Source organism: Gossypium arboreum, chromosome 1, assembly GCF_025698485.1.
Source record: "Gossypium arboreum isolate Shixiya-1 chromosome 1, ASM2569848v2, whole genome shotgun sequence".
In the NCBI taxonomy this organism is placed as follows: Eukaryota; Viridiplantae; Streptophyta; class Magnoliopsida; order Malvales; family Malvaceae; genus Gossypium; species Gossypium arboreum.
The window spans coordinates 16680211-16752299 of NC_069070.1; the positions used below are offsets into that span (position 1 = coordinate 16680211).

Below are 72089 nucleotides of genomic sequence, written 5' to 3' on the forward strand. Positions count from 1 at the left end.
GACTACAACGATGGTGAACTTCTAGTTGCTTCACAATGATTCTAAAGTAAGCGAGTGGATACTTGATTCAGTCGCACCTTCCACATGAGTCCCAATCGGGATTGGTTTACAACTTATGAAACAAAGATTCAAGGTGTTGTTTTGATGGGAAATAATGCTTCATGTAAAATCGCAGTGTTGGAAAAATTAAAGTTAAGATGTTTGATGGAGTTGTCGTAACACTTAGTGACGTGCGGCATGTTCCGAATTGAAAAGAAATTTAATTTCGTTGAGTACTCTTGATTCAAAAGGGCATGATACACAAACTGAAAGTGGGGTTTTAAAGATTTCAAAGGGTCCTTGTTGTGATGAAAGGGCAAAGAAAGATTGCCAAGTTATATGTTTTATGTGGTTCTATCATATCGGTGATGCAATTGCCGCTTCCTCTTCCTTGTCGATGATGATATTACTAAACTTTGGCATATGCGCCTAGGGCATATGAGTGAGAATGGCATGGCGTAATTAAGCAAAAGAGGACTTCTTAATGGGCAAGGAATTTGCAAACCGAATTTCGTGAGCACTGTGTTTTGGGAAGCAAAAGAGAGTTCGATTCACTAGAGGAATCCATAACACGAAGGAAACGTTGGAGTATATCCATTCGATCGTGGGGGCCGTCCAGAGTGCCTTCGAGAGGTGGAGCTAATTATATGCTAACCTTTATTGATGATTTTTCCGAAAAGTTTGGGCGTTCTTCCCAAGCGAAAAGCGATGTGTTTTCCACATTTAAGTCTTGGAAAATTATGATTGAAAAAGACGGAAAAGCAGATAAAATACCTCCGCATGCATAATGGCTTAGAGTTCGCTCGATGAGTTTAATAGATTGTGCAAGTCGAAGGGATCATGAGACACTTGACGTTCGTCATACTCCACAAAAAAACGGCGTTGCGTAACGAATGAACAGAACGATCATGGAGAAGGTTCGATGTATGTTGTCAAATGCCAACTTACCAAGTCATTTTGGGCGTATGTTTCATCGCATGTTTTTGATCAACCGATCTCCATCCGCTGCCATTGAGAAAAGACTCCACAAGAGGTATGGTCCGTAATCCCGCTAATTATTCGATTTAAAGATTTTTGGGTGTCTGCGATGCTCATGTTGATAATGGAAAATTGGAACCGAGATCCATTAAATGCGTTTTCTTGGTTATAAAGTCGGTGTAAAAGGCTATAAGTTATGGTGTCCTCAAAATAGAAAAGTTGTGATTAGCAGAGATGTTGTTTTGATGAAACCGCTATGCTACCTAACTTATCTCTTAAAGACTCTTCCAATAAAGAAAACCAAAAGGTGTGGAGCATCGATTAATACGTAATCAACTCCTCAAGCCAAGACAAAAATTGAGAATAGAGTTGCTTCTTCACCGCAATACTCTATCGCCAAAAACAGGACAAGAAGGGAAATTAAACCTCCAAAGAAGTATGCCGAGGTTGATCTAGTTGCTTATGCTTTAAATGTGGTGAAGATATAGATGCTAATCAAGAGCCATTTAATTATTCTGAGGCGATTAGTCAGTGAAGACTCGTAAAAGTGGATGTTTGCTATGCAAGAGGAGATGGAATCACTCCACAAAAATGTAACATGGGATCTTGTAAAACTTCCTAAAGGTAAAAGGTCATTCGTTGTAAATGGGTGTTTAAAAGAAAGAAGGACTCAGAGTTGAAGAACCCGGATATAAAGCAAGGCTTGTTGCAAAAGGTTACAATCAAATTCCGTGAGTGGACTTCACAGATGTGTTCTCTCCAGGTTGTTAAGCATAGTTCGATTCGAGCTTTGCTAGGTATTGTGGCCATACATGATTTGGAGCTTGAGCGGTTAGATGTAAAACGCATTTTGCATGGAGAACTTGAGGAAGATATTTACATGCAACAACCGAGAGGGTTTTATAGTCTCGAAAAAGAGGACTATGTTTGCTTGTTGAAAAAGTCCCTTTACGGTTTGAAACAAATCACCAAGACAAGGGTACAAGAGGTTTGATTCCTTTATGACTTCTCATGATTTCAAAAGAAGTAGTTTTGACAGTTGTGTCTACTTTAAGAAAAAAAGGATGGTTCTTTTGTGTATCTACTTTTTATGTTGATGACATGTTGATAGCAAGAAAAGATAAAGAGAGATAAGAAAGGTTAAAGCCCAACTAAGTGAAGAATTTGAGATGAAAGATTTAGGACCAGCAAAGAAGATACTTGGTATGGAGATTCTCGAGATAGAAAAGCAAGTAAATTGTACCTAAGTCGGAAGGGTACATTGAGAAAGTTCTTTGCGTGTTCAATATGCAGAGTGCTAAGCTCGTTAGTACTCCTTTAGCGACCCATTTCGACTTTCATCGGCCTTATCTCCTCAATCGATAATGAGATTGAGTACATGTCACATGTTCCATACTCTAGTGCAGAGGATCTCTCATGTATGCTATGGTTTGTTCACGCCCGATTTATCATATGCAATCAAGGCAAGCTTAGCGATACATGGCGAATCTCGTAAAGAACACCGGAAAGCGCTTCAATGGATTTTAAGATACTTACGAGGCACTACTAATGTTTGCTTACAGCTTTGGAAGAACTAAAGATGGAGTTATAGGGTATGTTGATGCTGATTTTGCTGGAGACCTTGATAGAAGAAGATCTCTCACGTGTTACGTCTTTACAATCGGAGGTTGTGCAATTAGTTGGAAAGCCACTTTGCAAACTACACCGCTTTGTCTACCAACGTCAAGTTGAGTACATGGCGATTAATGAGGCTTGTAAAGAAGCTATTTGGTTGAAGGACTATTTAGTGAACTCAATGAAGACCTTCAAATCAGATAGTATTTTGTGACGATCGAGTGCCATCTTTCTTACAAAAGATCAAATGTTTCATGAGAGAACAAAACACATTGATATTCGGTATCATTTTGTTCGTGATATTATTGCTCGTGGTGATATTGTTGTGAGCAAAATTAGCACTCATGAAAATCCTGCAGATATGATGACTAAGTCACTTCCTATAACCAAGTTTGAGCATTGCTTAGACTTGGTTGGTGTTCATTGTTGAAGTTAAACCCTTAAGGGGTTTTTGGAAGAGGTGAAGAACTTGTTTATTGAAAGTTCGCGATGAAGAACTTGTTCATTGAGAATTTGTGTCAAGGTGGAGATTGTTAGAATTAAGTGACCCAAATTCTTATTTAAATAAAATACGATGGAAAATAAAATAAAAGTAAAATCCATATAGAACTAGACTTCTTTTATTTTATTTTAGAATAAGGTTTTAAACCTTATTAAACTCCATCTATTTTATATTGATTAGATAAGGTGTTTCAATCCTACTAGAATATGGCTTTGCAAGCCTATAAATAGACATAGTCTATTCCTCTTGTATTTGAGTAAAAATTTTTCGACATAGTGAATTTTCTTCTCCTCTGCCCGTGGTTTTTTTCCCGAAAGGGTTTCCACGTAAAATTTATGTGTTCTTTATTTTTATTTATTTTATTCTATTTTATTTTTCACAAATCTCCTTAATTTCATGCTTATAATTGTAAAAGAAAGGGACAGTTTTTGTTTGTAAAACTCAAAACTGGCCAATGGCCGTTCAATCATCAATCAAATCTTCAATACTAATTCAATTTTAGCTCGATTGACATCGGTATTGTTGTTAGTGTAGGAGGACGTAGGTTGAGTGCGTTGAAACAAATTATTCTCCTATTTAAATATTGGGGAGAAATTATGAATAGTGTTAAGCATTATATAAAAGATAAGTCGATATGATAAAAACTTATAATGAGATTAATTATATGAATCAAGTGATAGAATAGGAATGTGCGTAAGGATACTGAATTTTCTTAATTCATTATATATATATTTTGAAGATTTCGATAAATAAATAAATTTGGGTAGGATAAACATAGATATTAGGAATTGTAAAGCAAGAAACAGGATCATGTGGCAATGTGAAGACAGATCCATTGGGTGAGTGTGAGGACTGAAGCAACCAATAATTAGTCCCAATTTTAAGGTATCTCTCTATTTATGAAATGTTACATTAATTAAATATTTTATTTTACGCTATTCTCAATGGTCAATTACTTGTTATAATATAAATTTATTTATTTATTTATTTGTCTGGATTGTTGACTTTTGTGTTCTCCCTAAATATTCCTCTCTCCGGTTGACCCGACCTCATCCTTATCATACAACATCCTCATTGCATGCATTTGGATTTTTATTTTACAAAACTTAACTTTCTTATTTGATTCTCTGTTTTATTTATACAACACAGGAACTTTGTGCAACACCCAGATCAAATTTTATAATCATTTTAAAATATATTTTTTACCGAAATATTTATCTATTTTATATTTTTTAAATTTTTAGAATTAAGATAAAATTGAGATTATTTGTAAATTTTGAGGGTAAATTTTTTATAAAATGACTAAATTGATATAATATTGAAAAGTTGATGAATAAATTTATTATTATATCGATTTTTAATTGTGACGTTGTCTTAATGGGTGACCAATTTGAAAAAAAAATTATAATTGGGTGAAATTTATGTAGACTCTCCAGTTATTGAAGCTGAAACTTTTTCCAGGAGAGGATGAAATTTCATGCTGATGGCAATGAAAATAATCGAGTTTGTGTGTAAGGGTGAGGATGACAGAGGAAAATTAGGAAAAAAAAATTGGGTGAAACTAAATTATATATTTTTAATCTTTATAAATTTTGAAAGAGTAAATCAAAATTTTATTATTTTCTAAAAATCGAAGTACAATTTTATAACATACTAAATTAAAAATTTAGAAAATTTAAAGGGTCAAAAGTGAGATTTCTTAATTTAAGGATATCAAGGCCCTTACTATGCCCTCAATATCACTCCTAATCCATTTGTAAGCGGGATTAATTTGATTGAATCATCAATAACATAAGGACGTAAAACATGTACTAGATCTATATTATATATCAAGCATTTGGATGAGTTGATGTCACAAGTTAATCGAGTACAAATTTAATTAAATAATGATTAACATACTCTTACTTTATAAAGTAAATTATATTATTCCAAAATTATTTTTATTCTTTTATATTTTTATATTAAAAATAAAAAAATAACACATATAATAAAATTTAAACCCAAATCTATATAGTATTAAACATTTTATTTTACCGTTGAATCAAAATCCATTTATTATTTATATCAGTTTTTAAATATTTATTATATAATTTTATTTTTACCCTGTATCCTAAATAACATTGTTGGTTTAGAGGCATGAAAGAGAGTGGGTCCAAAGGCAACCGTTTAACTTGGGCCTGCAATGCTCAAACGGAGCACAATGGGATATCCACTACCTACTCATCAATGAGCCTTTTCGCAAACTACAAATCAACAAATGCTTCAAATTTGGGCTCAATCCAAATTTACTTGCATGTACGATGTAGAATTGCTATATATATATATAATTGCATTTTATCTATCTATTTAAATTGGGTTATTTTGATTTTGAGTTTATTTTAAGTTTGAATCATTTTGAATTTGAAATTTTTTGAAAAGATAATTTTATCCTTTATTAATTAATTATTATTCTATTTTTATCTTCAATATTTATTTTTATTAAAAATAATAAAACTTAATTAGACATAAAAATATTTTTAATTATTATTAAATTATATTATAAATTGTATTATATTTTAATATAATTATATATTAAACATGATGTATTTTTCAATTAATACTAGATTAATTATGCCATATCTACGATGTGGGTGAAAACCTTAGGTAACAAATTTATATAAAAAAAAATTGATATAGCAATGGCTTTGATTGAAATGGTGAAGTTGAATCTAAGTTGTGGCCTAGTGGTGGAGTGTTCACCTTCTCTAGGAATAGTCTAGGTTTGAACCACAATTGCATCAAAAAAGAAATGGTGAAATTAATAGAGTGAAAGCTATAATATTTTGAGGTCCAATCCGTTATGTCTAAGTATTTTTTTTTAGATTTCATATGAAAAGACAAAAAAAAAATCAAAATGATATTGTTGTTAGAAAAATAAAGGAGATTTTGGTAAGTTCATTATTGAGCTAGGATCTAGAGTGACACCGAACTCACCAACTCCTTTATCAATATTATATATATATATATATATAAGGCGTTGTTTTTGAAGTTACATTTACAATCACAATTGCAATTATAAAGAATACATCTAAATAATTATGATAAGAATTGCAATTACAAACGATAATAAAAAAAAATCTAAACTTATATTAGAATATTTTTATACAGAGTGGACATATAATATGATATAAACTAACCATTAAACTAATGTGTTGTTGAAAGAGATTGATTCGAATCTAAATTTTAAAATCCTAAGTTATAAAACAAGGATTAAAAATTTAAAGACTACTACTTAAATCAAATATAAAAAGAATATATAAACTTAAAACAATCAAATGAATTAAATTCTTGCAGCCACTTCAATGTAAAAATAAAAAATAAAAACTTCAAAAGACTATACCCCCTTCATCCCTAGTTGAACCTTTTTGTCTCTTTTATGAAGCTTCCTAAAGTTTGATTGAGTCAAACCTATTCTATGGTTATTAAATTTAGTATTATATTGCTGTCATGATGTTCCCTGGAAATAACATGTTTCACGATGTTAGTGACCCTGTCCCCAATTCCCATTCCCAAACAACCAATCAAATTCCAAAGGAAATAAAGTGACAGCCCTAGTGCTACATTATCTAAATGTTCCAAATAGGATAAAGGGTTTGCAAACAAAGGCCATTATAAATTTTGAGTATACAAACGAGTTAGACTGATTGTATTTCGATTGTAATATTAAATATTGATATTTGAGCATGTTGGACATATTTTAAATTAGTTGAATGTTGTATGTTAAGGGTGAATGTCCTTCATGCTACTTCAGAGGCATGCACTTTGACCAAGGAAAAGAGTGCAGGATTTGTTTCTAAATTTAGCAGGGTACGTCCAAAACCCAGATTATATATATTTCTTACAATTTTACTACAACTGGTTACATATAAAGATGATATGCAGCAAACAAAAACAAAAACAAAAACAAAAAAAAAACTAACAATCTGACAACATTCTTTGTCAGTTGCAACATTATTCTAAACATTCCTCGACTTAAACTTAAGTCTTGATTTGAGACAACATGCATCTGACATCTTTGCTGTTTGGTCTCTCCTTTGGATCATCCAAAGTGCAGAAATACGCAATCTTCAAAACCAGAATCATTTGATCTTCAAACCCTTTTCCAATCAGTTTAGGATCTATGGCTGTTGTGGGGTTGTCTGAAATCATGATGTTTCTCATCCATTTCACTAAACTCATCTCATCAGTGTGTTGAAAGAACGTATCAGATGGTAGCTTCCCCATCACCAAAACACAAAGTATAACCCCAAAGCTATAAATATCACACTTATCAGTAAACTTAAGTGTTTGATGATATTCAGGTGCGATATACCCCACAGTTCCAGCCAAATTGGAAGTGGTAATATGAGTTTGTGCATCAGGCATTGCTTTTGCAAGCCCGAAATCTGCGATCCTGGCTTCCATTTCATCATCAAGAAGGATGTTCCCTGGTTTCAAATCTCTATGAATGATTCGAGGGCTATGGTGCATGTGAAGATATTCAAGCCCAGCAGCCACTCCTTTTGCTATCCTCTGCCGCGCAAGCCAATCTAGCTCCCTTGTGCCTTCTGATACTTGTTGTAAGATGTCTTGCAAGCTTCCATTCTTCATGAATTCATACACAAGGTAGTGACAGTCGGGTCGAGAAATATGAGCCAACAACGGAAGGAGATTCCTATGTCGAATTTGGCCTACTGTGGTGATCTCTGATTTGATTTGACGCATTTTCTTGTTGAGAAGCTTGCTGTCTTCATCAGTTAACTCAGCTGCATCTTTTGGGGGTTGAATAATTTTCTTAATAGCAATCATTTTGCCATCACTTCCTGGTAATTCAGCTTTATATACTTCTCCACACCCCCCTTTCCCTATGATCTCCAATGAAGCCAACCCATCTTCTTTCTCTAAAAACGATAAATCCTCAGCTTTCTTAATCAATGGACTGAATATGGATGGACCAGGATCTTTAGCAGCTCCTAAAATGGTTGCCAACACCAGTTTAAACATAACAGAGAAGACGAACCCAGATATGCCCCCACCTACAGCTCCAGCAAAGAATCCCAACAGCCATTCCATTGCTTTTTTACTATTATTTTTGTGTCGGTGTTGAGTTACTGGTGATAAGATAGGACCTTCACTGGTTACTGATTTGCTCCCAATTGGTGATGGAGCTTGAGCTCTGCTTCTGCTATTATTTGTTGATTTCCTCTCAGCAAAAGTGTACCGTTTGGGGTACTGAGTTACTGTTGATTCATCAACTTGGCTCATCAATGAAGCTGAACCTTCAAGGAAATTGTTCCCTGAGAAATCAAAGAACCGAAGGTTTCGAAACGAACGTATAGATGATGGGATTTTCCCGGAAAACAGATTGTTGGCAAGGGAAAGATTTTCCAAGTTGGGAAAATACTTCAAGAAGGTCAAGTCACCGGTGAACTCATTGGAAGATAAATCGAGAACTCGGAGACGAACCAAAGAAGACAAATTCGACGGTATCTCGCCGGAAAACATGTTGTTTCGAAGGTCGAGGATTTCGAGTTTTTTACAGTGAAAAACTTCATGTGGAACTGGGTTACCAATCCTGTTGTGGGAAACGGAGAGCTCTTTCAGCTCCGACAGCTTCCCAATTGCAGGAGACAGAGACCCATCAAGCATTTGGGATTTAAATACAAGCCTGGTGACTTTAAGGACATAAGTGTTGTCGTCGGCGAGTCTTCTCTCGCAGAAAACGCCGGCGGCTCTGCAAGGATCGGTGGCGGGGAACCGTTGACTGGCGATGCCCAAGTCTTTGAGAAGTGTGGAAAGAGCTTTGGAGTCTGAACGGTCGAGAGTTAGCCTTGAATGGGATATGAAGAAGAGGGAGAGGAGAGTGAGGAAGCGAAGGAAGTGACGACGACGGTGGGGTATTCCGGGAGAGAACGCCATTTAGGGCGGATTAAGGAGGGGTTGGTGGAGGGAGAGAAAAGAAAGGTAGTGGAAGATTATTGGATGCTCATATAGCTGCTATTAAATAATTAAATAATTAATTCCTTGGTTTTTTTTATAAGCTGATACCGTGTGGAAAAAATGTGTATGTGGAGCCCATTTGAGTTGATTTTTCCCGTAAGCAAACGACGGTGGAGGTACTTGTATAATTAATCAGTCTTCCGATTAAAAATTTACTTCATTTTTATTATTCACAATTGATCTAACGACAGGTTAGTTTAATTATTTCATCAGTTTAATAGTAAAATAAATAAAATTTTGATAATAAAAATTAATTTATTTTAATTTAACACATAAAATTAATTTATTTAATTTTTAATAATAATTTTACCATCATCCAAACCAATTATTTTATTTGTGTTGTTATGTTATAAAAAAGTTTTTCTTCAGAATTATGTCATAATAAAAGTTACGTGCAATTATAATATTAAATTCAGATTTAGTTATGAATATGCTTTGTGATGTTAATTTGATTGTAGTTATTATTTAAAGTTTGGGTTATCCCATCATGTAAATCATTACTTTATTTTTTATATAAATTTATTTTGTTAAGTTTTATTTCATGTATATATACTTTTATATATTTTAATTTAGATTCGAATATATTTTAACCATTAATTTTATTTTATAATTTTCATTTTAATTATTTAGATGTATTATTTATATTATAATTATGTTTATTATAATTTTTCTTAAAAATAATTTAAAAACAATTATAATACTAATATAAAATAATTTGTAATTTATTATTATTATTTTATTATAATACTAATATATAACATATTTTATCACATGGCATTAATTTAGATGTATTATTTATATTATAATTATGTTTATTTTATAATTATGTACATTATACCGTGTACGTGTTTTCTCGACAGTTCAACTAAAAAGTTTTCAACTGGAAACGTTTTTCTCATGGGTATTTTGTGCTAGGGTTTTGTATTTTCGGGTTAGGGTTTAGGATAGGGTTTAGGGTTTTTGAAATGTTAAATAATTATTATTGTATTAGAAATTTAAAAACCTCATATTTTCATCGAAACTTGAAGTACTTGTTTGGGATGAAATATTAGTTTTTAATTTTTTTCACATTTTTAATACTAGTTTGATCCAGTATTTTAGTAAATTATTTATCACAATGCATTAATATTGATGAGATAAGTTTTGAAATATATCTCGGGATATATTGTGGGTTTTTTGTCCCAAGTGAGGGTTGAAATTTGTAGAGAGATAACGCTCCAAGCAGGACGCACAATAGTGGTTTTTAAAATTTTGCACATTTTTAATACTAGATTGATTCAATATTTTAGTAAATTATTTATCACAGTGCATTAATATTGACGATATGAGTTTTGAAAATATATCTCGGGATATATACGATGGTTTTTTTGTCCCAAATGAGGGTTGAAATTTGTAGAGAGATAACGCTCCAAGTAGGACGCACTATCAGCAAAAGTACTGAAAGACCATCCAATTGGAAGCGCTTTCAACTTACATGGCACTGAAAACACTTCCACTTGGACACACTTTCAATACTTTTGCTGATAGTGTGTCTTGCTTGGAGCGTTATTTTTCTACAAATTTCAACCCTCACTAGCCGGTGGGAATTTTCAGAATCAACTTTGAGCTCGTCCCCTGATCTATAAATGAAACATATTTTAGCCTCAAGTAACATAAGCCATTTACGAGCAAATAACCAGTTGTCAGAGAGATCAGAAGAAGAGAAGTTCATAGAGAAGGTATAAGTTAGAGCAACGACGCAATTTGCATAAAAGTAAACATTGATTTTTGTTATTCATTAATTTTTTGCATAATATTTTTGTTTTGAACGTCTTGACAGGTTATTTGGTTGAAAATGAGTGGACGGATTAATGCTATTGTTTATTACAACGGTGAAATGTGTGACACTGAGAACAAGGTCATTTTTTTATTAGAAAACACAGTGCGACTGACTTTTAACTAGAACAGACAATTGTCAGAACTACGAATAAGAATTAGGTGGAAAATCATTGGATCAACTAACTGAAAGTATCGTCCCTTTAATATCGATTTTGTGCGTCAGACAACTTATTAGATATGACGATTTTGATATTAGAGGTGCGAGAGGGTTAGAGGCGATGGTGTAGACGCATCTAAACAGTGAATCCTCGTTTCTTGAGTTATATGACGAGTTCTCAATGGGAGACCAAGGCCCTCAGACATCGACATATGTTCATGTTCGAGAAGACAGAATGGAAGAACATGCTAATAGTCCAACGGCACAGTTGTCTGGTGTGTTCACCACTTTTTTAGGAACTTCCCATCATGATATCTCGGAATCATCAATCAGAAGATACTCATTTTTCTCGGCCTTAGATTTCAACCGTGGCAGGCAGAACACCGAACAGTCAGGTTGGAGTGGTAGGATGGAATACACGACCCATGCATGTCACTCATTTAGTGGTATTGATTTGAACTTCAGTCAACCGATGTTTAATGTTGGGAACTCTTATAAAGGAATGATGTCTACTTTCAGTGGTTGGCTATCGACAAATGATTTTGGATGTTTCGATAGTTATACGAGAAGGGATGATGTACTCCTTACGACGTCCACCAGCGAGAGGACATCCAACACAGAAGATGTTGGTGGGTCTGAGAATGAAGATGACAGTGAATCTGATATCGATCCAATCTGGCAGACCAGTACCGATAGATAACACCCCTAACCCTTCTCCGTCGTCAGATTAGGGTCATGAGCATTACTAACTAATCAAACAATTAAATCAATCATAATCAACATATAAACTCACTAATAACATTATAATATACAGGTGTAGGTCACAACAATCTGATACTATCATACTAGATTCATATACATCTTAATAATAAATTATGCTATGCATTTCTAAACTTAGTCTTCCACTTTCTACACTCTTATCATTATTTATCCCTTCTAGAATGTTCGAATTCAGATACATATAAGACTATTCCAATTTTTAGCATCAGAGTATTAGTCCATGCTCCGTCTACGATTATATTTTTAATCTATCGTCAATGATGTTAGTGGAATGCACTTAATTTAGGTTTGCTAAATCACCCAAATTCCAAGTAAAAGTTATTATTACAGCCTCTATTACAAGTCTACAGGAGCCTAAAAATAGTTAAAAAATAGGCAGGGACTAATTTGAAACAATTCTGGAAGTTTAGGAAATAATTACAAAAAATTTTAACTGTAGAGGTTACACGGTAGTGTGACTCACATGGCCAAGTCACACGTCTGTGTGTCTGGATGTGTGGGCATTCAAAGTAGGGACACACGGCCGTGTCCTTGCCCGTGTAACTCATTGAATTGGGTCACACGGCCAAGCCACACACCCGTGTGCTAGACTATATACCCTTTCAAAATGGCCTCGCACGCCTGTGTGCTAGCCGTGTGTTTCACACGGTCAAGTTACACGCCCGTGTGTCTGGTCGTGTAGACCTAAAATGTGCCTTAAATCACAAGTTTACCATTTCCTATCTACTTAGACACTAAACAACTCAATTGCTAATCGTTTAACTTATTCAAAACATGATTAAACATGCCCAAAATACACCAAATTCATCACCTAATATGCCTAACCAATGTACCCTCATTGGTACCAGATTTTATATGTTCAAATACACCAACAACACATCAAGCATTCAAGTCTTTCATTCATATCACACTTTCCATATTTAAACTAACTTCTAAACTTCTAAATTTACCAAATGTGAAGCTAAACACATACTAAGCATTAAGCTAAGCTACCAACTTTAAATTATCATATACCAAAATATAAACTAGGCTAGCATACCAACATAGTCTCAACCTCAACCATATACACATTTAACCATCATTTCACTAGTAACTAAGTTAACAACATCTTATAAATGATATCAACAAAAGACTCCCTAGGTAAATGCCATTACAAAATGAAATATCACCACACTTGAGTTCAGGATTTGTGATTTGATATTGAGTTGGCAATAATTTGAACAGTACCTCGCCTGTGCACGGAAAACAAAACCGCACGCTGAGTAAAACTTAGTGGTATTTCTATAATCTGAATAATACAAACTTGATAAAAATATTTAACATGCAAAATAGAACAAGTAAGCTATGTTCATGTGTTTTAATTCAATAGTATAATTTTTGTTCGTTCCTTATTCACATCTACTAAGATTTTCACATGTTCAAATATATAAGTTTATATATCAATGGCAATTCATTTACCATTAGAATACATCATCTCATGCAATGGCATGATTCATACCTTTTATCAATACTTGAATTCATTCAAGTTTCACATCTCGATTCATCATTTCATATTTCATTTCTCATCTCATAATCATTTCTCATATTTTCCATTTCAATATTTTCTCATCTCATAAATTATTATTTTACTTTCCTCTATTAACATGACATGGACTCAGAAGGATACACGGATCCAACCAACACACCAGTTTGGCACCCAGTGCCTCATCGGATAAATCTGAAGTAATAACTGCTCCCAGTGCTATATAAAATTACACCCAGTGTCTCATCGGTTAAACCAAAGTAAATTGGCACCCAGTGCCTCATCGACTCGAGGTCGACGTAATCCCTGAACTCTTCCTACCTATGGCATGCCATCTATATTCGACTTAGCCCGATATAGTTAATAGGGATTCATTTCACTTTTCAATACAACCAATGTCTCAGTTTCATGGATATATATATAATCACATATGAGTACATATTCAATTTGATAATGATCACATTTTTCTCAATTCACATAAATTCATAATCAATATATTTTACAATATAAAAAATCAATCCATTTCATTTCAATTATGAACTTAATTTAATTCCTAAGTACCAAAGTACTCACCTTAATTGCTTACCATATGCAAACAATTATATATGCAATAATCTACTATTTAATTCGGATTATAGAAACACAAACAGTGATTTTTGAGCTATTCTACGTCGATTTTATCCTTCCCCTTTTTACTCGAGGATTCTGGTACGATGTTAGCTACGGAAAAAAACAATTAAATCACATTAATATTACATATTTCAATTTCACATTACATTTCAAATTTCACACTATATTTTGCTTATTCTTCAATTTAGTCCCTAAATCGAGACTAATTTTAATAATTACATTTAACTTCATATTTTTGTACTAATTTCACTCTAGACCACATTTAGCTTCCTCTTTTCCAGTTCGACCCCATAATTTTGAATTCTTCACAATTTAGTCCCTATTGTTCAAAATAAATAATTAATTCCACAATTTAGTCATTTTCCATTTCTAAATTAAAAATCTATCTATTTAATCCCGAATACTTAAACTATTCAACAATGTCAACATATAAAATCTTGAATAATACTAAAAATTACAATATGGGTCGGGTAGCCCTAGGTACCGGGATTCCAAAGATATAAAAATTACAAGAAAATGGGACTAAATTGGCTAACCAATTGAAATTTGAAAGCTTGAAACCCTTAGGTCGTGGGTTCTCTCCTTTCTCTTTTCTTTTCTTTTTTTCTTTCTTTTTCTTTCTTTTCTTTCTTAATTTTGCATGTTTCCACTTACTTTTATTATTTCTTTTATTATAACTTTAATTTTAATTATTATTATAATAAATATATATACATTAATGTTAATATATAATATATAATATATAATATATACATGCATTTTTACTTAACCACATTCGGCCACCTATACAGAACCATTTATTAAATGGTTTAATTTTTATTTTAGGCCCTTTAGTCTATTTCAATTTATAATTCAACTTTTACCCTATACGCGATTTAGTCCTTATACTTAATAACTTTTAATTCATGCAAAGTCACTTAACCGAAACCTAATTAATTATACAACTAACTGAGTCTGATTTACGGGAACGGAGTCCCGGGAATGCACTTTTCGATGCCCTAGACTATCGGGTCATTACAATTCTCCCCCTAATTAAATTTCGTCCTCGAAATTTACCTGAAAAGAGGTGGGGGTACTAAGATCTCATCGTCTCTTCCGGTTCCCAAGTCCCTTCCTCGACACTATGACTATGCCATAATACTTTCACTAACAGAACTCGCTTATTACGCAATTCTTTCACTTCACGCGCCAAAATCTTAACTGGTTCTTCTTCGTACGACAAATCGGGTTGAATCTCAATGTCTTCCGTCAAAATAATGTGAGACAAATCTGACCAATATCTTCTAAGCATTGAAACGTGAAAAATGTCATGCATTTTTTGTAATTCTGCACGTAAAGCTAAACGATATGCAATTGGTCCTACTCTTTCTGTGATCACATACGATTCAATAAAACGAGGACTTAGTTTCCCTTTTCGGCCAAATCTCAAAATTTTCTTTCAAGGTGAAACTTCAAGAAATACTTTATCGCCCATAGAATATTCAATATCTCGATGTTTCAAATATGCATATGGTTTCTATCTATTAAAAGTTGTCTTCAATCTATCTAGAATTTTTTTAACAATATCTTCCGTTTCTCGAATTAATTTCGGCCCGATCATTCTTTTTTCACCTAATTCTATCCAGCAAGTAGGGGTTTGACACCTATGACCGTATAAAGCTTCATACAGAGCCATTTGAGTACTTAGTTAGAAGCTATTGTTGTATACAAATTCAGCCAAAGGTAAGTAACGCTCCCATCCCGATTCAAAATCAATAACTTAAGTACGAAGTTGTCTTTCAAAATCTGAATAACACGCTTAGATTGTCTGTCAGTCTACGGGTGAAAAGCTGTGCTAAAATTAAGTCGCATCCCAAGGGATTCGTGCAACTATTTCCAAAATCTCGTAGTGAACCACGGATCTCGATCAGAGATACCGTGCAATCTCACAATTTCTTGAATATAAACTTCATCAAGCTTTTGAAGTGACCAATCAGTCCTGATCGCAATAAAATGAGTCAATTTCGTAAGTCGATCAACAATCACCCATACAATATTTTTCTTACTTGCCAGTAAAGGTAACTCGGTTACAAAATCTATCGTAATACGGTCCCATTTCCACTCAGGAATAAAAATAGGCTAAAGCAGTCCTTTGGGAACCTGATGTTCTACTTTAACTCATTGACAAGTCAAGCATTTAGCCACATACTTAACCACATCTCTTTTCATTCCTGGCCTCTAATAAGATTCTCGCAGATCGCGATACATTTTTGTTCCTCCAAGATGCAAAGCAAATTTTAAAACTGAGACCAATCCAACCAACCAACCAATTCATTTCAACCAATTTGATACCAAATTATACTTCTATTATAATTATACCATTTAACATATTCATCATTCTTTACTTTAATGTATATTCATTAAACAAGTCTTAGCATTTATATAATCATCAAACCTTATACATGCCATATAAAGCAAAAAGGAAATTACAAAAGCTACCGGAGATAATCTGGATAGTGTGATCCTCTGTATTGATTCGATCCTCTATATACTTCCACGTCAATCTACAAGAGACATTGAATACACTCAAGTAAGCTTGTAGAAGCTTAGTAAGTTCATAGGCATAAAACATAAATCTTACCAAATATTTATACACTTATACAATATGCACAATTATTAAGTTCACCTATCAACTACAGTCATTGGTGAGTTCCCTTGTATAAACTCACTACCACTTATCCATTTTCTTTGATTTTTTTAGGCCCATTTGTCACATATCATTCTTAACCAAATTAGGGAATGGTTACTAAAAATTGAGTACTTCACTTCCACTTTGCCATAGTATAACTATCATAAGCTTCATAAAGTATCAACTCTTTCAATTCTAAAACATTCGGAATGCAAATTCAGTTATGAAATCTCAAGCAACCACAGTCATTAATGCTAAAATTTTCTAATATGCCATTCTAAACCATTTCTTTTTTCTTCACCAACTTGTCATCATCTAACTGTGTTGACTTGATCCATTTAAATATCACCGGTTTGATAATTAGTTTAGCCAATAAACTTCTATCGTCATTGATACTGAGCTGAGCAAAAAGTGCTCTCAATTCAACTGCTGCTTTTCTACTCAACGCATTAGCTACGATATTAGCTTTACCAGGATGGTGGTAATCAATAACATAATCAAAATCTTTCAGAAGCTCGACCCAATGACACTATCACAAATTCAACTCCTTTTGATATGAGAGGTATTTGAGACTCTTATGATACGCATAGATGTGACACTTTTCGCTGTACAGGTAGTGTCTCCAGATCTTTAGAGAAAAAACCAAATAACTAGCTCTAAATCGTGCGTCGGATAATTACGTTCATACATTTTTAACTAATGAGACGCATAAGCTATCACTTTCCTATCTTGTATCAAAACACAACCAAGACCGTTCAATGAAACATCACTATAGACCACAAAAGCTTTTCTCGATTTTGGTAAAGTCAAAATCGGTACTTCACTCAACATCTACTTCATCAAAACCAACATTTCAGTCAACATCTGCTTTAATTTCTCAAAACTTTCTTAACACTGATCGTCCCAAACGAATTGAACATTTGATAAATGCCAAATTATACATGTTTTTACCCCAAATACCTAACATAATCATGGATGTTTATTACTAGATTTGTGGATTTTGGTGCTCTTAATCCGGTTATTTCATGTTTTGTACTCAGGAGAGCACCAAGAGTCAAAAGGAGCAAAAAATGAGCCAAAAAGGGACAAAACAGACCAAATCGAGAAGATGAAATGACCTAAGCCTTGCCACACGGGCAGCTCACATGCCCGTGTCTTTCGAGGGTGTCGACCAAGGCTCTCACGATTCACATGGCCTGGCCATTGACCTACACAGCCGTGTGCAATTTAATGGATTGAACACGGCCTGGTAAAGACGTCACACGGCCGTGGCACACGGGCGTGTCCCTTTTTTAAGGAGTTGTATTTTACACGGAAAAGGGTACTTAGGGAGGAAGAAAGCCAATCCAAAGTCTATATAAACACCCTAAGTATGACTTAGAAGGGGGCCTCTTTTCCAGAACTTTTCTGGAATACAAAACCACACTCCAGAAATTACTTGAAGGAAGCCAGACGATCCATCCCAAAAGCCGGAGCTACTCCACGACTGAAGATCTCTCTCTCAATTCCTTCAGGGGTTTTAGAGTTTTCTTTATGTTTTGTTATTTTCATACTTTTGAGATGTACTCTTATATTATTATGAACTAAACCCCTTAGATACCTAAGGGGGTTGAAACCTATGATGGATCTTGTTATTATTATCTGAACTGTATGATAAATACTTGATTTGTTCATAATTATGTGTTCTTAATGCTTGAGTTAATATTTCGGGTATTAATTTATGATTTGATGTGCTTATACATAGGAGCAAAAGTCCATGTCTAAGAGTATTTGGCATAATTAAGCGGAGTTGATCGAATGCCTAAAAATAGGGTTATGAGATTTTATCGGATTAGGGTGAAACCTAATATGGGAGTCCATAAAGTGGTTTACTGCTTCCCTAGGAGTTTTAATTGAGAAAGAAATTTTGATTAATTGAACTGAGGGTTAGACGTTATTAGTCTCGAAAGGGATAATAACATAGGTTAGGGAGTCTCACAGATCAAGTCAAGTGAATAAATCGTCTGGTTCAGAGTCAGATAACAAGTGAAATCTAGGTGGATTCCTCCTTGGGTGTCGTCTTTATCAAATTAATTTTCTTTAAGTCTTTTTCCAACTTTTCTCTTTACTTTAGTTTAATTAGTTAATTAGTTTAGTTAATTAGTTTAATAAACAACCCCTATTTATTTCTAGGTTAGATAATAAAAAGATAGTTATTACTAGTACTTTTGGTTCCCTTGGGTACGATATCACGGTCTTGCCATTACTATACTATTGTTCGATAGGTGCGATTGCCTTTTCATCGTGATAATAGTTAGTCTAGGTTTGATCTTCATTATAAATATTTATTACTTGTTACGAATCACGCGATCAACATTCTTATGTAACAACTTTGTCATCACCAAAGCTATCTTCGAAAATCCATTTGCAAATCTTCGATAATAACCAGCCAGTCCAAGAAAACTACGAACCTTTGACACATTCCTCGGTGCTTTCCATCGAACAATTGCCTCGATCTTTTTTGAATCAACTCTAATCTTATCTACCGAGATAACATGACCCAAAAATACAACCTTTGATTTCCAAAACTCACACTTACTAAGCTTTCCATATAACTGTTTCTCTCGTAACACTTGTAAAATAATTCTGAGGTGTTGCTCATGCTCGGATTTAGATTTCGAATAGATCAAGATGTCGTCAATAAAAACTACCACAAATTGATCCAAATACGGTTGGAAAATATGGTTTATGAGATCTATAAATACCACCGGAACATTAGTCAGCCTAAATGGCATCACAAAAAATTCATAGTAGCTATAAAGCGGAAGAAACAATGTCTTAGGTACGTCACTATCTTTCACTTTCAACTGATAGTAACTCGATCTTAAATCGATCTTTGAAAAGAAAGAAGCTCTTTTTAATTGATCGAATAAGCCATGAATACGAGGTAGGGGGTATCAATTCTTAATTGTCAGTTTATTCAATTTCCGATAGTCAATATAAAGTTGCATTGAGCCATCTTTCTTTTTGACGAAAAATATTGTAGCTCCCCAAGGCGATATACTAGGGCGTATAAAATTACGATCCAGTAAGTCTTCCAATTGTATTTTTAATTTTTTCAACTAAGTGGGTATCATACGATAGGGGGACATTGACATTAGAGCCGTACCAGGAAGCACTTCAATTGCGAACTCAACCTCTCGATCTGGTGGTAATCCTAGTAATTCTTTAGAAAACACATCAGGGAATTTGAAAAAAGTTTAAATTTTACTGCACTGACTATCACCAGAATTCGAATTGATAACATAGGCTAGAAAAGCTTCACAGCCTTGATTGAGAAGTTTTTTAGCTCGAGTTGCTGAAATGATACGAGTTGAACCACTCGTTCGAACACCATTCACCTTAATCGTACCACCGCCTTCACTCTAAACAACAAACTTGTTTTTACGGAAATCTAGAATCACCCCGTGCTCCGTACGCCAAACGGCATTATCAACAAATCAACAGGGAATGTTATATTTTGTATCACTATCATGCATCTCCTACACACCTGATCCACTAACATGGATTTTCCAAACGGACTAGACACCACTATTGATACTCTAGACATCTCAGATTTTAAACTTCCCGACTTAACCAATTCAGTATTAACATACGAATGCGAAGATCCTGGATCTATCAAAGCATAAATAGGTTTTGAATGTAATAAAAAGATACCTCTCACAACGTCATTAGCATTGTCATCCTTACGTGACTGCACAACATAAGCTCAGGCTGGCACTCTGGCCTCCGACTAATGAATAACAACATCATTTCCCTTTCTAACACTACCTCTCAAAAATAAACCACCTCGACTTGACCCGCGACCCCTAGGAGGAGGCACAGATCCTTGAGAAATAACATGTGTAGCATTCTCATTCTTCGGACATTCTCTAGCAAAATATTCCATGGATCTATAATGAAAACAACCTTTAGTTGACTTCCAGCATTCACCACGGTGCTTTTTCCCACAGTGCTCACAAATCAGAATATCAGTATCCCTAATTGGACCTCGCACACTACCCATGGACACAGTTGGTTTTAGATCATGATTTCTATCGGCTGTATTTGACTTAAAGTTTGACCTCCAGCTACCACGAAATTATTTTGATCTCTTTGGTAATGGATTTGAACAAGCAGCTCCATGACGCTTTCCATAAGTGCGAGTAACCTCAGCATTTTTTATCAAGTCCCAAGGCTTGTTCTACCGTCTTTGCTCATTCAACTAAATCTGTAAAATTAGTAATTCTGTGCGATACTAATTGTACTTGTAACTCATCGTGTAAACCACACAAAAATCACTTGCAATAATAAAGTTCAATCGACACAAACTCAACGGCGTACCTACTAAATCGCGAAAATTCTCATTCATAATCAACCACAAACATTCCACCTTTTTTCAGAATAAAAAATTCTTTTCTTCTATCTTCAATATAAAGTTCGCCAACATATTTCTTTTGGAATTATATTTGGAAGAATTCCCAACTAGCCTGATCTGCGGATATGTGACGTGACAGTAATTACCACCAGGTATATACTTCTCATTGTAGTAGACAAACAACATATTGCATTCAAGTTATTGCAAGATGCACTTAAGTGATTTAATCCAAATTTCAACTACAGAAAGATCAACTCCTTTCAACCCTAAAAATTCAGTGGTACCATATCTCCGTAGTTTTTTTAGCGGAGCCCATCGAAAGGTAGGTGCAGGCGCTGTAGCAGATGTAGTTCTCACAACCTGCTAAAGTGCATCAGCGATAACTCTAAGTAAATGTGATCACCTCCTTCATCATTATTATCTCGCTCAACATTAGGTTGTTGAGCACCTGTCGAGTTAACATTCGGAGTTACCAACTCCGTTTCCTCACAATCATCACTATGCTCATCACTAGAGTAGAACTCTTGTTCCACTTTATTATCTGATTCATTTTCCATATTTTAACTATAAAACAAAATCAATTATCATTAGCATCAAATCTTAACTCAATTCGACTCAATTATGACATGTACCTCTAAACTCAATTCTGAACTCGATTTAGTTGGAGATCAGCTAAACCTTCAAGCTCTGATACCATTAAATGTAACAATCTTAACCCCTCTCTGCCGTCTAATTAGGGTCACGAGCATTACTAACTAATCAAACAATTAAACCAATCATAATCAACATATAAACCCACAAATAATATTATAATATGCAGGGGTAGGTCACAACAATCTGATACTAACCGCGTGATTTCGTGATAGGTTTTAAATATTTATAATTACTCGTTTTTGAACTAACTATTATCGCGATGTAGGCAAGTGTACCTATCGAACAGTAGTATAGTTTTAGCAAGACTAGATTGTCGAACTCAAAGGAACTAAATATACTAGTAATAACTGTCTTTTTATTATCTAGCCTAAGAATAAAGGGGTTTTTGTTTTAATTAACTAATTATCTAAACTAAGAACTCATAGAGAAAAGAACTGGGGAATTACTTTTGGGAAAAATCGATTGACTTAAGACCATACCTAAGGAAAAATCTACCTAGACTTTACTTGTTATTCTGGATCCGAATCGGACGATTTATTCATTCAACTTGTTCCGTAAAGATCCCTAAGTTATGTTATTATCCCTATTCAAGACTACCAACGTCTAATCCCTAGATTGAATAACCAAGAATTTTCTCCAATTAACACTCTAGGGTTGCATTAACTCGATCTATGGATCCCCTTATTAGGTTTCACCCTAATCTGGCAAAATCTTGTCACCCTATTTTTAGGCGTGCAATCAACTCCGCTTAATTATGATAAATGTACTCTTAGCCAGGGTCTATTCCTCCTCTGAATAATAGCATATCTTGAATCAGTATCCTAGGATATCAAAACAAGAATTAAGAACACATAATTAAGAACAAGTTAAATATTTATCATACGATTCAGAAAATAATAACAAGATTCGTCTTAGGTTTCATTCCCCTTAGGTATTTAGGGGTTTTAGTTCGTAACTAAATAAGAAAACATCTCAGAAGAATAAAGAATACAAAACATAAAGAAAACCCAAAACTCCTGAAGGGAAATTGAGGAGATATCTTTAGTCTTGATGATGAATCTAGCTTTTGAGATGGATCAATCGGCTTCCTTGGAGTAATTCCTTACTCCCTCTTCTCCGTCTCCCTTTTTCTCCTCTTCTAGGGTGTATTTATAGGCTTTGGAATGCCTTTTAGCCCTCAAAATTAGTTTTTTCCGAATTGGACTCAACTTGGGCTCGACAGGGACACGCTCGTGTGCGATTACTTCAGGCCGTGTTCGAGCCTGCCAAATTGATGCGGCTGTGTGGTGTGCCAGTGTGAGTCATGTTTTGATTCTTCCAGATTGACACGACTATGTAGGATGCCTGTGTGAGGAAGTCCAGGCAGTGTTGAGTTCGTACTTTGGCCCATTTTCTTTGTTTTTGGCCCGTTTCTCGGTCCTTTCGCTCTCCTATGCTCTCCTAAGTATAAAGCATGAAATTAAAGCATTAGGAGCATCAAATTCACCAATTCTAATGAGAAATCATCCATAAAATGCATTAGGGGTAAAAATATGTATAATTTACGGTTTATCAAATACCCCCACACTTAAGCATTTGCTTGTCCTCAAGCAAAATTCTCAACTCATAATCAAAATAAATTCTTTTCAACTTATAATTTTTATCGATAATATCTCACATTAATCCATAAGTAATCATACATTAAGAATTCAACTAAAAGAACATAAAAGTTTCAAACGTTCCAAGTTGAATATTTAATCATGCAAACATAGGTGTCTCTCCTCTTTTAAGTAATTACCTTTGATTCGGAATATCACAGAGTTTCACATCCTCACTAAAGATTCACTCAAATCACTCGAGGTGTTTAAGGATAATCAATGAAACACTCAGTAGCCAAAAATGAAAAGTTATTCCCATAGGCTTGTAGAAAAATCAAATCTCCACCACTATAATTTAATATGATACATCAATCAAAAGGTCTTTAGAGGGTTGTAGTGAGGCTTGGTTAGAGGGTGTGGTCACAAGCTAAAAGAAATGGTTAGAATCGAGATTGCATTGAAAAATTACTTAACTAGAAAAAGAGTTAATCTTCACTTACGTACAGCAAAGCTTCTTCTCAGAATATAGACTTACTAATATATATACATAGGTTTTTTTTTTAAGAACAAGTTAAATAACATAGACTAAGTATTAAGAACAAGACATAGCTAAGCAATCCATTCAAATCAAATCTTGACAAAAATTGGGGTTAATTTAGAGGATTTCAACAATAATGGGTTAAGGGTTAATATTAAGGGTAATACAAGAAATGGCTTGTTAGGCTCAAGGGGGGTTTACTAGGGGTTAATCATGGAGGTAGGCTTTTCATGGAATGAGTGGGTGAATCCTAAGTGCCTTAATCATTTTGACATATTAAATCAAATGGTGTGGTCTCGACATGCATAATCAAGCAAGTTCTAGAATAACAGTTCAATACTAACGCACTCAAAGCAATAATAAAAGTGAGCATGAAAGAATAAATAGATGCTCAAAAGGCTCAAAAATCTCACAAAAATTATGGCTTTTTGATGTTTAAACTCGTGAAGTCCAATTCAAAGTAATACCTAGACTTGGGAAAACAACCTATAATTTTAAATTCATAAAAATCAACTTATAATGCTTGATTCTCTAATGTCTTAAAGTTTAAACAATCAATGTATAAATTCCTATGTTTTAATTCAAGATATATCAATCAAAATCATAAATCAATTAAAATTTTTCCTAAATATGATATGAAAGCTTTTCAAGAGAACAAGGTGATTATTCAGGGATTTTTCTGATAATGAAATGAATGCCCCCCACACTTAAGATGTACATTGCCCTCAATGCACAAAGATATATATTATAGAATATAAAAATAAGATAGGGAGAGAAGTGATACTTCCTGTATGATGAATTCCTCGAACTGGAGTTTTGGAGAGTAATTGGTTCGAGAGTAGAGGAGGATACTCCGGCGGTCATAGAGGTTCATTAATCCACAAGTCCTGCGCCACAAGAATATTATATCTAGTGGTAGCTATGGTCATGGTCAAGCAGGACATGGCAGTCGTGGAGAACCTTTCCCGGTGGAGTTTTAGCTCCTATGTGATAATGAGCTTAAGAGCTCTATATAACTGTGATAAAATCAGGAACTTTTTAGGGGATATTAGGAAGAATAATTACTCAAAAAGAAATAACTGAAATTAAAATTTCTAAAATCTAATAAAAATTAAAAGGAGTTTCAATAAAAATTAAAAACATAAAATAATAAATAAGTATTTTTAAACATATTCATCGCTGGATGGTTCGCGAGGTGGGACTGGCGATGAGATGTGGAGGTGCTGACAAATCTGCTGTAGAGTAGCATCAATGTTATCAAATCATTGAAAACACTGCTGCTCAAATCGGGTGAGGCGTTCAGAGATGTCAGCATATAAAGCCGCCGTATGAACTAGACGAGAGGGTAGTGGTGGCTGAGTTGGTGGGCCCTCGTGCTGTGGGGGGACATCATCAAGAATGTCCTCGTAGGCCTCCTCCTCGGTAGATTGTGCGAGACGATACTGGGGAGGGTAGGTTCGTCGGTGCCTTTTGATCATCCTCATGCTAAGCATGCTTGAGATACCTTGTGGAGACATCTGGCCAATGAAGGTGAGGGATGATTCTTGGGCCGCGGTGTTGAGGAGCCCGAAGTGTCGCGCTAGCTGAGTCACGTAGGGGCCAATGAAGATGACCCTCTTCCGATGCCGCTCCGTCTGGTGCTGAATCACAAGGGCGATAAAATAGGCAAGGTATATAACGTACCCTTGCGACATGTACCATAAGAAGTAGATGTCGTGGGTGTTGACGACGCCAGTGCTCTCTCACCTCCCTGTAATCGTGTGAGCTAAAATAGCGTGTAAATACCTCAAGGATTGTGGGAGAACTGATGTGTTGAAGCGGCTAGGATTGTAAGAGGTCGTGCTAAGGGCCAACGTGTGCAGCACTTCGAGGGAGAGAAATGTATGTGGCGATTGAGAGTATGTAGTTCATTCTCCTCCTGAAACTCCTCCGTATATAGGCCTAGTGTAGCACCGAACTCTGGGACGCTTAGCTAGAGGATTAATCCGCCTAGACAAAATTGAACCGTACCGGGATCATCGTATCTGGTCATTACGATCTGAAGATGGAATGTTGAGCATAGTTCCATCGTGAGCTCGAGGTATGTCGGCTCGATAATCCCAAAGAATAGCTCCCAAGGGTCGGTGGTTAGGAGTGCCCGAATCACGTCAGCCATTTAAACTTGTTCTATGGTAGGCGAGTCGATGCAGCGGCCCATAATTAAGGGTCGGGCCCGAAGTATTTGGAAAAGCTTTTCTTGGGGACCTCGGGGGAATTGCAATAGAGGGTGACGAATCTCCATGGTTGGACCCGTAGAAGAGGACGCTCCCTTCCTCTTCTTTGAAGTAGGTATGACAGTTTTCTTTCCTCGTGACGACATTAAAAGCCTGTAATATAAAGAATAATAATAGGTAAACATATTCGAAGAGGAAGTAAAAGCCATGAATTTGAACTAACTATTTCATCCAAGACTACTAATATGAAGCAAACTCAGCCACAATAACAATGAGAATGGGAATAAAAATGTAATGGGTATGAAGTTTTCTAATTTCAATTTAACATGGAATGTATGATAACTAACCTAGGAATGCAAATTAAATGATAGATATTGGAATGGTAATAGCATGAAAATAAGCATAGTAATGTCATGGATATGAGGTGTTCCTAATAACTTGATTTAATTCGAAATGTATAATAACTAACCTAAAAATGCAAACTAAATAATAAAGTACTGAGCAAAAATGAAAAATAGTTCAAAAGGAATGGAGATTATTGTAATAATAAGCATTAGTAATAAGTAAAATAGAAGTGAAAGGAGTAAACAAACGCTAAGGGAGAGAGATTGAGCTTTAAAAACGAAGTTGAAGGCACCACACGAGCGTGGCAAGGGGCAGTGTGGAGTTGCAGCGGTTAGGGTTAGGTTTTTTTGAATAGAGAAGAAAGTGAATAGTGCAGGGTATTTATAGATTTTGGGGCACACGGCCATGGCACACGCCCATGTCCCCCACTTTCAGCCCGGGTGATTCACGAATTTCAAATTTAGGCGCGTCTGACATTTAGTACACGCCCGTGTTCATTGGGCGTATGGGTTCACATGGCCGTGTCGAACAGCTGTGTCTAGCTTTGTTTGCTTCTCCCATGCCCATGTGTGAAAGCTCCACTCCCGTGTTAATTTGACAGGTTCGACCACAGGTGGTAGACACGAGCATGTTGCACGACCATGCTGTTTTAACGGGTTCACCCACGGTTCTTCCACACGGGCGTGTGGCACGCGCGTGTTATTTTGGCGGGCTTGACCAAGGCCATGTCGCACGACCGTGGCGTTTAATCGTAGCCCGTGTTGGAGAAATCTTTTGCCCTATTTTCACACGACCTTAAGCATCCCCGTGTGCTTGGCCATGTCTCTGTAGAAACACCTGTATTCAAGATTTCTGTTAGTAAGTTAGGAGTTAAATACGAAAATTTAAAGAAATTAATATTGTTAGTGCTCGGGTTGTCTCCAGAGAAGTGCTTATTTATAGTCTAAGCTCGACTCACCTCTCTGTTGAATAATCATGGTGGCTTGAGAAGTTTATTCTCCTCATTTTTGCTATCAATCTCATCAAAATAAGGTTTTAACCGGGTGTTGTTTACCTTAAAAGTACCGAACTTGAGATGACTCACCTCCACCGTACTGAATGGAAAAATACTGAGTACCGTAAGAGGGATTTCCTCATCCAGTGTGGTAGTGACAATGTGGGGATTTACGGCATCTAATAAGACCTTATCACTAACCTTAAGTTGATTTAGAGAGATATCGGACTCATTTTGGCCTAGTTTCAGTTTGTCGGATGTTCTTGGTTTGTGCGTCCTCCATTCATCGGGTTCCTTGATTTGTAATCTTTGATCTTCATGAACAGGTCCTATACTATTGCTTAAGAATGACTCATGTGCTTCATTCAGACTCATTTCCTATAAAGTAGGTTGTAACATATTGTCAGTTCTAAGAGAATGGGTTAAATGATCACCTTCAATTCCCGATGTGTTGCCAGAATTACGAGCTTGAAGGGTGATTGTTTCGTCTTCCACACGGAGTGTGAGTTCACCTATGCCAACATCAATAATTGTTTTAGCAGTTGCTAAAAAGAGCCTTCCTTGGATTAAGGGAGTGTTGCTATCCTCTTCTATGTCTAGAACAATAAAGTCAATGGGAAATATAAATTTATCAACTTTAATTAGCATATCTTCAATAATACCCTTAGGGAATCTTATAGTTTTATCTGCTAATTGAATGCTCATCCTAGTCTGTTTGGGTTTCCCGAGACCTAGTTGCTTAAACATTTTGTAGGGCATGACGTTGATACTAGCCCCTAGATCAGCTAATGCATAATTAACATCTAAACTACCAATTAAGCAAGGAATCGTAAAACTCCCTAGATCTTTTAGTTTTTTGGGTAGTTTATTTTGGAGAATAGCCGAGCAAACTGCGTTTAGCTCCACATGCGGCGCCTCATCCAACTTCCACTTATTTGCTAAAAGATCCTTCAAAAATTTCATTGCGTTTGGCATCTGTGATAGTGCTTCAATAAACGGTAAGTTAATAAGTAATTTTTTCAAGAGTTTAAGGAATTTACCAAATTGTTCATCTGAGCGGCCTTTCTATGTCGCGTTAGGGTATGGCACACGAGGTTTATATTCGACAGGCACTGGTTTGTTTTTATTATATTCTACCTCACCTTGACCTTTGCTTACCACAGTTTCTTGCCTCGGTTCTGGTTCAGGCTCAACGACTCCTTCGTCATCTTGGATATTAATTGCGTTGAGCTGTTCCCTTGGGTTGGGTTCAGTGTTACTTGGCAAGCTACCTTGTGGTCGTTCGGAGATTAGTTTGGAAAGCTAGCCTATCTGAGTTTCGAGCCCTTGGATCGATGCTTGTTGATATTTAAGTGTTGTCTCAGTGTTCTAAAAATGAGTTTCTGACACCGAAATAAATTTGGAGAGCATCTCTTCAAGGTTCGGCTTCTTTTCCTGCTGGTAGGGTGGTTGTTGGTAGCCTAGAGGTGGTTGTGGTTTTTGATTTCCTTGACCGCTCCATGAGAAATTAGGGTGGTTCCTCCAACCTGCATTGTAAGTGTTACTATATGGATTGTTTTGAGGTCGAGTATTATTACCCATGTAGTTTAATTGCTCGTTATCCATGTTGTGGCCAATAGGTTGGTATTTCGAATGGTTTGTTCCACCTCCACTTGCTTCGCACTGCATTACTAGCTGAACTTGCGAAGAACTAAGAAAGTCATCAATTTTCTTATTCAAAAGTTCTACCTGATTAGAGAGCATAGTGACTGAATCGACGTTATAAACGCCGACTATTTTCGTTGGCTTTGTCCTCATGACTTGCCACTAATAGTTATTTAGTGACATATCCTCTATAAACTCATAGGTATCTTCTAGTGTTTTATTATTGATGGTTCTGCCAGCAGCTGCGTCAACCATTTGCCGAGTCGAAGGATTCAGACCATTGTGGAATGTTTGTACTTGGAGCCAAAGCGGTAACCCATGGTGAAGGAAACTTCTCAAAAGATCCTTGTGTCTCTCCCATGCATCATAGAGTGTTTCTAAATCCATTTGCACAAAAGAAGAGATATCATTACGTAATTTAGCAGTTTTAGCCAACGGAAAATATTTTAGTAAAATTTTTTCGGTCATTTGTTCCCAAGTAGTAATTGAACCTCGTGGTAACGAGTTCAACCATTGTTTAGCTTTGTTCCTCAATGAAAAAGGACATAGCCGAAAACGAATGACATCATCAGAAAGGCCATTGATTTTAAATGTATCGCAAAATTTCAGAAAGTTTGCTAAGTGAGCGTTGGGATCTTCATCCTGCAAACCATCAAACTGAACAAATTGCTGTATCATTTGAATAGTGTTAGGTTTTAATTCAAAAGTATTTGCAGCTACAGCAGGTCTGACTATGCTAGATTCAGTTCCTGTTAAAGAAGGTTTAGCATAATCATATATAGTGCGTAGAGCAGGATTTTGATTAGCCGCAATTGCACGAGGTAGCTCATTGCCTTGGTTTTCAGCCATCTCTTCGATTGGGGGTTAAGTATTGTCTTCTTGCTCGTTCTCTGTGTATCGTAAGCTTCGCCTTATTTGTCTTTGATTTCTGCAAACTGTACGATCCATTTCTTCGTCGAAAAGTAATGGTCCCGAAGGGTTTCTTCTAGTCATAAACTAAAAAAACCTGCCAAGAGAGAGAAAGACTAGGTTAATAAATAATAATAAAATTAAATTGCAAGAAAAATAAATAGCTAAAGTAATAAAAATTGGGCGTTCCTAATATTTCAGATCCCCGACAACGGTTTCAAAAACTTGATCGCGTGATTTCGTGATAGGTTATAAATATTTATAATTACTCGTTCTTGAACTAACTATTATCGCGATATAGGCAAGTGTACCTATCGAACAGTGGTATAGTTTTAGCAAGACCGGATTGTCAAACCCAAAGGAACTAAAAGTACTAGTAATAACTGTCTTTTTATTATTTAGCCTAAGAATAAAGGGGTTTTTGTTTTAATTAACTAATTATCTAAACTAAGAACGTACAGAGAAAAGAATTGGGGAACTACTTTTGGGAAAAATCGATTGACTTAAGACAATACCTAAGGAAAAATCCACCTAGACTTTACTTGTTATTCTGGCTCCTAATCGGACGATTTATTCATTCAACTTGTTCCGTAGAGATCCCTAAGTTATGTTATTATCCTTATTCAAGACTAATAACTTCTAATCCCTGGATTGAATAACCGAGACTTTTCTCTAATTAACACTCTTGAGTTGCATTAACTCGATCTATGGATCCCCTTATTAGGTTTGACCCTAATCCGGCAAAATCTTGTCACCCTATTTCTAGGCGCGCAATCAACTCTGCTTAATTATGATAAATGTATTCTTAGCCAGGGTCTATTCCTCCTCTGAATAATAGCTTATCTTGAATCAATATCCTGGGATATCAAAACAAGAATTAAGAACACATAATTAAGAACAAGTTAAATATTTATCATATGATTCAAAAAATAATAACAAGATTCATCTTAGGTTTCATTCCTCTTAGGTATTTAGGGGTTTTAGTTCATAACTAAATAAGAAAACATCTCAGAAGAATAAAGAATACAAAACATAAAGAAAACCCAAAACTCCTGAAGGAAAATTGAGGAGATATCTTTAGTCTTGATAATGAATCCGGCTTCTGAGATGGATCAATCGGCTTCCTTGGAGTAATTCCTTACTTTCTCTTCCCTGTCTCCTTTTTTCTCCTCTTCTAGGGTGTATTTATAGGCTTTGGAATGCCTTTTAGCCCTCAAAATTAGCCTTTTCCGAATTGGACTCAACTTGGGCTCCGCAGGGACACGCCCGTGTGTGATTACTTTAGGCCGTGTTCGAGCCTGCCAAATTGACACGGCCATGTGGTCTGCCAGTGTGAGTCGTGCTTCGATTCTGCCAGATTGACACGACCGTGTGGGACGTCCGTGTGAGGAAGTCCAGGCCGTGTTGAGTTTGTACTTTGGCCCATTTTCTCTGTTTTTGGCCTGTTTCTCATTCCTTTCACTCTCTATGCTCTCCTAAGTATAAAGCATGAAATTAAAGCATTAGGAGCATCGAATTCACCAATTCTAATGAGAAATCATCCATAAAATGCATTAAACATGTGGTAAAAATATGTATAATTTATGATTTATCAGATACTTTCATGTTAGATTCTTATACATTTGAATAATAAATTATGCTATGCATTTCTAAACTTGGTCTTCCACTGTCTACACTCTTATCACTATTTACCCTTTCAAGAATGTCCGAATACGGATACATATAAGACTATTCCAATTTTTAGCATCAGGGTATTAGTCCATACTCCGTCTACGATTATCTTTTTAATCTATCTTCGATGATGTTAGTGGAATACACTTAATTTAGGTTTGCTAAACCACCCAAATTCCAAGTAAAATTATTCTTACAACCCTTATTACGAGTCTACGAGACCTTAAAAATAGTTCAAAAATAGACAGAGACTAATTTGAAACAATTCTGAAAGTTTAGGAACTAATTACAAAAATTTTAACTGCAAGGATCACACGGTCGTGTGGCCAAGCCGTATGACTTACATGGCCAAGTCACATGCCTGTGTGTCTGGTCATGTGGGCATTCAAAGTAGGGAGATACAGTTGTGTCCTAGTCCATGTCTTTTCCCATGTAATGCATTGACGTAGGTCACACGGGCAAGCCACAAGCCCGTGTGCTAGACCATGTATCCTTTCGAAATGGCCTCGCACGCTTGTGTGCTAGTCGTGTGTCTGGCCGTGTAGACCTAAAATATGCATTAAATCACAAGTTTACCATTTCCTATTAACTTGGACACTAAACAACTCAATTGCTAATCATTTAACCTATTCAAAACACAATTAAACATGCCCAAAGTACACCAAATTCATCACCTAATATGCCTAACCAATGTACCCTCATTGGTACCAGATTTTATATGTTCAAATACACAAACAAGACATCAAACATTCAAGTCTTTCATTCATATCACACTTGCCATATTTGAACTAACTTCCAAACTTCTAAAGTTACCAAATATGAATCTAGCATATACCAAACATTATTCTAAGCTACCAACTTTAAATTATCATATACCAAAATATAAACTAGACTAGCGTACCAACATTTTCTCTACCTCAGCCATATACACATTTAACCATCATTTCGTTAGCAACTAAGTTAACATCTTATAAACGATATAAACAAAAGACTCCCTAGGTACATGCCATTATAAAATGAAATATCACCACACTTGAGCTTGGGATTTGTGATTTGATGCTGAGTCGGTAATAATTCGAACAGTACCTAGCCTGCACAGAGAAAACAAAACCGCATGCTGAGTAAAACTCAGTGGTATTTCTATAATTCGAATAACATAAACTTGATATAAATATTTAAAATGCAAAATGCAACATGTAAGCTATGTTCATGTGTTTCAGTTCAATAGTATACTTTTTTCTCATTCATTATTCATATCTACTAAGATTTTCACATGTTCAAGTATATAAGTATATATATATATATATCAATGGAAATTCATTTAACATTTGAAAACATCATCGCATTGAATGGCATGATTCATACCTGTGATCAATACTTGAATTCATTCAAGTTTCACATCTTGATTCATCATTTCATATTTCATTTCTCATCTCATAATCATTTCCCATATTTTCCATTTCAATGCTTTCTCATCTCATAAATTATTATTTTACTTTCCCGTATTAACATGACACGGACTCAGACGGATACACGGATCCAACCAACACACCAGTTTGGCACTTAGTGCCTCATCGAATAAATTCAAAGTAATAACTGCGCCCAGTGCTATATAAATTGACACCCAGTGTCTCATCGGTTAAACCGAAGCAAATTAGCACCCAGTGCCTCATCGACTTGAGGTCGAAGTAATCCCTGAACTCTTCCTATCCTATGGCATGCCATCTATATCTGACTCAGCCCGATGCAGTTAATAAAGATTCATTTCACTTTTCAATACAACCAATGTCTCAATTTCATGAATATATATATCATCACATATAAGTATATATTCAATTTGATAATGATCACATTTTTCTCAAAACTCATACATTCATGATCAATATATTTTATAATATACAAAATCAATCCATTTCATTTCAATAATGAATTTAATTCAATTCCCAAGTACCAAAGTAACTCACCTTAATTGCTTACCATATGAAACAATTATATATATACAATAATCTACTATTTAATTCGGATTATAGAAACATAAATCGTCATGGTCGAGCTATTCGATGTTGATTTTATCCTTCCCCTTTTTACTCGAGGATTCTGGTACGACGTTAGCTACGGAATAAAACAATTAAATCACATTAATATTATACATTTCAATTCCACATTACATTTCAAATTTCACACTATATTTTGCTTATTCTTCAATTTAGTCCATAAACCTAGACCTAGACTAATTTTAATCATCACGTTTAACTTCATATTTTTGTGCTAATTTCACTCTAGACCACATTTAGCTTCCTCTTTTCCAATTCAACCCCAAACTTTTAAATTTTTTCACAATTTAGTCCCTATTGTTCAAAATAAATAATTAATTCCACAATTTAGTCATTTTCCATTTCTAACTTAAAAATCTATCTATTTAATCCCTAATACTTAAACTATTCAATAATGTCAACATATAAAATCTTGAGCAATACTAAAAATTACAATATGGGTCGGGTAGCCCTAGGTACCAGGATTTCTAAGATATAAAAATTACAAAAAAATGAAACTAAATTGACTAACCAATTGAATTTTGAAAGCTTGAAACCTTTAGGCCATGGGTTCTCTCCTTTCTCCCTTTCTTTTCTTTTTTTCTTTCTTTTTCTTTCTTTCTTTCTAAATTTTGCATGTTTCCACTTACTTTTGTTATTTCTTTTATTATAACTTTAATTTTAATTTTAATTATTATTATAATAAATATATATACATGCATTTTTACTTAGCCACATTCGGCCACCTATACATAACCATTTATTAAATGTTTTAATTACTTTTTTAGCCCCTTTAGTTTATTTCAATTTATAATTCAACTTTTACCCTATACGCGATTTAGTCCTTATACTTAATAACTTTTAATTCATGCAAATTCACTTAATCGAAACCTAATTATAAATATTTACGAGTCTGATTTACGGGAATGGAGTCCCGAGAATGCACTTTTCGACACCCCTAACTATCAGTTCATTACACGATGGTTCAGAAATTACATTATTTTTTTAACCATTGCAAGTTCTTATTAAACTAGAAGATGATGAAGGAGGTGAAGATCTCGATGAAGATGTTAAAAAAGATCCACAGTTCAGGATGTACTCACCTTTAACCCGTATGCATAATATGAACCTATCTGTAGAGGATGGGTTAAAGTTTACAGAACTACAACATAGGAGGCCGGGCAACGTGAGTTGTTCATTGGATTCTGAAGACTTGGAAGTGTGGGAAGGAGGTTTTCCACTAAAGATTATTTTTTCGTGGTAGTGAAGCGATACAACATCAAGAATAGGGTAAAATTTGACGTGGTTAAATCTCGATATGAGAAGTTCGAGACGAGATTCACAATCCAAGATAGAGATGTGCATGGAAAATTATGATTTCTGTTAAGAAGAAAACAAGGTTTTCCATGCGCTCATTCAATTGCAACATGTAGCAATCAACATTTTGATCCTATGAGCCTTGTGGACAAAGTGTGTAAACTAGAAAACATGTACAATGTGTAGAGACACTTTTTTGACTCAATATCTCCAATGTTTAAGATTTTTCTTGGCTAGATCTTTAGACTTAGATGTTTTTATGTTCTTACTTTCTTGAGTGCCATTTGCAGTTTGAATGTTGCTACTTTCCTTCCTTTTATTAGTGTAGTTAGTTAGGGCAATTACCAAGGTTTCCCCTCTCATACCAGGTTACAATAGCACATAATAATAAAAATTGTCACCAAAGGCTTAAATAAACTTAAACAACATTTGGTTAATAGTTCAACAATTCCATTTTTGGTTACTTACATTCAAAATTTGCATTCTAGACCTCCCATCTGTGTATAACCTAATTCCTTGTAGAACTTATTTTTCTTTGCTACTATGTCTTGTAAGTATTTTATTGTTGAAGAGGTTTGCATAGTGGAAGGAGTTGGTGGTTGCTACAGTAGATGTTGTAACATTAGTCTAAAATAATGAAACAATAATAAGTAAAAGACTTGAAAAGGTTTACCACACAAGATATAGTTATTGAAGGATTAATAGCTAAACGAGAAGGTACTAGAATTTCTGTAGAATCATTGTATATAGTGAACACTTCTTGCTTCTAAAGAAGGAAAGAAATATGTTAATATAGGTTATATACGGGCTTGTTTGAAAAAAAATTCCCTAACTATTGGATACTTGAAGTGAGATGTCAACATCAATATGAGGTAGAGGACTTGCAAATTTATGAGTTGAAGCTATAGGTTTTACTGTTGGATTTTGTTGATGTGTTGTTCCTCTTGTTACAAATATGGGTGATATTGTTGGATTCGGTGGTGATAATGTGGATGCTTATGAAGCAGCTGTTGGAGTAGAAGTTGTTGTACTAGGTGTTATCGGAATAGAAGCTAGTGAAGAAGTATCTGTTGAAGTTGCAGTCTACAAAATGAACATGTTGGAGTTGGATTAGAAGTTCAAAAATTATAATGCATTATAATTTTTAAGAGACCAAACACTTACAATAGGTGAAGATTGACACCTTTTTGAGTTGTTTCCAACCTTGAAACATTTTTGACACTTTATCTTTATCCCTTTTTGAGACAGTTTCTTTCCACTATTCTCACAATATTCTCTTACTTTGCATTTTGGGTTTACTAGGAATTTTCCTTGAGATGAGGGGGACAAATTGGTCCCATATCGGTTTTATACCAATATTTTCACTTAGGGGAGCAACCAATTCAAAGCCATGCAACTTTTCATACATTTCTTTTTTAAACTTGACATATACATAATCAAATATATCACTTTTCTTCCACAAAATTAATGCAACAACATGTGGACATGGGATGCTAGTGAGGTTCCATCTTCTACAACTACATAACCACTCACTTAAGTTGACAACTACAACATCATCAAAGTTTGCCACTTTAAACCCTTTTCCTCTATTCCATTTACCATGACAGTATGTACTAATTTCATTACTCTGTTGTAACTTTGCATATATGACAAATGCATTATTCCAAGTTTTACATTTGGAAAAATTGTTTATAATCCTCCCATTACATACTGCCTAATATCTTCTACATGGAAATTATAGTCATTGACCTAACTCTTACAATTTCTGAATTAAAAGACTCAACAAAATTGTTGTCGATTGCATCACATATATACTTCCCCCTTAAAAAATACGTTTGACTATTATTTAGGATCAGTCCTAAGTAGACTTACCTTGGCACTATTTTTAATATGATCAATCTTAATAATATTTTCTTCAAAGTCAACAGTTATGTATGATTTTCATGCTGCTTAAATTGCTTGTCGCAGATCTCCTCCTAGATTTTCTTTCCTCTAGTTGGCATATAAATGCCTTACATAGACTGTATGCTCCACCATTGGCAACAACTCAGTTATCTCCTCCTTTAATCCTTAAGTACAAAATAAAAAAAAATGGTATTACATGGATTATTTAATAAATTAACCGTACTAGGAATAAATTAGTTTAGTAAGGTCCCAAACATACTTTTTATTTATTGATCATCATGGTGAATCCAACACCATCCCCAATTTGTAAATCTGAAATAAGATGTTTAAGAAACTAACACCATGTTTCTCTATTTTTATTCTCCATGACAACCCATGAAATAGGGTAGATTTGGCCATTGTCATCTCTACCGGTAGCAAATAAAATTTCCCCCTTAAAATTTCCCTTCAAAAAGCATCGATCCAGACAAAGAAATAGTCTACAACACTTCCTAAGCCCATTCATCAAGCAGTAAAACCTACATAAAATCTCCTAAACTTGGGAACTTTAGCAGGAGTCGGACTTTCAACCATCAGCTCCATATTGGGATATAGATCTGGCTTTTGTAAGAGTATATGCATAGCCTCATAGTTTATTAAACTCATAGCTTACCCTTCTATTGACCTCCTCAAATGCCCATCTCATAGCCCTGCTGCATGTACCCTTACTCAGATAAACTTTTAACTCTTCCTTGGATAGTTTGTGCATCTCAGTTAACTTCAGTTTTGAAATCACCCTAAGTGTATTTAAGAAATGTTTCCCAAAAAACTTGGAAGTTGCCTTTTTATTTTTAAAAGTAATTTAACATTTGTGGGCATCTATAAAAGCTTTAATCTTATAAAATCCATCACTATTATATAAATCAACATATATTGTAAAAGAACACCCATCTTTCCTACACCAAGCTCTAGTCCTCTCTTTTTAGTTCCTAAGATAAATAATATCAAACCTTTTGCTTACTAGATACTTTGCTAAAGCAACCTTGAATTCATCTAGCCCATCAAACACCATACCAACCTCTAAATGTGGTATTGGGTTAGTAGGATAAAAAAAAAAGAAGACATTAGATTCTTCTATATGCTACCTTACCCTCTGAATCACTTCCATAAATCCCCAAATATGTTGAATCAACATAATTTGTTTTCCCACTAGATTAATGTGATACCTCATTATTTTTTTCTCTCCTAGCATATTTATTCTTCCTTTGACTACCTTTACCTAACTTTACACCTATGTCGTTAACCCTTTTTATTGCCACTCTTTGCTTCTTTTTGTTGGTTTTATAACTTTTACACCAATTCTTTATATTTCTCACCTCTTCATCCTCAAAATCTACCCTTAACACCTCTCCACAATTTTCTACTCCTACAAACTTATGGTCTCGCATTAGATTATTTACCTAAATCAATAAATGTTTCCCCAGCCCCACAATTTACTTCTTTATTACAAGTTGGTAATTTAGCCTCACCTAACGCAGTAACATCATATCATCAACAACATCGGGTTTGTATACCTCAGGTTGAACATATATATGTATAGACCTTGTATTTCTAATATGATCAATCATTGTTGTAAATAATGAATTATTATAGAAAACCCTCAATCCTTCTTTAAAATCTAACCCAAGTTCATAGTATATAAAGTTCTTGATAGCTGTATACTCGGTTATTGGATCTGGTGCCCTGGGTGTAGTATATTCTTTTGTAAACTTGTAATTTTCTTGAATAGATTAGTTAATAAAACAAATTAATTGATTACATTAATATGCTTTATATAATTGTCCTTATATGGTTTTTGCACACACAGAAAATTGGAATAAAATGTTGCTCATTGATTGTCTAATGTTTAAACTAATACAAAGCGGTATTACATGGTCGAACCGTAATATGAAAAGACAACTTTTATTAGTAGATGGACTTAAACATGTCCTTAGTCTAATAGGAAATGAGCAAACCATTGAAAGACTAATATGTCATCTATCAAGTCCAATTAGGGAGATGTTTTATTTTGGGCATTGGAGCGGATGACTCCTAGAAAATGGAGACATAGATATGACCAACTAGACTGATAGTACATCAGACTAGACCCAAGAAGAGTAGACCTTGAATCCTTTTATGGATTTATCTACTTGTGGCATTCATTATGTGTCATACCTAAATCCTAAGTGGATGATGGACTATGTATACGTGACTATGCACTTTGATGAAAGTAAAAACTTAAGTTTAAATAGATATAGAACTGAAAGTTGGTGCGTTGGATGCACGACTTGTGTTGTATGTAGCATCATTCACAGCAATGGAATTCATAAACTGAGATATGGGTGAATGGTATCCTCTCATTAGAATTACATGGTTGATGAAAAGTAAAAGTTGTCATTGGTCGTTCGTATTTGTGAAGGATGACTTGATCACTATTTGATAGCTATTGACTTTTAATGAAGGAAGCTGTAATGATTACCATGAGCTAAAATATGATCATATTGAGAGAACAGATATTATCCTAAAAAGATTAAGGATATCCTATGAGGGTAACACACTTATGACAAGGTCATTTGGATGAGCATTGATCAAGTTGCTTTCGTAATGGTATGCTGTTGGAGAGAGCTCAGTCATGATACTATAGTGGAATGACTTCATGACTAAATGAGTTTATAATTAATAGGCGAAAAGCTTAAACTTAATTATAAATCATTTGAGCCTAAATTGCATATGTCAAATTGGTCCCTCCGCTAACTCATTGAAACCAGAAATGAATTGCTTGTTGAATCAAATGAACAAAAATTAATAGAAATGGTGAAATGATTAAGGTTTTCTCCAAACTAAAAATGAAAATGAAAATGGAGAAACGAAATCATTTGGAAATAAATGTGGTTTTCTTCACAATGGAAAAAAAATGGAAAAGAGAAATGAATTCATTCAGAAATGAACAAGGGTTTCTAAAAAATTATCATAAGAGAGAGTTTATGTTTTTGAGCTATTTGAAAGCTCGATAATGAAAAAAACCATACAACCATAGTGAACATGTTGAATGGTGAAATATTAAATATATTTTCTCAAAACTTTTACTAAGAGCAAAATCATCATATTGTTATTGAGGGTAAAATTGGGATGAAAAAAATTATTGAATTAAATATAAATATTGAAGTTTATTTTGCGAAATAGTAAAATAGAATTGGGTTGGATCAGATTACAAAGTATTTGGTTTAAAAGCCCGAGAAGTACTCGTAATTAGACCCAATGTAAGAATGGCCCAAAATCCCCTCATAGAATATAATGGGGCGAAAACCCTAGTAGGAATACTAAGGGTGTGCTCCCACCTTGATCCTACTAAGTAGGAATTGTTTTTCTATTTGAAATAAACTTTTCTAATTCAACAGTGTTTCTACCTTCTCTCCCAAAAAATAGATGACATCGGTATGGCTATTGATAGAACTTTGAGATATCATTAAATATATTTTTTGGAATAACGATTCTCTCGGTCTCTATTTGAGATGAGAATTTTTGCTTTTACTACAAAAGACAAGAAAACAACTTCTAGTTTCTGTGTTTGATTCGTTTTGTTCGAGCCCACACTCAAAGCAATTCGTGGCATGAGAATAGAGAAGAAGATCGTTTGGTTGAAAGTCGGGAACGACAAGAATCTGTCTATCCTAAATCACTTGTATGATTTTGGAGAAGGGTTTATTGTATAAATATCCCAAATCGGGTCTGTTTTCAAAGTTTTTATTTTTTGCTATGCAAGAAAATCGTTTTCAAACCAATTTTTTTCCAACACCAACTTCCACTAGCATCTCACACAAAATGTAATAACACATGAAATCTAGGTCAAAATCCTATTCAAGCACTTCCCCTCCTACGTAGGATGCATAAGTGTCTGTGATAAAATTAGGGTTTTTTATTCCAATCCGATTTTCGTGAGATGAAACTAGGGTAATCAATGATGAAAGTAATGATGAAAATTTTTCACTTTAAGATGATGAATAGTTTTTTCAGATGGTTGGAGAAATTTAGGGGTCGATGTATAGGGTAATCTTGATTCGAATCAGACTTTAGTGATATGAAACTAGGGTAATCGATGATGAACTAGTGATGAAGGTTTTTTAATCTAAGATGAAACAATTTTTTTCATATGGTGGTAGAAATTTTGGGTGTATGGATGGTAAGTTTTGGGGTGAAAAGGTAATTGATGGTAAATAATTAATGGAAAAAAAAATAAATTCATTTCAATTTTCCACTCCAGAAAAAGAAGGGGTTCGATTATTTCCAAACAGGATGCCAAGTGGCTTAGCATGATTGGCCAACACTGCCACATCATAAAAAACTAACGGCGTTAGGCCCAGTACCAATTTAGTTGACGGAAAAAAAAGTTAGGGTACCAACCTGGGACAAAAAAAACATAAAGTACAAATCTGAGATAAGTGGACAAGTTCAGGTACCAATTTTATATTTAAGCCTTAAAAATTAAAATTTAGTAATATAAATGGCTTCCTACATTTAGCCATTTTTAATAAAACAACATTTAAAGAAAATTACTGAAAAAGGAATGGAGGAAGATTGTTATTATTTTATAAGCTAAAAGTAACTAAAAAGAACAAAGCATTAAATCTATAGTTCTTCAATGAGAAACATGAAAGAACATATTTCAACCAATAATAAAATAAAATAATATTATGATATTTATTTATCACACATTTATTTAATTTATTATATATATATTGTATTAAACTTTTTTGGAACTCACCCTTATACATAAAATTATCGAACTAGATATCAAAATCCTCCATTTTAAGTTTCCTTCAAAACTTTCTGTAGAAATAGAATGTTGATAATTGGAAGAAAAGAGAGAAAAAATAGAACACACATATTTTACGTTGGGAAAACCCATGGGCAGAGGAGAAGAAAATTCACTATGTTGAATTCGAATGATACAAGAGGAGCAATGACTACGTCTATTTCTAGGTTTTGTAAAACCATATTCTAATCAAAGTCAAATAGAAGTAATGTAATGAGGTTAAAACACCTTATTCTAATCAATATTAAATAGAGGAAGCATACTTCTAAACGAATTTGACTTGTTCAACCTGTATTTTTATTTAATAAGAATTTGGGTCACATATCTTTAATAGTCTCCACCTTGACACGAATTCTCAACGAACAAGTTCTTTATCACGAACTCTCAACGAACAAGTTCTCCATCTCTTCCATGAAACCCCTTAAGGGTTTATCTTCAACAATGAACACCAATCAAGTCTATGAAATGCTCAAACTTGGTAATCAAAAGTGACTTAGTCATCATATTATTAGGATTATTTTTGCTCACAACAATATTACCACGAGTAATAATATCATGAACAAAATGATATCGAACATCAATGTGCTTTGTTCTCTCATGAAACATTTGATCCTTCGTAAGGAAGATGTCACTTTGATTGTCACAAAATTTTGTACTGATTTAAAGGTCTTTAGTGAGTTCACTAAAGAGCCCCTTTAACCAAATAGCTTATTTACAAGCCTCAGTAGTCGTCATGTACTCAACTTCAGTGGTAGATAAAGCAACAATAGTTTGCAAAGTGGCTTTCCAACTGATTGCACAGCCCCTAAATATAAAGACATAACTTGTGAGAGATCTTATTTTATTAAGGTCTTCGACAAAATCAACATTAACATAACTTGTGAGATCTTCTTTATCAAGATCTTCGGTAAAATCAGCATTAACATACCCAATGACTCCATCTCTATTTCTTCCAAACTGTAAGTAAACATCAGTAGTACCTCGTAAGTATCTCAAAATCCACTGAACTACTTTTCGATGTTCTTTACCGGGATTCCAGTGCACTAACTGCATATAATAAATCTAGACATGAGCAAACCATAGCATACATGAGAGATCCCACTGCACTAAAATATGAAACATGTGACATGTAGTCAATCCCCTTATCTTACCACTTCTATTTTTGTTTAACAAGAATTTGGGTCACATATCTTTAACACTTTCACATTCCTCACTTAAAATCAAATTATCATGGCTTTTAATCAAATTATCTAAATGTCATATTTCAATTATATGGATTTTCCATGTTAAATTTGGCGTAAATTAAATTTTTTAAAATTTGTTTAATATAAAATTTTAATATATATACAACTTTAAATCGATATGATAGAGATATCGATCAATTCAAAATTTATATGAATGACAAGTACAATTATATTGATAGATTCAACGGTTAAATCATATAAATATTAGTTGTACAAAACTATACGTAAAGATGTAAAAGTAAAGTACATTTACACTAGTGTAAGTGGATCCTTCATTTTCTTTTTTTATATAAAAACTGTAAAAAGATAAAAGCACCTTAAAATAATATAATTTACATTGTAAAGAAGTGATATTTTAGATATTACTCACTTGAATTGATACATAATTGATTCATAACACCAACTCAATAAAAATGTAGAAGTATGCCTCACATTTAGACCAAAACAATGTATGACATTGCAACGAGAAAAAACTTTTTGACCTGACGAGCAGCCGATGTCATGACACGAAGAAAGCCTCCGTCTCGATGACACAATCCTTCTTCATCCCGACAACCAAACACCACGTCATGATGTGACGATGTGCTCCTCAAGTTTCTTGATTTTATTCTTTCAGTTAAACTCTAATTTAGTTTCCCACTTAAACTTTGATTAACCTAGGGATATTCTAGTCATATATGCTACAAATTTCAATCTATAAATCTACATTAGTAACTCTATGTTTTACAAAATAAAAATATTTAAATTGAGAGAATTTTATTCTTTATTTTAAAGGGTTTTTCTTTTAGGGTTTCGAGTTTTTTTTATTTTGATGCTCTCATTTTCTTGTACTCTTATATTATTATAGTGAAATCTCATTTTTCTTTTCTTTTTATCCTCTTTTGAGGAATTTTCAAAATTAAATTTGTGTGTCGATTTTTTCAATCTCTTAGTTATTTTTCTTATTCGTTGCATACACAGGTTAATTCCTTACAAACTGGTTTTAGAGCTTGTTCAATTTTCACATTTAACCCGTTTAGAGATGGCAATATCAAGGTTTGATATTGATAAGTTTAAAGGAATCGTATATTTTAGTTTGTGGCCATTTCGTATGTTAGCACTACTGATTCAAAGCGATTTTGAGAGGACTGTTACAAAGAAGAAGCTTGAGGAAATGGATCAGTTAGAATGGGATATGTTAGACAAATAAGCTCTATCCACAAGTTAATTATGTCTAACAAATAATGTGTTACAAGAGGTTTTGAAGGAGAAAATAACGTATACATTATGGAAGAATCTTGAAGCCTTGGATATGACTAAATCATTAGCTAACAAGTTAATGTTAAAACAATGCCTCTAAACGTTTAGAATAGCAGAAGGTGAGTCTATTAGAGCTCATACTAGTGAGTTTGTTATCCTTCTTAGTGACCTAAAGAATCTCGAAGTAGATATTAGCAACGAGGATTAAACCATGTTATTATTATTTGAGAAATCTGATGTATAGGAGAGATCATCTCTCATTTGAGAAAGTAAAGGGGAATCTACTCAGCAATGATAAACTCAACAATGTGTTAGGCCCAAACAAAAGGTCAGATGAGCAAGCCTTGGTTCTAGTTGTAAAGGGTAGACAAAAATTTAGAAAGCCAGATCAAAACAGGTCTAAGGCGAGATCTAAATTCAGAAGAAGGGCTACATCAAGTCGGAATGCTACAAACTTTACAATAAGATTAAGAGGGATGTTGAAAATGACGAGAAAGATAAGCAGAAAGTCAAAGTTGCTGATGTTAGTGTAGCCAAAGATAGAGGTGTCGAATTCTTATTAGTGTCGACGAACGAAACTCCAAGCTTGCTTCTTAATGGATTCTAGATTCAGTGTTCTCTAACACATGTTTCCCAATAGGGATTGGTTCTCCACATATAGTTTAGTTGTGCAGTAGTGCTGACGTGGAACAATTCTTCATGTAAGATAACCTGCATAGGAATAATACAAATCAAGATGCACGACGAAATAATTCGAACACTGTCAGATGTTAGGTATGTACTCGACTTAAAAAAAAATCTCATATCATTGGGAATTTTGGATTTTAATGGTTTCAGGATAGTAATTGAGTCAAATGGCCTAAAAGTTTATTGTGGAGCTCTCGCTGTAATGAGAGAACAAAAAAAGGGGCTAGTCTATATGTTCTGCAAGGATCAATGGTTACTGGTGTAGCTGGAATTATAGAATAAGAACCAATATCATCACCACATTACGAAGACATGATGTAATTCTTTCTCTATAGATTCTGATTCAACCAAACTCTGGCACATGTGACTTGATCATATAAGCGAGAAAGGTATGAAAACAGTGTGTAAACAAGGTCTTCTTGAAGACATTAAAATTGGTAAGTTAGGTTTCTACGAACATTGCACTTACAAGAAGTAGAAGCGAGTAAATTACGATTTAATAGTACACAAAACAAAAAACACTCTTGACTACATCCATTTCGATTTATAGGGTCCGACTCCTGACATCTTAAAAGGAAGTAATAAATATTTCCTAAATTTTATTAATGATCATTCTAGAAAATTTTTGGTTTATTTTATGAAACAGAAAAATGAAGTTTTCAAAATCTTCAAGCAATGGAAGATGCTATAACAAAAATAGACCGAGAAGTCCGTGAAGGGTTAAGAACAGAAAATGGACTTAAGTTACGTTCATATAAGTTTAATAACTACTGCAAATGGGAAGGGATAGAGAGACATCGCACCACTGTAGGTACTTCACTACAGAATGGAGCTGTAGAAAGAATGAAAAGAACCTTGTTGGAAAAGACCCGATGCATACTTTCAAATGTAGGTCTAGGGAAGGAGTTTTGGTCTGAAGTAGTAAATTTGGTAAGCTATTGTTGGATCTAGTGCCCTAAGTGTAGTGTTTTCATCTAAGTACACTTGTGATTTTTTGAACATTTTGTTAATAAAATTATTCATGAATTACATTAATACTTTATATATTGTCGTCATATGGTTTTTGCATGCAAAGAAAGATAGAATCAAGTGTTGCTCATTGGTTGTCTAATTTTAACTAATACTAAGCGGTATTACGTGGTGGATCGTAATACGAAAAGACAACTTGTATTAGTACACAAACCTAAACATGTCTTTGGTCTAATCAGAAATGAGCAACCGATTGAAAGACTCATATATCGTCTACCAAGTCCAATTAGGGAGATGCCTTATCTTGGGCATTGAAGCAGATGACTCTCAGGAGCTAGAGGCATAGATGTGACTCTCTGGACTGATAGTACATCAGATAAGGTCCAAGCAGAATAGATCTTGAATCTGTTTATGGATTTACTGTAATGTCTTAAACCTAACCCAATCATTACGGCTAAATTCGGAAAGCTACATTGCCGAACGGAATGGCCCAAAAAAATAACTTTCGTAGTTTCCAAATATAATTTTTAAACCATTTGATGAATCATTCAGAACTAGTGAAATAAAATATTTAACTTAATCTCGCAGAAACATGTAACTTAATCTCGCAGAAACATGAAAATTATAGGAATCAATGATTTCTGTATTTTATTTGTAAAAGCTTGATTGCTATTCAAAACTTTCATAAATCAAATCACATTTCAAAATCATTTATCTTTTTCTTCAAAACTAGAGAACTTGGTTATTCGTCATTATTTAGAAAAAAATATATTAACTTCAGAAATCAAATGTCTTTAGAAATATCCTTTGTAAACATTAGTAAATTTGAAAGAGTACCTTATTCAAGAAGATCCTTGAGTGATTTGAGATGCAAGACTCAAAATCGATAAGTACTGCAAATTTTAAATTGACAATTTCATATTCTCCCCAAAATAAAAAAGAAGAAAGGTACATCTCAAGAGTACTTTATTCAAGCACAGTTGGAAATTTGATGTATGTAATGGTATGTACTCGTCTCGTTATTTCACATGTTGTTAGTGTTGTTAGTAGATACATGGCCAAACAAGGTAAGTTACACTAGTATGTAGTTGAGTGGATACTTATATATTTACGAGCTATTTCTAATGTCATGGGTTGCGCATGAGAGCCCGCAACCATGACGAACTTGTACGATCCATCGTATTCGAAGGAGGTCATTTGGCCCAATCGGATTGGTCCATTACTTGGAGAGATTGAAGGCCCATCTCCGAAGCTTGACAAATATGGAAGGTGATCTTCACAGGTATGTAATCCTAGACATTAAATGTAATATTCAGAAGATAAGATTCTGTAATCTTAGAGATTTGATATCTAGATAGCTTTTAATCTTAGCCATTGATATACTTTGATCTGTACCGTTGATTTTGGAGAGGCTAAGCTATAAATAGAAGCATCTCCCCTTCATTGTAATTCATTCAGTTATTATAAGAATTTTTAAAGTATTCATTCAAACTTTTCTCTCAAGTGTTCTTGCTTTTTTGTGGTTTTTGTTCATATTTCGACTTTGTTTTTATTTTGTTCTTCTGCTGTTCTTCATAGGTGCTTTAGAAGAATTCTGTTGAATCCTCATTGTTGTGAGTTAGGTTGACATAGAAGTTTTTGAGCGAAGGAAATGCCTAAGGTCATACGGATCACGTGGGAAAAATCTAAGTCTATGACAGTTCATATCTGAGCTAGCGTTTGAAGGCATCGTTGAAAGATGTCCAACAATGTTGCTGAGAATGTTAAAGGAATAGAGACCCGTGGGAGGGCTAGGAAAGCTAATCGTTCAAGGGACATACTGTTGGCTTTTGAGGATCAAGTCATTACTCTCAAGGAATCCGTGGGAGATACAAATGAGGGGATTGATAATATTGATGATAAGCTCATTGATGGGTTGTAGTCCATGAAGGAGCAACTTAAAGAGTATGTGCCAGACTATGTTAAAAAGCTTACTGGTAGGGATGATGTCGTTGGGGCTATGATGACGACCTTAAAAGAGGAGATTGCAAAGCTCGAGGGTGAACTCACAATCTACAAAGCTGCTTTGGGTAATGGAAGGTTAGCTGCTGTCGTACCTAAGCCCAGTGTGGATGTTCCCAAGCCCAAGGAGTTTAAGGGAATAAGGTCTGCAAGAGATGTGGACAATTTTTTATGGGGAATTGAGCAATACTTTCATGCCAAAGGCATCATGAACAATACCACTAAGGTAGTTACTGCTGCTATGTATCTTATTGACGTTACTTTATTGTGGTGGCATCGTAGGTCCACCGATATGAGACGTGGTGGGACTGAAATTGAGACTTGAAAGGAGTTCCGGTGTGAGTTCAAAGAAACAATTTTATCCAGAGTATGCCAAGGATGAGGCTCGGGCAAAGTTGCGCTGGCTTACGCAATAAGACACTGAATGGGTTGAAACCATGGGCAAAGCAAGAGTTGCAATACTGAGGAGTCTACGAGCTTACTAAGGCCATGTTTGTAGCAGAATCGTTTCTGAATTTAGGGGGAAGAAGGACAAGCCTGAGTCTTCTAAGCCCAAATTCAATCTAAAAGGAAATAGTGGGGAGACAAAGAAAGGCCCACTAGGAACGACAACGGTAGGAAGCCATAGGACAAAAGGAAAAGTGGGCCTATAAGTTGCTTTCATTGTGATGGCCCACATTCTGTCCAAAGAAGGCCGCACTCTTTACTATGGATGCAAAAGTGGAGTCAAATATGAAAGATAACAATCTTGGTTCGATACTAGGGGGTGTTAAAAATAAGACGAGTCATGGGCTGATGTTTGTAAACATCATTGTAGCCAGTAGAAAGTTGAATGCACTAGTCGATACAGGTGCGTCGGATTTGTTCATGTCCGAAGAGGCTGCTCGTAAACTTGGCCTCAAGATAGAGTATGAGTCTAGTCGGATTAAAACAGTGATCTCAAAAAGTGTTCCAATCAAGGAGGTTACAAAGGAAGTGGATCTCCAACTTGGCAATTGGATCGACAAAACATCCATTAAGGTAATACCACTTGATGACTATGATTTTATGGTTGGATTAAGTTTCCTTGACTGGGTTAATGCGCTTATTGTTCCTTCGAGTAATTACATGGTGATTTGAATTCGGACCATCAATGCATGGTGAGAATGATAAAGAAAAGAAGCTTAGAGGAAAAAATAATGACAGTAATTCAATTTGCTAAAGGAGTACATAGAGATGAAATCTCCTATTTAGCCACCTTGAAGATTGAGGAAATCGTTAAGTCCGTTGGTGAGATCCCGAAAGAAGTGTGCCAATTGTTGTAGCCTTTTCGGGATGTGATACCTGCCTTGTTGCCCAAAATTTTGCCACCGAAGAGGGAGGTGGACCATAAGATCAAGTTAGTGTCCAATATGGTGCCGCCAGCAAGGGCCCCATATTGTAAGTCTCCGCCAAAATTAGAAGAGTTGCGAAAACAATTGGAGGAGTTTTTAGATGTGGGATACATTAGGCCATCTAAATTTCCATATGGTGCGCCAGTGTTGTTTCAGAAAAACATGATGGGTTGTTGAGAATGTGGATCGATTATCGGGCTCTAAACAAGATCGTTGTAAAGAACAGGTACTCTATTCCTTTTATTGTGATTTTTTTTGAAGATTGAGGAAATCGTTAAGTCCGTTGGTGAGATCCCGAAAGAAGTGTGCCAATTGTTGCAGCCTTTTCGGGATGTGATACCTACCTTGTTGCCCAAAATTTTGCCACCGAAGAGAGAGGTGGACCATAAGATCGAGTTAGTGTCTAATATGGTGCCGCCAGCAAGGGCCCCATATTGTAAGTCTCCGCCAAAATTAGACGAGTTCCGGAAACAATTGGAGGAGTTTTTAGATGTGGGATTCATTAGGCCATCTAAATTTCCATATGGTGCGCCAGTGTTGTTTCAGAAAAACATGATGGGTTGTTGAGAATGTGGATCGATTATCGGGCTCTAAACAAGATCGTTGTGAAGAACAGGTACTCTATTCCTCTTATTGTGAATTTTTTTGATTAAGTTGGTAGTACGAGATGGTTTACCAAATTAGATTTAAGATCGAGGTATGATTAAGTTCGGATAACTGAGGGGGACGAGCCAAAGATCACTTGTGTGACGTGGTATGGTTCGTATGAGTCCTTTGTCATGCCCTTCGGACTCGCGAATGCCCCAGCTACATTCTGCACCCTAATGAATAAGGTACTTCAACATTTCCTTAATTGTTTTGTGGTTGTTTACTTTGAAGATATTGTGGTGTATAATAAGTCTCTCGAAAAGCATATGGGACACTTGAGGGAAGTGTTCCAAACTTTGAGGGAAAATGAGTTGTTTATCAAAGAGGAGAACTACTTATTTTCCCAATAAGAAGTGTCATTCCTAGTCCACATTTTGGGAGGTGGCAAGATCTGAATGCATGAGAGTATTGTTGAGTGGGAGCCTCCAACCAAGGTGACAGAGTTAAGATCTTTCCTTGAGTTGGTGAATTACTATCGACACTTCATCGAAGGCTACTCCAAAATTACCAAACCCTTGACGGACATGTTGAAAAAGGGGAAGGTATGGGATTGAAATTCGCAATGTGAGAGGGCATTTAATCAATTGAAGCAAGCGATGATGAAGGAGCTCGTACTTGTTTTGCCAGATTATTCGAAGCCTTATGACGTACGCACAGATGCATCAGATATGCCATTAGGGGGGACTGATGTAAGATGGACATTCAATTACTTTTGATAGTCGAAAGCTTAATGAGTCGGAGCAGAGGTACACAGTCCAAGAAAAGGAGATGACCGCTGTGGTACATTACTTGCGCACATGGAGATATTATTTATTGGGCTCCAGGTTCTTGGTCCTTGCCGATAATGTTGCCAACAGTTATTTTCTAACCCAGAAAAATTTGTCTCCCAAACAGGCTCGTTGGCAGGTTTTCCTAGCTGAGTTAGATTTCATAATGAAGTATAAACCGGGGAGTGCCAACATTGTGGCTGATGCACTTAGCTGAAAGATAAAGTTTGCAGCAATTAGAAAACCTGATGGTTCCTTATTGGAACGCATTCGAGAGGGATTGCCCTATGATCCCACAACTAAAAATTTGATTGAGCTTGCCAAGGAGGAGAAAACGAGGAGATTTTGGCTTCATGGGGAGATGCTATACACTCATGAACACTGTCTCTATGTGCCTCATTATGGGAAATTGCGTAAGGAAGTCATGAATGAGTGTCATGACTCGAGATGGATGGGGCATCTAGGTATGCACCGTACCGTGGCCCTTTTGGAGGATCGTTACTATTGGCCTCACATGGGTGATGATGTGGAGACCTGTGTGAAAACTTGTCTAGTATGCCAACAAGAAAAGGTCGAGTTAAAGACTCCAACTGATTTGTTACAATCTTTGGCCATTCTAGAAAGACCATGGGAGAGTGTATCCATGGATTTTATTGTTGGTTTGCCTAAGTCTTATAGGTTTGTAAGTATTCTTATTGTGGTGGATAGGTTTTCGAAGTATGCGACATTTATTTCAGCTACCAAGGAGTGCCCTGCTAACGAGGCAGCTCGTTTATTCCTTAGACATATGGTGAAATATTAGGGAGTGCCACTATCTATTATCAGTGATCGAGATAGGCGATTCACAGGCCAGTTCTGAATAGAGTTGTTTAAGTCAATGGGCTTAGGCTTGAACTTTTCCATGAGCATTCATCCGCAAAACGTGGGCAAATCGAATGAGTAAATGCATTGTTGGAGACATATCTTCAGCATTATGTGAGTGTCACACAAAGGGATTGGCCAAAGTTGTTGGATCTGGCCAAATTCTCATACAACTTACAGTGAGGTAGGGCCATGAATCAAAGTCCGTTCGAGATAGTGATGGGCCTACAGCCCCTCACACCCAATGCTGCTGTAACCCATTATACAGGATCAAATCCGACAACTTATCAATTTGCGAAGGGTTGGCAAGAGAAAAATGACTTGACTCGAGCTTCATTACACAAGACAAGTAAGCGCAACAATAACTGGGTCGATCAGAATCGAAGAGATGTGTAATTCAGGTGGATGACTCAGTCCTTACCAAACTACACTTGGTTTTACAATATACAGGTTTGTCCAAGGGACTTGTGTGAAGGTATGAGGGGCCATTTCAAGTTGTAAAGAGAGTAGGCAAGATGACCTACAAGCTTGAGTTGCCAGCAATGCTTAAAGTCCACCCAGTGTTTCACGTAAGCATGCTTAAGCCATTCCATAGGGATTAAGAGGATTCGAATCGAGGTAAGTCCAAATGAGCACCAATGGGGATAAAGATCTCTTATGACCGTGAAGTTAAAAACATTGAGGCAGATCATGTGATTAGACGAAAGTACCATCGGTCACGGCATGAATACTTAGTTCAATGGAAGGGACTTCCCGATAGTGAAGCAAGTTGGGAACTTACCGAGGTATTATGGCAATTCCAAGAAAAGATAGACCAATTCTATGAAGAGGACACGGCTAGGGCTTAGCTAGAACAAGAGGGGAAGAATGTCATGGGTTGCGCATGAGAGCTCGCAACCATAATGAACTTGTACGATCCATTGCATTTGAAGGAGGTCATTTGGTCCAAATTAGATTGGTCCATTGCTTGGAGAGATTGAAAGCCCATCTCTGAAGCTTGACAAATATGGAAGGTGATCTTCAAAGACATGTGATCCTAGACATTAAATGTAATCTTTAGAAGATATGATTTTGTAATCTTAGAGATTTGATATCTAGATAGCTTTTAATCTTAGCGATTGATGTACTTTGATCTGTACGGTTGATTTTGGGGAGGCTTAGCATAAATAGAGGTCTCTCCCCCTCATTGTAATTCATTCAGTTATTAATAGAATTTTGATAGTATTCACTCAAAATTTTCTCTCAAGTGTTCTTGCTTTTCAGTGGCTTTTGTTCATCTTTCAAGTTCGTTCTTATTTTGTTCTTTCGCTGTTCTTCGTGGGTGCCTTAAAGGAATTTTGTTGAATCTTCATTTGTTGTGAGTTAGGCTGACTTAGGCATTTTTGAGCGAAGGTACTGCCTAAAGCCGTACGGATCACGTGGGAAAAATCTAAGTCCATGACACTAGCATGTGCTTAGAGTTCAGAAGAAGCAAAAAGGGTTTAGTCAGATATGTTGATTCAAATAATGCAAGGGACTTAGATCAAATGAGGTTTTTCATATGTTATCTATTCTCTTTTGGAAATTGTGCCATCAGTTGGAAAGCTACACTTCAAGCTACAATAGCCTTGTCTACTACTAAAGCAGAATATATGGCAATTACCAAAGCTATAAAATAAGCAATTTGATTAAGAGGCCTACTTTGTAAACTGGTAAGTGAAAAAAATGGCAACAATTATATATTGTGATAGTTTAAGTGCTATACATCTCACTAAATATCAAATGCACTACAAAAGGACAAAGCACATAGACATTTGTTATCACTTTGTTTGAGAGATAATCATTCAAAGGGAAGTTCATATAGTACCCTATACTCAGCTTGGTTGCTGAGCCCGAATATTAGGTCGCCACTCCACCGTCACACATCATACGCATTATAGTTGGTCTCATTATTAAGTAAACACCTTCGATTTTAACATTTGTAAGAATTTTAAGTCATACATACTTTAATCATTATTAAAACATGCTAAACATTCATCAAGCAAACTTAAAAACAACAATTAATCATGCTTTTAAACCACTAAAAAATTTTTTTGAATTATTCACGTAGGTAACGATACTGGAACCATGGTATAGATAATTTCCTTATATGGTATCAATACTATAACAGCCCGTTTTTCGCTAAATCAGAATAGTGGTTTCAAGACCACAAATCCAAGGCTAGAAAATTATTTTAATATTATTTTATGAGTTTACAACATGTGAATATGTATGTGTGAAAGTTTTGTGTGCTAATTTTATCGTTTAAGTGGCTAATTTGAGAAAAAAGACTAAATTGGGTAAAATACAAAAGTTGCATTCTATATGATAAAGGTGTCTAATTGATATGGCTTATTAAATGTGAAGTCTTTATGTTGTAAATAGACCATTGATAGTGGAGATGGACATAAATGGGCTTGAATCATGTGGATTATAATGTTTATAACAAAGGGTAATATTGTAAAATAGTAATTAATTTATATTAATTAAAACATAATAAAAATTAAGCTTCATTTCATCTTCCTTGGCTGAATATTAAGGAGAAAAGAAAGCTTGGAAGAATATTTAGGGTTCGGCCATTTTTCATCTTGATTGAGGTATGTTTTGAGCTCGGTTTTTAATGATTTATATGTTTTTGTGATCGTTTCTTAGTAATCTAGCTAGCCCGTACCCTAATTTTTGAAATTTTTGATGAATTTGTGAGTTTTCATTAATGAATGCTTGTGCTTTTGAATGTTTTTTGATGAATTATAGAAGATTGATGATAGATATTGAAGTTTTGTTAAGTGATTTTTAACAAAAAAATGTCAAATAGGGTTTTAATTATGAAAAATGTATATTGAAGGGTTAAAATGTGAAATAAATGAAAAATATAGGCTGCTAGGGACCTATAGAGAATTCAGTGAAGCATGGGTTTTGTCAAATTTTGTATAATTTGTGTTTTTATAAAATAGGGACTAAATTGTAAGAAATGTGAAAGTTTAGGGCCAAAGTGTAAATTGGCTTAAATATGTGTTTGTGGATGAAATTAATTTGAATTGGTGATTAAATAGATTAATTTTGAATACATATAGATCTTGAAAGAAAGAAATTAGATTTAGATCGGGGGAAATCTAAAGTTGTCGAATAGTCGATCTAATCCGTTTATTCCGACTACGAGGTAAGTTTATATGAAAATAAATGCATTTAATTTGAATTATATGTGTTTACTTGACATTGAGTTTTTATGAATGTTGAAAGAGTAATTACGAGTAAGAATCTACGAAGTTACGACATCTGAAAGTCCCGTATGAACATTTGGAATAGCATAGGATATGAATGTCATGACATTAGGTTATCGAGATGTGATTACTTGTAAGACCATGTCTGGGACGTTGGCATTGTATTGTGATTGTGTGTAAGACCATGTCTGGGACATTGGCATCGTATATTGATTCGTGTAAGACCCTGTTTGGGATAGTGGCATTGATATATGATTAAGTGTAAGACCATATCTAGGATCTGGCATTGTATGAGCTTATGTGATTTCCGAGTATCCTTAACAATTCCAAATGGTTCAACGGGAAATGTCAAGACGAGAAAGAATATGTGAATGAGCTAAGTGACTCAGATACGTACGAGATTTATACGAGTATTGAAAAGAGAAGTATTTGATTAATTCAATGGTGAGATTGAATATGTGTACCACAGAAAAGGTTTGTGATCATATATGTGATTAAATATGCTTAGCATATTTGAATTGATATGCCAATGTTTTTGATAGCTTTATTTGTATATGACTTACTAAGCTTTTAAAGCTTACTTTGTGTGTCCTTTACATGTTTTATAGATTTTCGAAGCTAGCTCGAACTTCGAGGATCATCGGGAACCATCATCACACTATCGACTATTTGTTGGTATTTTTGAGGCTTTTTATATATGGTATATGACATGTATAAACTAGTGTCATTTTGTGTGTTTTGAACTATGATATCAGCCATGAGATTTGGCTTGTAAATGTTGGTATAAATCTTACTATTAAAGTTGGCTTGAATTGTGTTTGATAAGTGTTATATATGTGATGTTTTTAATGCCTTAAATGTTGACTTGTTTGGTGTAGTTATGTGTTGGTTATTTTGGTTAGATGTTAATTGATGTGGTAATGCTTGAAGATTGGCATATTGTGGTTTGTTTTTGAGATGATGATATGGTGCAAATTGTGTCATGTTATAGATGATAATTTGATGAGAAAAATGTATTTAGAAGTTAAGTAGGTTTGATAATTTTGGCATATAGATATGGTATGTCTTGGTTGTGGAATTGAGAAGTTGGAATGGTTGTGTATAGATAACATGAAATGTGTATGGAATAACATGTTTTGGATGTTAATATATATGTTGAAATGGTACCATATTGGTTGTTAAGTGTGCTTGTGGAAAGGGTCGCAAATTGACTTTTCAAATGGCCTATTTTTGTCCATACGGACAGAGACACGATCGTGTGTCTCAGTCGTGAGTGACACATGGTCATGTTACACAGCCGTGTATCCCCTAGGGTACTCTTTCGAATTAAGTCAGTATACCCTACAGTTTTGACACGGCCTAGACACATGGGCGTGCCTATTGGCCATGTGTAGCAAACGGGCTGGCACATGGGCGCGTGGCCCCACCGTGTGACCCAAGTCACCTCCCAAGTTTTCCCACGGCCATAGTACGTGAGCGTGTCTTCAGCCATGTGGTGCAAGTCAGTATGTATGCTCTGTTTTCACACGGCCTGTGACACGGGTGTGTTTGGTAGCCGTGTGAGGCACACGACCTGTTCGCACGGGCGTGCGACCTTTAAATGTTGGGAAATTTTATAAGTTTCTCAAATTTTGCTTATGTTATTGGTTTAGTCCCGGACCACTTCTAAGCATGTTTTAAGGTCTCATAGGACCTTAGAAGGGAAAAATTGATTGAAATGAATGGATTTTAATATCGAAGGCATAAATGTACGTGAATGATGTGTATTGATCAGTAATGCCTCGTAACCTTATTCCAGCGATGGATACGGGATAGGGGTGTTACAAATACTGCTTGAAAAATCAGTACCAAAACAGTATTTTGTTTCTTGCCTAAAATTAAAACACAAAAAAATATCGGTACATTTCAAAAAGTATCAGTTTTATTACGCTGAGTATCGAAATATGTTACTGATACTAAATTACCATTCTGACTTCCTTCACTTTCAAAAATCATGGAGGTATCATTTGTAAAACCTGCATATCGATATCTCTGTTCTAGACAGCAAAAATACAACATATTAAAGCAATTAGTCTAATCAAACTTAAGTCTATTCAACATGCATATTTTGTCACGTCAAACAATTGTCAAAACTATTATAATAATAGTTCTAAATATCGAAAATATGCTCGAGCAAGAATCAACATATCAAAGTCCAAATTCTTAAATCTTAAGAACAAGTAAACCTAAGAAAACATCCAAAACGTCATGGCAATATTTATGCAACAATTCTACCACATTGCCTTATTCCCACAATCTCAAAATAATAACTAATAACACATACTCAAATGCTAACTACTTGGATTAGTCCCTTGGAAAATATTTCACATCACTCACACTGCAACGCTTAATAGTCTGCAAAGGTTTTAAAAAGAGTGGATGAGCATTACAAGCTCAGTGAATAATCAGAATAACTACTACACAAACATTTTATCATGCATTATCGAAATAACCATGTAACACAATTACAATATTTCAAAATTTAGTGTCATATTACTAATTCATACATTATTCATTGATTCATTTGCATAGCAATCTCATACTCATTTAGGCATATATCACAGTACACAAAAACACATTTAATGATAATTTGACACTTAAGCTATGAAACATAAAAGTGGGCTTTATCACCATTCATCGGATACACGGATCTCCAACACACCAAATGACTCGTAGAGTCAAACATATCATAAAAGTATAGCTTATAGCTAGCACTCTCCAACATACCAAACATATCCCGTTGAATTAAGCTTAAGCTCACATTCTTTTATCTCTCCAAATCTATTCCGGGCCTCAATGCCCCCAAAATACAACACATATAGGTGAGTAATCATAATCCTATGGCATGCCAAATATATCCAACGGTCTAAAAGATCATAAGGCCAAAATATTTGTTATTAAACACATATATTACTTATCGTTTTCTGCACTTTTTCACTGCATATTCACATTATAAGCACAACATAATCATTTCCATTTGGCACGTATAACATGCCCACAATCGTCTCTTTCACAATAGCCATCATAAGCTTATTTTACATGTTAGAGTACCACATTTTAATCCACAATCTGATAACACATAATCACATATTAAATTAATAGTATAAGAAAGCTTACACTTGGAATTTAGAATAGGGGTTTAGGCTACTTCTAAATCCCCAATTAATACAATGAATCGTATCCACAAGCAACAATTCTAAACATTCACCTTTCACGCTTTCGCCTAGTCATCGAAAGCTCAAACTAGATTTTCCTTAACTCATAGAATGTCCTAACGGATTCGAAGCTTCAACAAGGAAATAACACAACAAGCACAAACAAAACATAGTCAAAGGCTCTCTTAAATCAAGCAAAAACAGAAGTCTAAGCTAGATTCTCTTGAAACCGAAACCTTCGACATAACAAACTTGAAACTCAATTATCTCCATTTATACTTAATCTTTTTTTGTATCTCCATTTATACTTAATCTTTTTTGTCTAAAACTGATTATATCCATCCAATTATTCACCTAAACTAATTCTCAATCTTTAAACTACGCAAAACTACCCAATCATGGTATTGAAATTTTTTAACATGTTATGACAATTTTCACGAAAATTCATTAAAACTTAAGAAATATTTAACAAAACTCTAAACTTAGTTTAAAAATGTTCTATTCACATCAAAACTTATTGAAGAACACTTTGAAACAACTTTTTTACTCAAAATCTCGAAATCCACCATTAACAACCTAATTTTCGACTTTTATTTAAAACTTATGATTTAATGGGTAAAAACTCAATTTAAAAGACCAGATAATATCTAAAACTAATAGAAAGATAAATTGTTACATTTGATGAAAGAAAAACAGAAGTTTAGTCAAAAATCTAAAAAACCCACAAACTTGAGAGATGACAAAATCAATGGTGCTTTGGGTGTTTTTCTTGAGATTCTACAGAGATTTATGGATTGGGTGATGACAGAATTCAAAGGAATAAAGTTTTGGAAATCAAAATTAAGTGGGAAGAGCTTTTGAAAACAAGGGACAACAACACCAAACAAAGGGGAAAAAAACTAACGTGAACTTACTTTAGGTGGGGGAAATATTAGGTTGAATTTTAAAATTTGGTTTAATTGCCTTATAACCACTCAAAATTTTGCCCTTTTTACAAATTAGTTCTTATTTTAAAATTGAAAGTCTTTTCAACAATATTTTCAAAAATTGATTTGATTTTCAAAAAGCCATAGATGAAAACCTTTTTGGTTTACCATGTTACGAAATTCCCAAGAACACTAGAGCTAAAAATCTCATTTTAACCCTCAAACTCCTAGGCCTAATTTTACGATGTGACAGTATAGATCCATAAAATTGGCACAGAACACAATCCAACTAACATATTGAAAAAAAGTCTTCCAGTTTTAAAGTTTGAGCATTGCTTAGACTTGGTTAGTATCTAACGAAGATCAGATTAGACCCATAATAGGGCTTGGCAAAGGAGTTAAGTCAAATATGAGTAAAGGTGGAGATTTGTGAAAGTATGCCTCACATTTTGACTAAAACAGTGTGTGACGTCACAACGAGAAGAAGCTCTTCGTCTCGATGAGCAACAGACGTCACAAAGAGAAGAAAGCCCTCATCCTAACGAGAAGAAAACCCTCATCCCGATGACGGGATCCTTCTTCTTCCCGATAGCCAAACACCACGTCATAATGTGATGACATGCTCCTCAAGTTTCTCGATTTTCTTATCTCAATTAAACTTTAATTTAGTTTCCCACTTAAACTGTGATTAACCTAAGGATATTCTAGTCATATATGTTACGTATTTCAGCCTATAAATAGGTCTTAGTTATTTAGGTTTTACACAACAGAAATATTTAGATTGAGAGAATTTTGTTCTTTTTTTTTGAACGGTTTCTCTTGGGGTTTCTGGTTTTTTGTTTTGATTCTCCCCTTCTCTTGTACTCTTCTATTATTATAATAAAATCTCATTTTGAGCGTGATTTTTTATCCTCTTTTAAGAAGTTTTTTCACGTTAAATATATAATTGATTTTTTTAATCTCTTAGTTATTTTTATTGTTCGTTGTGTAGATGAATTAATTCCCTACAAAAAATCTTAATTTATAGTATAGATTAATAAAACATGATTATTTTAATTTCTATATATCGATTTAATTTATGGCCTGATTAGTAAAAAATGGAAATAACATCAAAGTCAATGGAGAAAGGAAAAATAAGGGATTTAGTTATTTCCGTGGAACAATCAAGTCATTTTCATCCCGAGAAGTATAGTGTAAAATTTTCTCCAACGATTACCCGACACCCACGACAATACGTGGAAAAAACTTGGCTAGTAGAAGGGAAACTTAAAAGTCAATTCCAGCAGGTGAGGTCAGTCAAGTCAACCAAAGAGTGTTTTTATAAGTCTTTCTTTTGTTTTAAGCCGTTAGATCATTTTATGATGTCTGATGCTGAAGCTTATATCTGTACTTGACACATCCGTCCCTCCCATAGTGGGGGGTAGAAAAAGAGACTTGAAAACAAATAATTAAAATATAAAAAAGACATTTCTTTTCTTAAAATAATTTTTTTATATGTTTTTAAGGAAAAGCAAGAGATATCATCCATTTGCCTCTCCATCAATTTGAATTTCTGGATTATTCTTTTTTTATACTATTAATAAAATTTTTAATTAAATTATGTCATGAAGTAATTGAATATCAACTTATTTAAAATAAAGAATTATTATTGTTATTAAATTTTTTATTAAATTGATGTCGCAGATTAATCAAGTATCGACTTGATTAAAAAATAACTAATAGACCCTATTATTATTATTATTATTATTATTATATATTTTTTATACTTTTAAATAATTTTTAAATAAAAGCAATGAAATTAATATGTCTAGAATTGAACTTGAGTTTAATGGATTTTATAAACAAATTTTTAACCAGTACACTAATAATAATTCTACAAAAAATAACTTTTAACATTTTTAGGAATTGAACCTGTATTAATGAATTTATTTTATGTTACTTTTAAATAGATGTCTATGTTCTAAATACATGTGGAACACACGCTTTGAAATAATTTCTAGTATTTATTAAATGTCTAAAAAGTAATTAATATTTTATATGTTTTTATATTTATTAATATTAAAAATTAATTCACATTAATATTTATATTTTTATCATTAAAGTTGGGTTCCCAACTATACATTTGGTTATATCTTGGTTACCCAACAATTATTTTTTTTTAAATTTAGTCACTTAAGCTTTTCAAAATTAAATATTTTAATTATTCTCTAATTGGTTGACTTAGATGAATGAGGAAAGCTAAAATTGAAATAGACCTTTTTTATTGGCCTAATAATAAATTTAACCTTATAATAATTATACATATTATTAATTTAATCCTAAATCTAAAAGAAATCAAATTCTATGGAGAAATAACTAGAATTTCTCTGGCTGCTTCATGGAGACGAGTAAAAGGTGCCAAAGGGGATAATACCGACTGAGCTTGTGATAATAATTTGAATAGTCAAGGAAACCAAGTAGTTGGCTTTGGGCGAAACATTGGAAGTGTCACAGTGTGATGGATTAGAAGTTGGTTGGCAAAGGAAGATCATTTTAGTGAGTGATGGTGCACAATCAATTGTGGAGAGAATTTTGGTGGAGCATTGGGAGGTGGATGCAAGGCATATGCCAATGAAGTACAACGTAAGGAAAAGCAGCATTTAGGCTTTTATAAGTACTCGATTCTTGGGAGTCGGTCGTTGCTTTCCAATGATGCCTTTGGATTTATGGGTTAATCTGTTTGAGATTTTTTGCTGTAACTTTTGCTTCTCTATTTCCAAAAAGAAAGAAAGAGGTCAATTTAGATAATGGATTGTATACTAGTGTTCTAAATATCTCAATGGATGAAAATATATTACTACTTTTTTTAAGCTTGAGTTTTGCTACCCTAAATGTTTTGTATTGGATTTGCATTTTAGAACAAAATAACATTAGTGTAATCCAATTTATACACCTATTACATAAAAATATATATAAATTTATTTTATAAAAATTCAAGGCTATTCCATAATCTAGTTTTTGAATATATATATATATATATATATATATTTAATTTTTAGAATCAATATCAAATTGACACTATTTGTAAATATTAAAGGCTAAATCATTTAGAATTTGGACCAAATTGACATAATGTGTAAATGTTAAATGCTAATTTTATTATTATGTCAATTAATCATCTTATGGTTGGTAACCAAAAACACAATTGTATTTAAGTGATCAAAACGAAAACTTAACTTTACCCAATTAAAAAAAATAGATAGAGCTCTCAAGTTACAATTTTACATAAACCTATGAGATCCAAATAGTGATAGGTCGTGCTGGTTGATGAGAGAGTCGGGGGAAAGGTGCATTGTTGAGAGTGAGAAAAGGTTCAGATGTTTCTTAATAGAATCTGTTGAATTTTTTAAATTTAAGATCAAATTGATGGAACGTGTCAACATTTTAGAGCTAAATTTATTATTAGGCTAATAAAAAGTCGACGTAAACTTTCCAGCACTTAAAAGTTAGGATTGAATATCAAAATTATACATTAACTTTGGTACAATTTGCAATGTTATGCATTACCTTTAATTTGGTGCATTTGTATACATCAAATTTAATTTTGATTTAATTTTCAGATTTCACTAATACTTTTATCTATGTGGCACAAATTTCAGTTAAGTCACGTGTAAATTACTAATATAGCATTAGGTTAAAAAACAAACCAATAAATTTAAATTATTTTGACCCAAGACTAAAAAAATAGATTTTTTGGGAAAATAAGAAAATGTTTTCTTATTTTTAATATAGATGGAAAGAATTTAAATTTGTTTGTTGGTCTAACCTTATAAAATGTTATGTCCATGATTTATAGATAATTTAATAGAAAATTGTGTCATATAAATAATGGAATTAATGAAATGTGAAAATTTAATGAAAATTAAAATTTAATATATACAAATACATCAAATTAAAATTGATATATAACATTATAAAATTGTATAAACTTAATATTGTTATAGAAAATTAATAAAACAATAAATAAAAGTGGATGAAAATACAAGAGAATTTTTCATTGTCGTATTTCCACTTACAAGGTGCTATTTATAAGCTCCTTTACATTCAATTAATAAATGTATTACATTTACTGAACTAAGTTTTCTTAATTACCCTATTTAATGATTTCCTGATTATAAATGAAGTAAAGAGTTTTATCTCATTACTTTAATATGCTTAGGAGGTTATAGACATTCATTTAATTTACAACACTCCCCATTGGATGTCTTTTAAATAAGAATGTGCCTCATTAAAACTTTTATTAGGAAAAACCCTGTGAGATAAAAACCTAATGAAGGAAAAAGAGTACATAATCTCCTATTACAAGTTGCCTCGTTAAAAACCTTTTACCAGGAAAACCTAATGGGACAAAACCTTGGTTAAAGGAAAAGAGTACAACGTGTTTTAGACTCCCCCTAATGACGACATCACATTATATTTGTGAGTCAACACATTCCAATCTTGTTTCGTAGTCTTTCAAATGTTGAAGTTGGCAATACCTTGGTAAAAAAATTTGCTAAATTATCACTGGAACGAATTTGTTGAACTTCTATGTCATCTTTCTTCTCAAGATCATGAGTTAAGAATAATTTTGGTGAAATATGTTTGGTTCTGTCACCTTTGATATAACCACCCTTTAATTGAGCTATACATGCTGCATTATCTTCGTATAAGACAGTTGGCATATTTTCCTGTAAAGGCAAATTACATATCTTCTGGATATGTTGGGTTAATAACCTTAGCCAAACACACTCTCGGCTTGCCTCATGCATTGCAATTATTTCAGCATGGTTTGAAGAGGCAGTAGCTAATGTTTGCTTTGTCGAACGCTATGATATGGAAGTACCTCCACATGTAAATAAATATCCTGTTTGAGATCGACCTTTATGTGAATCCGATAAATATCCAGCATCAGCATAACCAACTAATAGGGATTTTGAATCATTTGAATAAAATAACCCCATATCAATGGCCCCCTTAAGATATCTAAATACATGTTTAATTCCATTCCAATGTCTACGTGTTAGAGAAGAACTAAATCTTGCTAACAAGTTTACAGCAAAAGCTATATTAGGTCTTGTGTTATTTGCAAGATACATCAATGCTCCTATGGCACTTAGATATAGTACTTCAAGACCAAGAAACTCTTCATCATTCTCACAAGGACAAAATTGATCTTTATTCACATCTAACGATCGTACAACCGTCGGGGTACTCAATGGATGTGTTTTATCCATATAAAATTTATTTAAGATCTTTTTCGTATAAGTTGACTGATGGATATGAATTCTATCTTTTAAATGCTCGATCTGTAAGCCAAGATAAAATTTTATTTTTCCGAGATCTTTCATCTCAAATTATTTCTTTAAATAATTTACTGCATTTTAAAGCTCTTCAGGAGTTCCAATAATATTTAGATCATCAACATAAATAGCAATTATCACAAAGTTTGATTCAAACCTTTTTATAAAAATACATGGACAAATTGGATCGTTTTTATAACCTTCTTTTAACAAATATTCACTAGGACGATTGTACCATATACGTCCAGATTGTTTTAATTGATATAAACTTTTCTTTAATCTGATTGAGCAATTTTCCCAGGAAACTCTAAATCCTTCTGGAATTTTCATATAAATTTGACTATCAAGTGTACCATACAAATAGGCTGTAACAACATCCATTAGACGCATGTCAAGTTTTTCACATATTGTCAGACTAATAAGGTATCTAAACGTGATTGCATCCACCACAAGAGAATATGCCTCTTCATAATCAATGTTGAGTCTTTACGAAAATCCTTGTACTACAAGTCGTGATTTATATGTTACGACTTCATTTTTCTCATTTCGTTTTCGTACAAATATCCATTTATATCCTATCGACTTTACATATTTAAGGGTTTGGACTATAGGTCTAAAAACCTCATGTTTAGAAAGTGAATTTAATTATGCTCGAATTGCGTTTTTCCATTTTGGCCAATCTTTTCTATTTCTACATTCCTCAATAGATTTAGGCTCAGGATCCTCATTTTCTTTTGCTATTTCCATAGCAACATTATAAGCAAATTTTTTGTCGGCAACTATATTTTTTCGATTTCATCTTTTTCCTGAAGTAATATAACTTATTGAGATTTCTTCGTTATCACCATTTTCAGGTACCTGAACCTCTTCTGGGGTTTTTTGATTAGTTATACCTTTAGTATCTTTTGGGGCACTTGCCTCCACAATATTACCATATTGAATAATTACTCCTTTCCTTTTACAATGATTTTTATCTTTGGAACCGATTGGCCTTCCACGCTTCAGTTGTGGATTACTTTTTTTTTGCACTAACAATTTGCCTTATTGGGATATCAATTCGTATTAGAGCATTTTCAGTTGGTATGTGAGATTTTGTAATTCTCTTTAGGTCAGTAAATGAATCTGGCAGTTGATTGGAAATGTTTTGCAAATGTATAATCCTTTGAATTTCTTGTTCACATTGACTTGTACGAGGATCTAATTGAGATAATGATGATCCATTCCATGTAATTTCTTTTACCAGTTGTATTTTCTCTTCCTCTAATGTTAGGAATGTTGTTTCATCAAAATGATAATCAATAAATCGTGCAGTAAATAAATCTCCAATTAATGGTTCAACATATTTAATTATAGAAGGAGATTCATAACCAATATATATTCCCAACCTCCTTTGAGGACCCATTTTTATGCATTGTAGTGGAGCAATTGGAACATATACTACACATCCAAAAATTATAAGATGGGAAATATTTGGCTCCTAACCAAAAGCCAATTGTAATGGGAAGTACTTATTATTGTAGCGACGTAAAAATTTTGTGGATTCGGGTCGCTAAATGTGGCGATTAAAAACTTGGAAATTGAAATTGGATTTAAAATAAACCGGGAGTCGCCACCGATCTTTTTTCTAGGTGTGATCGGGCACCTATTAGATTTCTTTTTAAAAATCGAGGAAAGGGCCGAGTTAAGGTCTACGTTAAAAGCCAGAGAAAAATTAGGGTTCGGGAGTCGGTTACGCGCGAGGAAGGTATTAGCACCCTCGCGACGCCCAAAAATTGGCATCTCATAAACAAGTGTTGTCTTGATTTTCAAAAATATGAGTTCAAAGTAATATTCAATCGTGATCCGATTCAAAAGATGAAAACTTCAATTTTTGATTTCTTTTTTTTTGAGAAGGGTATACCGATTAAACACGAACCGACAAATTCCACTCAACATAGCAATGGAACCGTCGACTTGGTATTAAACCGATATGTTGCCTTTGATTATCGACATTAATTTAGAAGGACATGGATAAAATTCTTAAAGTAATGTAAAACAAAATTGAGATGAACTAAAAATAAATAAATGGAAAAATTAAAAATATGCTAAAGCAAATAACATATAGGGCAATAATACAAAAATATTGAAAATATATAATATATATAACACATAGATGATATATGCATATACATAGAAATAACAACAACATAAAATGGACTTACTAATATACTACGTGACATATACATTCATAGATATAAATAATAAGGATATTAGAAATACTAAGTATATGATGTTGGACTAAATACATAATATAAAAATTTGTAGAATGTAGTATTAAAATATGTGCACGATATATATACTTATTTAAAAATAATAATAAAACTGTTGATAATATTTCACAAATATATATATATACTAAAAATATACATAACGATATATAAAGTATAATATATTAAAAACGTATGTAAAGCATATAAAATGAAAATACATATGTTAAATAATATTAAAATATTTACATAATGCATACATGATAGGAACAAACAACTAATAATACATGGATATGTACATAGGCATATTAAATATATATACGTATAATCGATATAGAAATATTAGAATAAAGTAATTAAAAAGTAATGCTATGCACAAATAGATATATACATATATAACAAAATATATACTATGGTTAATGATAATAACAATGACGATATAAAGATGTATACATACAACAACACATTCACTACATTAACAACCATAATAATAATAATGACATTAAAATACGAAGAACAATAATGTAACACAAAAATACTATATATAAATCTATACACATAAATAAAAATATACACTATTGTAATAAAGATAATAATAATATATTATTAAAATATATAAAAGCAAGCATAGCATTTAAATATTAAAATAAAGTAGCTAAAATACTAAACATAAATACATATATGTATATGCATATAATAAAATATATAATAATATATAATAATAATAATAATAATAATAATAATTTAAATAAGAATTAAAGATAAACGAAAAAAGGACCAAAATTGGATTAAAATCAAAGTTTTGGGGCCAAATCTAAAATAAAAATAAGCCACGGGGTCGTATTGCAACACGCGCGAAACATGGGGGACTGAATCAGTAATATTCCCGTTCTATCAAAACGCAGCGCATCAACAGGGAGTATGTTGCAAGTCAGATTAAATTTTAGGGCCAGATTATAAACAAAAAATAAACCTGATTTAAAACACTGAAAATGCGGAAGGATCTAATGCGCAAATATACCATTGAATTAAAAAACACGCGGATCTGACCTGGTGTGGGTCGGGTCGACCGACCAGCTTCAAAACGACGCTCGTTTTATGTATTATGGGGGACCAAACGGTGCGTTTGGTCCCTATAAAAGATAAAAAATTTTTAAAAAAATTCATTAGGGAAGGGGAGAAAGAAAAAAAAAAGAGAGGAGAAGAGAGAAAAGGGAGAGGAGAAAGGAGAGGGGGACCGCCGCGAGTGGTCGCGGTCGGTCATGGGGCGATCACGGACCCTCGGCGCCAACCACCGTACACATGGCCTAAACCCAAAAAGGTTAGATTTTTTTCTTTTTTTTTTATATTCTTTTTTTTGTATTATATTTTCGTATAGTTAGTTGTTTATTTAATATGCTTGTGCGAAAAAAAACAGATCAAAAACAGTAACTAAAATGAGATGGAATCACTTAGGATCTTTACCACTTTCGATTCTCTGATCTTTGGTGTTCGTTTTTTCTGTGTTGATACCTGTTTTGGATTGGTTTTCTCGCTCTATCTGCTGTTTCTTTGTTTTGAAATATATCTGTATTGTCAAAAACTCCAACCCCTTACAAAGTATTACCCTTTGGTTTTTATAACCATTTGTCAATATTAATCTAATATTGTTTTCTTTTCGTGTGTTTCTTGCAGGGCATGGGTGAACGGCCGTGGCAGAGGCATGGTGGAGCTGGTGGTGGGAGTGTCAGACGGTATGGGCAAGTGGGAGACTCGATCAGTGGCAGCTGCTGAGTCAGAGGGTAGGTTCGGTGGGTTTGGTACTGGGCTTTAGGGTTAGCTAATGGGTTAGGCTTAGTGGGCTTGGTTGTTTAGATTAGTGAGTATGGGTTAGCGGGCTATTGGGTTTAAGATTGGGTCTGGTTGTAAAAGGGGTATTGGATTTTGGGCCTAAAATTGGCCTGTACAATTATAACTTGTTGGCCTTAAGCGCACAAGTGCTGCTGCATGCAAATTTGTTCGCATGAGTAATGGTTGAGCTATTAGTTGGAGGCGTTTGATAAACGATTCAGCTAAACCGTTTTGTATATGAACATGAGCTACAGGATGTTCAACTTTTATTCCAATTGACATACAATAATTATTAAAAGCTTGGGATGTAAACTCACCAGCATTATTAAGACGAATAATTTTGATTGTATAATCTGAAAATTGTGCTCTTAATCGAATTATTTGAGTAAGTAGTCTTGCAAACGCCAGGTTTCAAGTCGATAATAAACACACATGTGACCACCTACTAGATGCGTCTATTAATACCATAAAATATCTGAATGGTCCACATGGTGGATGAATGGGCCCACATATATCACATTGAATACGTTCCAGAAATGCGGGAGATTCAATCCCAACTTTAGCTGGTGATGGTCTAATAATCAATTTTCCTTGAGAACAAGCGACACAAGATAAATCCTTAAATTCAAGAATCCTTTGGTTCTTTAATGGGTGTCCAATTGAATTCTCGATGATTCTTCGCATCATAATAGATCCAAGATGGCCTAATCGGTCGTGCCAAATAGTAAAATTATGTGGTTCTACAAACTTCTGGTTTGTAGTAACATGTAACTCAGCTGCACTAATATATGTATAATATAAACCTGGCGAAAAAGTAGGTAACCTCTCCAAAACATATTTCTTTCCACATTCAACATTTATAATATATAGATATTCAACATTTTCTCATTCGTAGTCTCAATATGATATCCATTAAGACGAATATCTTTAAAATTCAATAAATTTCTTTGAGACTTAGTGGAATATAAAGCATCATCAATGATAAATTTTGTACCTTTAGGTAATAATATAATAGCTCTTCCAGAGCCTTCAATAAGTTTTGAACTACCCGATATTGTATTAACATGGGCATTACTCATTTTCAAATGAGAAAAATATTTTTTATCTTTGAGTATTGTATGTGTTGTAGCACTATTAGCAAGACACATGTCTTCATTGATTTTGGGTCCATCGAAATTTTTTGAATATTCATATACTTCATAAAAACAAAAAAAATATAATATGAGAAACATTGCAAATATTTATTAAATATATAAATTATTTTTATGCAAGAAAATAAAATATACTTAAAACAACATAAAAATGTCAAAATAACATCAATTTTTCTAATGATTCTCAAAGAAATCTGCCACATCTAGGTGAGTTATATTATTAAGGTCATTAAATTTATCATCCTCGTAGGCATGGTCAGTTTTAGTATTATAGTGAATATCTTCATCTTTTGCCTCTATTTCATCATTTTGGGATATCAAATTTGTCTCCATATGCTTTCCCTTCCTTTTAATAGATGCTTGATAAAGTTTCACTAAATGCTCAGACGTATGACAGGTACGTGACCAATGCCCCTTCATACCACATCAGTAGCATATATTGTCAACAATCTTTGAAGGATTATTTTGACCACTTATTTCTTGTCTTTCATTGTTATTCTTTTTCTGGTGGTTAGAAGTATCATTGTTATGACCACCATGATAACGATTACTAATACGGCCTTGACCACTTCCCCCACTACGTCCGCGCCCATGGCCGCGACTTCTATATTTTCTATTTTCATAATGATTGTGTACTGCTACATTCACTTCAAGGAATGATGCAGAACCATGGGACAAATTCCATGATTTTTCATCAATAGCTCATTATTTTGTTCAGCCATCAAAAGGCATGAAATCAATTCAGAATACATTTTAAAACCTTTTTCACGGTATTGCTGCTGCAGGAGCACATTAGTAGCGTGAAAGGTTGAAAATGTTTTCTCTAACAAGTCCTCATTAGTTATGTTTTCTCCACATAATTTTAGTTGAGAACTAATTTTGAAAAGTTCTGAATTGTATTCACTTACAGTCTTAAAATCTTGCAACCATAAATGCATCCAATCATAACGAGCTTTAGGGAGTATCATAGTTTTCTGATGGTCAAATCGTTCTTTCAAATTATTCCACAACTCAATAGGGTCTTTTACAGTGAAATATTTCACTTTTAATCCTTCATGCAGATGATGACCGATGAAAATTATTGCTTTTGCCTTATCTTGATTAGATGCTTCTTTATCTGCTAATATAGTATTTCCTAGACCTTTAGCATCCAGGTGAATTTCAGCATCTAACACCCATGACAAATAATTCTTGCTTGAGATGTCTAAGGCCGCAAATTCAAGTTTGGTAAGATTTGACATTATAATCACTTGAATCAAAATAAAAAAAAATATTAGTAAAAAAATAAGTATTCTCAATCGTAAAATAATTCAATTATATATACCAAATTTGATAAATAATAATATATATGTCAAATATTGGCATAAAGAGAAATAGTTATAATAATAACTTAATACAAATTAAATTAATTGAAATTTCTTTTAATAAAAAAAATATGTATATATAATTATCATTATTAAATTTTAGTTGCAAAAATAAATGTGCAAATGTTACCCAAAACAAATATTTCATCTAGAAAATAAAATAAAAGAATTATGAAAATATGTATACTGTATATAGTTTAATGGCAGTACGGGCAAATTATATAAACTCGAAATGACGTGAACTTCACTACAAACTCGTAGAAGATCGTGCTGATAACGTATTGTAGAAAAATTAATAAAACAATAAATAAAAGTGGATGAAAATACAAGAGAATTTTTCATTGTCGTATTTTCACTTACAATGCGCTATTTATAAGCTCATTTACATTCAATTAATAAATGTATTACATTTAATGAACTAAGTTTTCTTAATTACTCCATTTAATAATCTCCGATAAAGAATTTTATCTCATTACTTTAATATATTTAGGGATTATTGACATCCATTTAATTTATAACAAATATATAATTTTAATATTTATGGCTTAAAAGTTGAGATAGAAAAGGATTACCGATAAAGCGAATCCAGAAGTAAAAGCTTTTTAGCTTAAAAAAAAAGTTCCAAGTTTTTGACATTTTTTATTTTGAATTTCATGAATCGATTATTTAAAAGAGAACACAGAAAATTAAAACCACAAACTGATAGATATCATTATTTAACGTAATAACCTGACAACAATCATACAAACAAACCACACATATAATATTAAGATAACGAGCTCAGGCCCCCTCAACAACCGATGTTGCATGATAAAGAGTCCTAAATATTTGTAGAAATCTCACAAACACTACTATATAGTGGACTCTCTAGATATGATGATCATAATATAATATTAATACCCAAACAAACATCAAACTATGCTGATTGTTCTTCAATTTCTTTAGCATATCACTCAACACAGCAGCGATACATGAAATACATCTCCATGGGGCGTCCGCACTCAGCACACACCACCCTCTCCGCTATCCCGCCACTGATACCTGGAAGGATCAATCGAGTACAGTGATGATCGTCGGTAATCCCTTCCAGATGCTTGCGTAGTGCTGGGATAAACCCCATTTGTCTTGCCATTTCTTCCCATTCTTCAAAACTCTGCATGCTACTAAGTACTCTCTCTCCATTGGCTCTTACCATTTCAGTCGTTCCTAAAAAGAAGATTGCCCATCCATGTTCACTGCCATCGTACCCTAGTATCGTCATCACTTCTTGCTTTAT

At 34.0% G+C, this 72089-nt stretch overlaps 2 protein-coding genes and 1 non-coding gene across 4 annotated transcripts in view; 1 reads left to right on the forward strand and 2 right to left on the reverse strand.

Moving 5' to 3' along the window:
* Window positions 1-6958: 6958 nt before the first annotated feature.
* Window positions 6959-9157, reverse strand: LOC108481903 (leucine-rich repeat receptor-like serine/threonine/tyrosine-protein kinase SOBIR1). Its single transcript, XM_017784970.2, has one exon. It carries the CDS (start codon window positions 9068-9070, stop codon window positions 7151-7153), a length of 1920 nt encoding a protein of 639 aa, XP_017640459.1. The 5' UTR covers window positions 9071-9157; the 3' UTR covers window positions 6959-7150.
* A 20243-nt stretch (window positions 9158-29400) lies between these two features.
* On the forward strand, window positions 29401-29507 carry LOC128282506 (small nucleolar RNA R71). Its single transcript, XR_008272788.1, has one exon. It is a non-coding gene; the product is annotated as a small nucleolar RNA R71 (small nucleolar RNA).
* Window positions 29508-71499: 41992 nt separating this feature from the next.
* LOC108482437 (protein SIEVE ELEMENT OCCLUSION B-like) overlaps window positions 71500-72089 on the reverse strand; it is a 2926-nt gene continuing 2336 nt past the window's right edge. For both annotated transcript variants that reach the window (XM_017785569.2, XM_017785568.2), the window contains exon 7: window positions 71500-72089. This exon is cut by the window's right edge and continues 288 nt beyond it. In XM_017785569.2, coding sequence (XP_017641058.1) covers window positions 71763-72089 — 327 coding nt within the window. In that variant the 3' untranslated portion in view covers window positions 71500-71762.

Bases quoted from the DNA above. Each gene is read 5' to 3' on its own strand.
- LOC108481903 (XM_017784970.2), bottom strand. From the start codon at position 9,070: ATGGCGTTCTCTCCCGGAATACCCCACCGTCGTCGTCACTTCCTTCGC.